This window comes from Pinus tabuliformis, chromosome 5_2, assembly GCF_031772625.1.
Source record: "Pinus tabuliformis cultivar Carrire ecotype Pingquan chromosome 5_2, CPIR1, whole genome shotgun sequence".
Taxonomy (NCBI): Eukaryota; Viridiplantae; Streptophyta; class Pinopsida; order Pinales; family Pinaceae; genus Pinus; species Pinus tabuliformis.
The window spans coordinates 639,073,018-639,145,106 of record NC_142306.1 but is presented as its reverse complement, the minus strand read 5'-3'; positions in this window follow the sequence as shown (position 1 = coordinate 639,145,106).

The following is a 72,089-nucleotide window of genomic DNA, read 5'->3' as shown; positions in this document are numbered from 1 at the left end:
GATGAAGGAATCCTCCTTGGATATGATTCTAGAAGAAAGGGATATAAATGTTATAATAAAAGGCTTCAAAATATTGTTGAATGCATTGATGTTGTGATTGATGAAGCATCCATAGGTACCAAAAGGGAAGCACCAGCACAATACTAACATGTTCCTACTACAAGTCAAAAGGATGTAAGAGAAGGAGACAATGAAGCATCAGAAGAAGGAAATGAGAATATAGATATATGTGAAAAGAACTCCTTCAAGGTATGTTCAAAAAAGTCACCCTGAAACTCAAATGCTAGGTGAAAAGGAAGTTGGAATACAAACTAGAAGAAATCTTGTTGGAACTTCTAGTTACTTAGCATTACTATCTAGAATTGAACTTGAAAATGTGAATCAAACAAGCTAAGATGAATGTTGGATTAAGGCAATGAATGAAGAACTTGATCAAATATGGAAGAACCATACATGAGAATTAGTACCAAGGCCTCATAATAAAATTTTTATTGGAACAAAATGGGTGTTTAAAAAACAAACTAAATGAGAATGGAGAATTAATTAGAAACAAGGCAAGGCTTGCATGAAAAGGTTATGCTCGATAGGAAGGGATATACTTTGAAGAAACATTTTCTCCTATAGCTAGACTTAAAGCCATAATAATGTTTCTTTCATTTTCAATCTTTCATAACTTTAAAGTATATCAAATGGATGTTAAATATCCATTCTAGAATGGGGATCTAGAAGAAGAAGTTTATATTGAACAACCTTAAGGCTTTATTCTTGGCAATGATAAAAAAAATTGTTTGCAAACATAAGAAGGCTTTATATGGGTTAAAACAAGCTCCTTGTGCATGGTATTATTGTCTTGACAGGTATCTTCAACAACAAGGCTTCACAAAAGGGTCTCCAGATAACAACTTATACATAAAATTTGATACTGACAAAGTTTTGATAGTTTTTGTTTATGTAGATGACATCATATTTGGAAGTAATTTAGAATCTATGAGTCAATAATTTGCTTTAGTTATGCAATAATAATTTGAGATGTCTCTACTTGGTGAACTAACATATTTTCTTCGTCTTCAATTTCAACAAACTAAGAATGGTAACTTCCTTTCTCAAACCAAGTACCTCAAGAAGATTTTAAAGAAATATGGAATGGAATAATGCAAGCTTGTATACACACCAATGGTAATAGGATGTGATATCCGTCAAAATGATGAATCTCCTTTAGTTAATCAACTATAATATAGATCTATGATCGGAAGCTTTCTCTATCTCACGAGCATAAGATCATATATTATGCATGCAGTTGGGATTGTTGGCCGATTTCAAGCAAATCCTAAACAAACTCATCTCTTAGCAGCTAAGAGAATATTCGAGTATCTACAAGGAACTCAAGATATTGGTCTATGGTATCCTAAAAATTCATACTTTACTCTTCATGCTTACACATTTGTAGTTTGGGCTGGAAATATTGATGATTGTAAGAGTATTAGTGGAGGAGATTTTTATTTGAGACCCCACTTGGTTTCATGGTTCAGTAAGAAACAAAGCTCCATCACTTTATATATCGCTGAAGAAAAGTATGTTGTTTCTGCATCTTGTGTACTCAACTTCTATGGATGATGCAAAAATTGCAAGACACTTAAATCACTTTTTCTCGCCTTGCACCTATTCTTTGTGACAATACTAGTGCCATAAGCATATCTAAAAATCATGTCATTCACTCTAAAACAAAACATGTTCCAATCAAATATCAGTTTCTGAGAGAACAAGTGCTTGAACAAAAGATCAAGCTAGAATATGTTCCTTCATAGGAGAAATTTTTTTATATATTTACAAAGCCTCTTCCATGTGACTCCTTTGAATATCTCAAACATAAATTAGGAATGGTCCCTGCTTCATCTCTCTGTTAATATTCTAAAAAGTATTTTATGTTCATGGGGAGCTAAGACTATAATTTACTATAGTTTACTTTTCGTACACAAATTATGTGAAGAATAGTAGCATATATACGTAGTTTCTGAGTTAGACAATCTTGTATACACATTAGTGATTGGTAAAATTGGCACAGATCCAGGAGGAGTCTCCTATATGCATTCATAACTATGGTCTTGTGTTGTTGACATTGGTTTACTGCAGTTTGTTGGTTCAGGGGGAGAATCTATTATAACTTTAAATTTCCTTGTTGGCATTATGGTTCCATAAGCATGTCTTGTTTCATTTCTTTACTCATGACTAGCTACTTCTGTTATTTTTCGAAATTTTCATGTTCTTTCTATAAGAGTTTTATGTTGCTGATTTGCATATGGAAGCTAATGGTTGGTATGGTCTTGCTACCTGATGGTTGAGGTTCTTATCTTTGATATCATATGTGTCTCTTGATGTAAAGGTCATGTAAAGACCCATGTTGTGAATCATTGTAAAACCCTATCATGGTCTATTAAGGTAAAGTCATTCATGTATGTAATCTCATTTTGTTGGGACATTGATGTTATGTTGAATATGTAACCACACTGTGTTGGGTAATTAATGTAAGCATGAGTCCTTGGTGATAGGAAAGGTCATATTTGGTTGAGTCATAGGGTCAAGTACTTCACTGAAGATCTCTAGCATATGCTCAGGGAGAACATGGTAAATAGGAAATTTTCATTCAACATTGGTCTGCCATTTTGCATTCATTTCAAAGGGGGAGAGAAGCTTGGTGTTTGGTGAGATGTTTTGGGAAAGAAGCTAGGTGTTTAGCTTGATATTTTTACAGATGTGTTTGCAAGTATTTATAGGTGATGGTGATCAAACACCCAAGTGGTTTCCATCAAGTCCAAAGGGGGAGATTATTGGCATTATAGCTAATGTGTTGTCCTTGATGGAAACCGACATGATAAAGATGTTGACATGATGGTTATACAGATGTTACATGTGACATGAACAAAGGCATATTAGTTTAGAGACAAATGTATGGTAAATATAAAGAGTGAGAAAGTATAAGCGGCCCTGTGAAGAAAAGTCACGTACATACGGAGGAATGGTGAAGAAAAGTCATGCACATAATTTGCACCATGGTACCTTGATAGCATGGGTCATTGCCATGGTATTGGCCTGTAGTAATGAGCATGAAAAACAATTATTTGATCTTGTAAAAAAATACTAATGACATTACTAGAGGATTGGCCTAAAGTATTGGCTAAGGGTAACGCTATATAAGGAGATGGAGATCAAAGTGTTAAGGGTGTGCAAGTATTATATTTCCTATGAATGATTTGATCTGAAATAGGAGTGTGCCAAAAAGTATAGAGGAGATTTACATCTGATAGATATAAAAGTATAGTAAATATTAATGAATATGTTTGTCTGATCGTTTATGTTTATGGCTAACAATGATAGATTTGTGGTGATAATGATACTCTGAGATGAATGTGTGATAGTAAGGTTTATGAAGTGTATGTTATGGTTACATCAAAGGCATAATTTAGTGATTTCAAATTTTTACGATGGTTTATCTATTAAAGGTAACATACATACAGTGAACTACTTCTGGGTAATAGCGTATATATTTTGCGAAGTTTTTCTTAGTATGTGCAGATCTGTACATGGGTATTGTGTATAGGAAGCATGTACATACATTGATGTGTATTATGAAATTTGTGTACACATGCTAGGGTTTTTCAAAATGGGTTGTTAATGATGTTTGATCAATTCCATTATTTTTGATGTTGTCTATAGATGATGTCTCTCTCATAATAATATGTGTTTGACAGTATTGATTGGGTTAATTTGGTTAAGGAATGGAATGATGATTAGTGATATGAATTTAGTTCAAAAATGCTTGATGGGTTCAATATGTGATTCAGTGATTAGTTTAGTATGACAGTAATTTTGATTCATGTGTCAGCGATTTGAGATCTGTGGATAGCTTTGACATAGAGAAATCATATACATACGTGATTCCTTTTTAGTAAAGTAGCATACAAAATTTGATATTTGTTATTTCTGGTTGGGATTTGCATTCAATGTTTTGATGGTTCAAAATTCAGTTTATTTATAGTGTGACAGTATCTCAGATTCAGTAATTTAGTTTTATTGGGTTTATGATTGATATGCATCTAGTTTGAAAATTTGATGAAAAGTGGCCTATAGGTTGTGTAATGATTGTTTGACTAGTGGATCCAGTCTGAAATATTCTAAAAAGTGGTCCACAAGGAGTTGAGGGTAGAATCCTTCAAGAAGGGGGAAGAAGATCCCTTCCAGTAGAAGCCAATAAACAAGATCAGGGAGTTGGAGCTACCTTACAGTAGGTGATAAAGAATGAGAGAAGCTTATAGCCTTCTCTAGGTGGGTATCGGTGTACTAGTATGAGTCTGCACTAGTACAAGATTGTAAGAATTTTTCCTTTATAATAAAAGAAGACAAACATGGCAGCAGTGGTGGTTTTCTCCCACATTAGGTTTCCACCTAAAAATCTTGGTGTTCATGTGTGTTGATATGTCTCTTATGTGTTGATTATATATCTACTCTTTAAAGTTTCTTAATGAATGAATAATGAAGTAATGATGCATTAATTAAAGATGAATAGTCAATGAACTAATGATAAATTAGTTATATGGACATATGTTGTTTTCTTTAATAATAGCCATGTGCATATGTTGTTTTCCTGAATAACAGTAGCGTATAGAAATCATAATAAGAAATTAAAAGGTTGAAGTGAGTTTTTAAAATACTAATTCACCCCCCCCCCCCCCCCCCCCCCCCACCTCCTCTCAGTATTTTTCCCCGCATGAATATGGGAAAGAGAATGGGAATTTATTAAAAAAAATACATTCACAAAATTGCAAAAGGATTAGAAATGGAATAAATTATCTCTCTGTTTGCATTTGTTAGAGAATAAATTTATATAGTTGGCTCCTTGATTATTCATTCTCATAATTGCTCAGGCAATTATTGTGGGTTAATTAACTCATTTCAAGAAATTATTGATCCATTATTCAATGTATTCCTTCATGGGTGAGATGGTTATGATCTTCTTCACTCTCTAAGTAAATATATCATCTTATATGTCCTTAGAATTTGACTACAATAGTGTAATATTAGCCAATTGGTCGTTGTTGTCATTATCAAATGTGGCCAACCATTTCTTGATCTGGGACTCTGGAAAATTGGCCACATTGTCGAAATCAATGCCCAATGATACTATGATAGCATCCAAATCATCTCTTAAAACATCTTTAAGGGCCATCATGGAGTCCCTAATAATTCTAGGTCCTTTCAAATCATCAACAATCTTAATGGCTTTAAATAAATTTATGCTTCTATGGTCATCAATGCTTGAACATTCGACAAGAGAATCCTCCAGCATCTTAAGTCTATCATATTAACGTACTTTGATCTACTTAATCCTCTTTGGAGTAGGAAATATTCTTTGGATTTCATTTAGAGAGTTGATTTTATTTACAAATGTATTCAAAACATTTTCAACGTATTGTTGATCATTCTCAAAAGTATCTTTGTAAATATTTAGAAAATGATTTAATCCTATGAGATAAATTTCTCAATTGGAGAGAATTTTGCCATTTTTCATTTGTAATTTAGAGTAACCTATTAATGTTCATAGCGATGTAAGTTCTTATTCCTGTTAACAGTGGTGATTTCTTTCTAATATTATAGTGTATGATGGGTGTAATTGCTACGTTATATGCCTAAATATACAATGGAGTCATGAACAAGAGTATTGAACTAAGAGCTTCTTGAAGCTCATGTATCTCTTTCCTCAATCTCAAATTCTCAGATTCTTGCTATATTATTGAATGAGCAAGAGTGTCCCCTATAGTTTGATGTAGTTTTAGGAATCCAAAAGGTCCAACTCATAAAAAATATATTTATATTCATTTGACACACTACCTTATTCTTCATTATTTGCACTTTTTCAAAATGCAACTTCTTTTTAGATTTACCATAATGAGTATCTTGTATAGTTCAAGAATAGTCTTAAAATAAGATAGTCTCTTCAATAACCAATTATTCAACAAGTTTTTTAGCTTCAACCATTCATATCATTACCCATTCTGAAGCTACAATACTATCTACTTCCATTTACATGGGTCATTCTACATGTTATGACCATTTGTTACTCGATCTTTTACTTTTGGATTAGGAAACCACATGTCACATTTCAAGAGAATTAGGAGGGGGTAGTTCTTCTCCATCACTATCACCAAAGTGTTGGTCATTGTTGTCTCCTCTTATAGATATTATTTTGTCCTTTAGGCAGAATAAGAACTTTAACCAATCTATGGTGCTTGAGAAGGATGAGAGCTTAAGGGCCATTTCCCTCTTTTCTTAATTATTCATTTGGTATTGGTAATTGATTATTCCACAACATTATCATCTAGGGTCATTATTTTAGAAGTTACAACTTGATTCTCTCCACTTCCTTGTGGTATTCTTGTGAATAAAATGGCATATCTCATGGATGCTAAGTACTAGAAAAGGTGTCTTCTCGGTTGAATCCTTCTATGGATCAACTCAATTAAATTAAAGGATTTCAATAATTATGAAAATTCATCAAAATGGGAACAATTTATTATTTTAATCTCTTATATTGTAAAAGGGAGTGTAATAAATTATCTTTTCTTTTTTCTATCAAATAAAATCAGCCTACATACTTCAACAACAAAGTATCTTTCAAGAACAAAGTTAGGGAGTAGTAAGGGTTTTCCTTAATATAAAAATATCTTGGTGGGAGTATTGTTAGCTTATTCCTTGTGTATCCTATTTCCTATAAAAATCTCCATTTCTTCCTTGGAAATTATTTTGGGCTCTTGCCCTATTAGCATATAGTTGAACTCGTAGATGAAATAATCCTGGACATGATAAAAATGAAATGGAACTTTTTTCTTCCACAAGATAGGATACAATAATTGAGTTGGTTATGTATTTAGGTTCATGATATTATTTAAAGTTAATTGGTAGAATATGTTGCACAAGGCTATTTCCATCACTAGGTAGGTCATCATGTAGAATTTCTGAGATTTTGGGAAGATGACCAACTAATATGAAATCTTTTTCGAAGTAAGTTCCCCCCAATAAAATAGGGTGTATATTTGAAAGAGAAGTAAAAAAAATACAATATTTACCTAAGAACCATTGAATTCAAATCATGCCCCATAACGTGAGAAAATAGATAGGAAAAATATGTATACAACATAGTAAAAATAGAGATGTTTATGGAAGAAACATTGTACAGGAAGGATGCAGTGGACAGTATAAATTCTTGAAGAATATTCATTCTATCACCTTTTGGGTATAGGAAAGAAATATCTTTAGTGAGTCTGAGCTACTTATTAGACTCGAGAAATTTTAGAATTATCCTAAAAGTATTTGGAGTAAGGAGCATTGTATTCTTCTCTAAATTGAGCTTGATAGTTCTAGTATTTGAGTCAAATTTTTTTGCACACTAGTGCATTATCTATTTTAAGTTGAATAGTTCTAAGATGCATGTGTCATTCACCATCCCTATATTCCATATTCTATTTATTTTTCTTTATTCTAGAGATAATTTTAAGTACCATTGGTATGTATTGACTAGTGGAAAAAAAATTATTATCTAGCTAATGAGTTGGTTGTCTCAAAACAAATTTACTCCTTCCCTCTTTTAGTCATCATAATTCTCATTTGTTTAATGTATTTGGAGATGTGTGATGGATAAGTTATGCCATAATGGGAGCCTTAGATATTAAATCCTAGAGTTATGGTAGCCTTTAGTAGGATATCAAATTTTCATGTACCACCTTCATAGAGTCATGCAAGAGTGATAATGGAAGTTAATAACTTGTATCCAGTCTTAAAAAGATGTTATGGGAAATAATTTACAACACAATGTCAAGATGATCAGTTAAGTAATCCTTGTAGTGCAAGGGTAGGACATGAAACATAGATAATTTGCATAACATGATCAAGGTTTTTATTATGGACAAATCATACACAAAATTGTACAAGTCATTTTATGCTTAGCATCAAAATCAAGATGTGTGAGCGTATTAAATTCCACTATAACCATCATGGAACCCAAAAAACCAAAGGTTTTCTAAAAGTCCAATTAAAAAATCGAACCGTGTGAACACATAAATTAGTTTTTGCATAGACCACGTGGTTATTTCTTCGATAGCCACACAGATTCGCTAAATTGATAACTCAACAGTGAGTGGATCACATCACATTGAATGGCCAAAATTTTTTGACAACTCAAGGTCAGTTTCCCATTTCAAGCCTCTCAAGCCTTAATGGGATGTAACATGTCTCCTACCAATCTCCCATCTCATTAATGGTTTAAGGGAATCCATGAGCTGATTTTGAATCTACAAATACAAGGAGAATGAGATCCAAAAACAAGAAGAAGTTAAAGTAAAGTTATGTTTCCAAAAATGGCTTTAGAAATTAACATTACCTTGTTAAGGGAATTCACCATTTGAGAGTCTTCTATAGATTATTTCATAGAGAGGTTCTTTTCAAATAGGATTGGAGAAAGGAAGCTCCTTGCTGAGAGTAAGATAGCAAAATTTCTCACCATAACTCTTTTCAAGTATCTTCAAACTCATCTATTGTATCTCTACTAGCAACTAATAAACAAGATCTTTTTTTATTCTCTTTTGTTTAGTTTGTTTCTTATTTTTTTCATTGTTCTAGTGTATAATTTATTCTCTTTTTTCCCTTTGATTACATTACATTTTTATTTTATGTTTAACCTCTAATAGTTTTGTTTGTGGGCTTCCTTGTAGGTGACAACCAAGATACAATTAAACATGGAATCTGGGACACCATTGCTCTAAATTCCCTACTACAATAATGGCAACTCCACTAACATTTTTCTAATATTGTTGGTTGTTTGTAGGCTTTCTTTCTCTATTATTTTCATTTATTTTTATTCTGGTAACATTTTTTTAAGTTTGTAGGCCATCCCCAAGCCTTACCACACTGTAATTTAGCTATGTTTATTTTTTCCGGTCGATTCCAACGGTATTGAAAAAACGGATATGGCCACCTGCCTTCCCTCCTACAAATTTTATGCATATTATACAAGTTTTTCTTGCTCACTGATCCACTAAAGTAGAGAATTTTTTCATATTCTTTTCCACATGAATCGCATGTCTCTTTTTCTAAAGTTTGTATTTTGGGACCAGGAATAGTGAAACTAAGAAACAAAGTATGCTCTTCCCTCTCTCACTTCAATGATCTTATAGGGAATCAAAAATGTTTCTAAAATCACTACATTCTATCAATGCTCCAAATGGATTGGAAATTTACACATAGTTTAATTAGGAGGAGTAAGCATCCCATTAAACACACATCACTTCCTTTTTTGCAAGGTACAACACTCTTAATGTATGTAGGAGGAACTTGTAATGGATACATTGATATCCATCTTTGTTGCAATCCAGACACACTTTGTATGTTCACTTTACATCTTGCACACATAACACTTCACACACCTATTTCACCTAAAATGTGTCCAAATGGTATTCTCTTCCATCTCACCCCTTAATGATCTTGAAGGGAATCAAAAATTTGTACTTAGTTTATTTGAAATTCATATCCACACCCTAAGCATATTGAATGAAGGTCATCATCCTTCATTCTCAAGACCTATAAAAGAATACTGAGTAAATGCCATCCTCCTTCATTCTCAAGGCTTATAAAAGCAACCTTAACTTGAACACTTTTAATTTCGCCACAGGGGTCACAAAACAATTAATAGTTTAAGTTAGGACCACGGGAGTAGGTATCTGAATAGCCTCCTTTTGTTGTTTCACATCTAAAACATAGAATTCGAATCTTCAAATTACTTGAAATCCTCCATAATCTAATGGAAAAAATCCAGTGGTGAGAAAAAACCCATGAAGGGATTAGGCCTAAATTTTGAACTATCATGAGCCTCCTTGAATATATTGATTCTTAGTAGGGGCTTTGGGTCCAATGTTGACAACCAGAAGCTAAGATTATTTCACCCACACTAGACTGAGGTAATTTAGTGGTTTAATTTTAGGGCATGATTCCCTATAGGTGGAAGGTGTGGGAGCACTTGTACCTGAAGTGGCTTTCATATGGTTTCTAGAAGCATTGTCAGTTTCTTCATGACGTAGCCACAATACCCCTCATTATAACCCTGCATCCATACCTTTGTTAGTTTTTTGGCTAGTGGCTTGAGACTACATCGTCGTAAAACTTCATGAAGGCCAGGTTACTGATTAAGTGGAAGGACATTAGGTAATTAGGATTTTCATATGCAAAACCCCCACACCCTACATTAGATTGTTTCACACATTAAGCAATTTAAGGGACATTAACCTTTTATTTTTTTCTGTTATGTGTTGATACTTTCACTTTATTAGAATCCCCCTCACATTACAGACACACACACACTAGGGCACCATAGGGGACCCCATGGTTCCCTGTCACTCTAGGTTCCTTTAATTCTCCCACCATTAGTTTGAGTGCCAAGTCTAGCACCATCTCCTACTCAACCTTCTACTTCATGAAGACATATCCGTTCCACTTTGTTAGGCTTATCCATTCTTGGTGCTACCTTGTTATTAACATATTCCTCTCAAAGTAATACTTATACTACATCTCAACCAGTTCATGCCACAATGGCCAACACCATGCGAACCATCCCATTTGTAGTTTCACTTAGCCTATCAAATTTGTAGAAGATGAAAAATTATCCCATGGCCCATGACCCTACATGGCTAGCCATGATGACCAAATTACCATTGAATATTCCAATATTTGAAGGTAAACAGAGAGAAGACCCAGCCAACGACGTCATGTATTCTCACTGATGGTGTTCATCTAATAGCATCATCAGGAAATTAGTTAGAATGAGTCTATTTCAATGTACCCTCAGCATACCTTCAATGAAGTGGTATGTCAATGAAATTTTATGAGACATGGCACCTTTGAGTCTTTGGAAAAATGTTTCCTCACCTTTTTCTAGCTCCCAATTCATCATGATACTGGGTTAGAATTATCATACTCAATTTCAATAGACTTTAGCCACCCATATAGCGTACCATGTCCATGAGTCATGAAAAAATCATATTATTTGTAAGGTTGATGTTCTAGGTCACCTTTTTTTATATTTTATTCTCAAATCACTTTTTCCCATTATTGCAAAGGCATAGCATCAATTATGCCACAAAACAAGAAATAAACCATAAGTAGGGTTCAATAATTTGATCTTATTTATACACAACCAGGTTACCTCTACACTTTTATTCTTAGCACTCCATGACCAATATATTTGAACCAAGATAAAGGAGGGAAATCTAATTTTATTGATTGGTTGATTGGGAAACTCACCCAATTTGAACCTGGGAACCCTCTCTCATACCAAGGAAATATACATATGGTCAACCACCATCATTCCCAAACTTTAAAAGTACATCCATAGTACCAACACCATCTAACATTGGATATTATCCCAACCTGATCTGGATTGGACCAATATATTATTTTTCATCCATATCAATGCATTGTGAGTGGAAAAGTGGAGGAATTAGCTCATAGGGCCATTTTTATCGGCGGGACCCAATTTGGAAAAATGGGGTCTGAAACCTTCTGGTAGAATTTTCAGACATCAAATGGATTTTTTGTAGGGTAAAACTCTGTAGCTTTATCACCACCTTTTCATGTTATTCTACACACATAGATATTTCTAATGGCAGAAGAATTGCGTCGATCAGAGTTTGTATATGAAAGTTATCCCACTTAGAAGTTAACCTTCATGTTTTCACCACCATGGATTGAGAGGATGTCGCGTCAACTCCCATTATTCATGGAAAATTGGCTAGCCTCGTGATTGTGATGTAAATACTCTAGAAGGGTTTATATTGTAACTTTGGTTAAGAGTTGATGTTGTCAAACATAACCACTAGTAGGTTATTGGGTTGTGTTATAACCAGGCCACTAGGAGCAAGAAGCATTCCATTCTTTTGAGTGAATTTATTCCATAGCTAAGAAAAAATTTCTAAGAGGGATAGATTTATGCATTTTAGTATCCCATGAGCCCTAATCCATACTTCTTTGTACTTGCAGCCATATTTCCAAAGAGAGAAAGAGAGCAGAGTGACCTCACCTTCTAGCTAGGTTTTCTCCCAGGGTTTCCTAGAGAATATTTTATATCTTACATGTGTGTGAGATTTTATTTTTCTATTCTCAATTTTTTTCATAATTTCCATTCACATGCATGCACTAATTATAGTAAAATCTACAGATCTAGAAATTTAATAAACTCTAATAGTGTAGAATTTCAAAATTTTAATATAATATTATCATATCTGTTGTGAAAAACTATCTAATGCAATATCAATAGTAGTTAATGGATCATATTAGTATCATAGTACGTTCATCTAGGTATTTTGTGCATATTTACATGGGATTTAAATCGACAGGGCCAAAAATTTAAAACCCTAATCATGGCCGATGAATATGTAAATGACCCTCATGATCCTACGGAAGTGAGGTTTTTGCAGCTTGATAAATAAGTCATTGATATAAATAAAAATGTAAACCTCCTAAGAAATAAACTTGGGATATTTGGAGAAGGTGTTGGTTCAAATGTAGAGGAGAAATCAGAAGGGGGATCGAGAGATCGGGAAGAAACATAGAACGAGTTGAAGAAGGAATCATAAAAAGATCAACCCAATTCAAATGCCATGAACCAATCATATACCCTATTTAAAATGGAAGAAAAATTTGATATCAATTTGTACCATGGCGAGATTGAAGCCCTGAAGTTGAACCATTGGTTCTAGTAACTAGAAGTTTATTTCAATTTCCATCAAATTGAGGAAGGATAGAAGATCTCATTTGTGTGGCTGAAATTAGAGGGCCATGCACTGACTTGGTGGGAGAGCCACATGGAGACCCTAAGGTTGGAGGAATAACCTCTAGTGACTAAGTGGGAGGACTTAAAAACCCTCTTTAAGTCACATTTTTATCTGATTGGTTACATAGAGGATCGGTTGATCTGATGGCACTACTTGAGGAAAAAGTTGAGCCAAAACATGCAGGAGTACATCATGGTGTTTAGAAAGATGGTCATAATGTTGGGTATCTCTCCGAAGAACCCAGATGTACTCCTCAAGTATTTAGGGGGTTTTCACTGCCATCTTCATGAGAAAGTGATGTTGTTAAATCCCAAATCAATGGATGAGGCTTGTGTATAGGCACAGTACCTAGAGAACATAGGATTGAAGAGAGCACAATCAAGTGTATCGAAGCAAAAAGAGAAACATGATGCTTCTAAGGAGGGAAAGAAGAAGCAAAAAGGGGTAAAATATTAAAAGACAGAAGCCACAATACACTAGTTCAAAGATATTATAAACCACTACAATATTGATGGCCATACAGATGAGAAGTGTTGGAAGTTGCATCCAAAGCTAAACCTGAAGAAAAAGTGAAAGATAATAAGAAGAAGAATCTCATGGCCACTAATGCTAGAAACTAAGATGAAAGAAGCTCATAAGTGGATGAGAAGATTGTATGTACATCAATGCGGAAGGAGGTGATTCTTAGTATTCAGAAACATGAAGAGAAATAAATTACCAAACCCTTCCATATAAGTATATAGTTCAAGAAGACAAATATCGATGCTTTGTTTGACTCATGATCATAGGCGAATCTCATTACAGTGGAGTTGGTCAAGAAGTTGGGATTGAAATTTCATGATCATTCAAACCCATATTCACTAGGATGGGTATATAAGGATGTAGAGCTGAGGGTAAAAAAATAGTGCAAAATTAGATTGTCTATTAGTGTTGATTTTATTAATAAAGTAGATATAGATGTGGTTCTGATATGGATTTAAACATGAACGCAACAAATTACAGAGATAACCATAAATACAGAGATACAGTAGAAATAATACTTCATTTCATTATTGCAAAATAAAAATTACAAAGATAACCATAAATACAGAGATGTAGTAGAAATAATACTTCATTTCATTACTGTAAAATACTGAAATATGCTTACAAACAGAAATGGAAATAAACCAGCTAGGGCGATGGTAGCTTATCTCTGAGAAGAGATGTGGCAGTTACATGCCTCTGAATTATGTTACAATGAGGCTCGAAGGCCTATTTATTGTTGAGAAACAATGGAAAACCCTAAACATCCAAAAACCTAACCCTAGAAGATGAAACGCCAAACTGTGAGCCCCATTTGGGTAAATTTGTACATCAACTTCCTGGGGTCATAACTATGGCATGCAATCTTCGTTTGACGTGCAAAATATCTCATTAGAAAGGTCTATCTAAGAACTATAATTTTGGGAAGATAAACATTGATCCATGAACCCATGTTTCTCCCAGATTTCCCAAAAAACGTCGTTTAGGGTCTCAAAACAGCTTCGAAAGTTCAAGACTCGAAAAACTACTAAAAATAGTAAATTGTGCTGCAATTACAGAAACTGAAAAATTGAAAGAGACACTTGTGGGAGTCCAAGTGGGATAGGTGGGTGGCCACCAACATCCACCTGGATCATTCCTCCCCCCTTATGAAGCAATGGTCCCCATTGCATTGAGTTCCTCCATCTGCTAAACTTGGTCCCTAGTGAGCTGTTCTGCAATCTCGGATGTGTCCAGTAATGGTGGAAAGCATGGTCGAGGGTGGTACACATTGAATACTTGGCACACGTAAAGGAATGAGGGAATTTTGTGCTCCAAAAAATTATTTCCCACAACCTTGGTAATGGTGTAAGGATCATGTCGAAGTGGTCTGAGCTTCTGATGGGTTATGTTAAGGCGTTCTTTCTGCCGATGCAACCAAACTTTGTCACCCACCTGAAACTTGTCTGGTACCCCTGTGGGTGAGGAGAAGTTGTTCTTATCTACTTTCATGACTATATCAATCTGATTCTGCTGTGTGGAGGAACACTTCGCGGGGGTCATGGATGTGGTGATGATCTTCCCCTTACTTAAGGAGTGAACTAGATAGAAAATGAATTTCCTAGTCTAGGAGATGAGCTTGTTGCCTTTCTTAGCAGTGATCATAGAGGTGGCGGTAGGTGGGGCTACCTCCGGTATCTTGTATAATGAATTACACAAAGAAATAATGACAACACGAGGCCTTGACTCATACACAGTATGTCACCTCCACAAGTATGGCTAGCCTAATAATACGTCACAAACATCCAGAGGTGCAGCATCACACAATACCTCGTTGGTGAAGGGTTTGATGTTGTAGGGAAGGCAGAAATGTTGGCGAACTCGAAGATCTTGTCCTTGGTGAAGCCACCTGATACTGTATAGATGTGGGTGTGGTGTAGTCGGTAGGCCCAACCGCTTCATGACCTCTGCTGAAATGAGGTTCTTTAGGCTCCCACTGTCAACAATGAATTGAAGAGACAAACCCTTCACCCACATTTGTGAGTGGAAAAGACATCCCCCCTCCTCTAGATCTTCGAGCTCATTCTTCTGGATCTTCGCAGTGGCAACAGTGGCACTGGGATCCGCATCAATGATATGCTTCCCTTTGCCATTCCCCTTGTCAGGTTTTGACTCAGGCTCAAAACATGCATCTGATTCTGAAGCTTTCAACTCGGCCACCAGTGACTCCTTGGTCCGACACTCACTTGTGTTGTGAGTGGGGCTCTTGTGGAACTCACACCACTTTCCTGTGTCCTTCTTCGATTTCGTGTTGTTGTTCTTTTCTTGCGGCTTCAACGATTTGTCTTAGGTTTCCCCATCTTGGCTTTGTCCTTGGTTTTGCAATTTGGGGAAGCCTTTTCCTTGCTTCGTATTTGCAGATCCAAAGTCTTGCTTATTTTGTTTGAACTTCTGCTTGATTTTGACAGTGTATCGATATGTCGTGCCAAGCGAGGAGATGTGTAGGAACTCCATCTCTTCCTAGATGTATCTGTGTAGGTAGCTGCTATATTTGAGTATCAAATGCAACTCATAATCCTTGATACCCAATTGTGTGAGAAGGGTATGAAAAATATTTGTGAACTCTAGCACATCTTGGTCCCTTCCCTGCCATAGCGTGGTCCACTCTATGTATTTGTTCTCATAGCTTTTGATAGGGTAGTACAGCTCCTTGATGGTGTCCTGAAATGAATTCCAAGTGGGTGCGGCTAAAAATAGTGAGCTCGTACTTTCATCCTTTTGCTCACAGTAGGTTTTCCACCAGTCCTACACATGGGGGGCTACTTTGAGAAGAGAGAAAATAATCTTTTCCTGACTCGAAAAATCATGAACAAAAAAATACTTTTCTAGCAGATTTAACCATTTATCTATGACATCTGTGTCTGTTTGACCCTCGAAGATGGGGATTTCAAAATTAACTTGTAACTTAAAGGGTGTGGCATTTCCAGAGTAGCTATTGGAAGCCGATGCGTCGCCTCTAGGTAGCCGTTGAAGGATTTGGGCAAAGTTGTCCATCATCGTGCTCCTTTGTTGCTCGAGGGCTTCTTTGAGTAAGATTTTGATAGGATCTCCTCCCCCTCATCTTTCTTTTCATCTGCCATGGGAGGCCATCGGGATTTGTGAGGTTGGTCTTGCAAAGGTTCGACCAGTCCAAGCCCTAACTCCTTATATCCCAACCTCGTTGGGGACATGTAAAGAAAAACAGAGAAAAAGCAGACCACTCTGATACCACTAATCCAGATTTAAACAGGAACGCAACAAATTATAGAGGTAACCATAAATACAGAGATGCAACAGAAATAATAGTTCATTTCATTACTGTAAAATATTAAAATATGCTTACAAATAGAAATGGAAATAAACCAGCTAGGGCGATGGTAGCTTATCTCTGAGAAGAGATGTGGTGGCTACGTGCCTCTAAACTGTGTTACAATGATGATTGAAGGCCTACTTATTGTTGAGAAACAATGGAAAACCCTAAACATCCAAGAACCTAACCTTAGAAGATGAAACACCAAACTGTGCACCCCGTTTGGGTAAATTGGTACATCAACTTCCTAAGGTTGTAACTTTGTCATACGTTCTCTATTTGATGCATACAATATCTTGTTAGAATGATCTATCCAAGAACTATAACGTTGGGAAGAGAAACATCAATCAATGGACCCATGTTGCTCCCAGATTTCCCAAAAAACGTTGTTTAGGGCCTCAAAACATCTCTGAAAGTTTAGGACCCGGAAAACTACTAAAAATAGTAAATTGTGCTACAATTACAGAAACTGAGAAACTAAAAGAGATAGTTGTGGGGGTCCAAGTAGGATAGGTGGGTGGCCACCAATATCCACCTAGATTAGGTTCCCCTTGATGTATGTGGATTCGTGTTCTAGCTTCAGTACATGTACATGTGAGATGTAATATTAATGAGGAGAGACAACCAGTAATAGCTCATCAAGGATGTAAATCATTCATCATCAACACACACAATGGCAAGTCGAAAATATCACTATAACTACCAACCAAGACAATAAATTGACCAGTTCCACCAAGAAGTATGTTTTATTGTTTTTAGGAGAAAGTTAGATTGAAGAGGGGCCAGTAAGAGGCAAGGCATCCCTAGAGAGGTGCACCAAGAAACAAAAACAACAATTTGAGGAGTTGTTATAGGCACATAGGGATGTTTTACGAGAGCCTAAAGTGTTACCACCTAAGGGAGAAGTGGAGCATGAGATCCAGCTATTTCCAAACTCCCCATTACCAAATATTGGGTTGAATAGGCAGTTTGTTATAGAAGCAAGTGAGGTGAAGAAACAATTGTAGCAGTTGCAAGAACGGGGTGTCATTCAACCGAGTACATCACCATGTGGGTCACCAATAATTATTTTGTCAAAGAAGGATGGGACTTAGCAAATGTGTATAGATTATAGGGAATTGAATAAAATCACGCCCAAGAATAGATACCCCCTGCCCAGGATAGGTGATCTATTGGATCAGTTTTAACAAGAAAAATACTTCACCAAGTTGGACTTGAAGTTTGGATATCTCTAGGTTTGAGTCAAACAAGAAGATACCTAGAAGAATGCCTTCAAAACAAGGTATGGTTTGTATGAGTGGTTATTCATGCCATTTGGCCTATTTAATGCACCAACTATGTTAATGAATGATGTACTACACCCTTTTTATTCATTTTTTATTGTCTATTTGGATGAGATATTGGTATATAGTGCTAACTTGGAAGAGTAAATTTCACATTTGACACAGGTGTTAGAAACATTAAAAAAGCTCCAGCTTCTAGAAAATATTATGAAGTGTGAGTTTGTGTAGCAGTATTTCATGTATCTAGGGTATGTGATCGATGGAGGAGAGCTAAAGAAAGACCTTTCCAACATGAAATCCATCATGAAATGGTCGGTCCCTACTAATGTTTTTTAGGTTGGGAGTTTCGTTGCGGTAGTACAATACCTAAGGAAATTCATATAGTTATTTTTAGTGGTAGTAGCACCACTCCACACCATAACAGCAAGTGGCAAGAGTTTCCAGTGTGGAAAAGGTAAATAGAAGGCTATCAAGGAGCTAAAGAAGAAGATTAGTCAAGCACCAATTCTAGCATTACCAAACATGTAGCAACCCTTTGAAGTGGTGACAAATGTGAGTGGGTATCATATTGGAGCTATCTTGATGCAGGGACAAAAGCCTATACGCTACCATTCTGAAGTTTTTCATGGGGTAGTTCTTAACTACCCTACCTACGACAAGGAGCTCTATGACGTGGTGCAAGTTGTGAAGAAATGGAAGCACTATCTAATGGGAAAGGAGGCAGTAATCCACATAGATCACTAGTCATTACAATAATTGTAATCCCAAAGTAAGCTGTAGCATACCATCCATTACAATTGGATGGGGTTTTTACAATAGTTACATTTGGTGATTAATCATAATAAGCGCAGCATAAAAATGTTGGGTTACATGCTTTCAAGTTCACCCACACAAAATATCATACTTTTGGGACTCTTATGCACATGGAGCCATTCACTCATGGTGCATACAGAGAGTCATATTCAAAGGATCAAGACTTCAAGTAGGTGTATCAGCAGTTATGGAGTTAGATTCATGTGCATGATGGCAACAACACCATTGACTACCAGCTCCAGGATGGATTACTCTATAGGTTTGAAAAGATATGTGTTCCTAAAGGTGAATAATTGCAACTAATTAGAGAGGCTCACACCTCCAATGTTTCAAGGAATTTTGGTGCAGGGAATACTATGGCTAACTTGCAGGGATATGTGTATTGGCCCAAGATTCAAGAGCAGGTAGATAGGTTCATAAGAATATGCATAATTTGTTGTACTAGCAAACCTAGCAATAGAAAACATGGTCTATATCATCCCTTACATCTACCTATTCATCCTTGGGAAAGAATTTTCATGGAATTTTTGGGAGGCTTACCAACAACCAAGAAGGGACATGACTACTTTTTCATGGTAGTTGACAAGTTAATCAATATGTTTGTTTTCATGCCCTGGGAAAAGACCATTAGTGGGTGAGAAAAAGAAAACTTGTTCTTTGGATAGGTCTTGGTGCACTTTGGGATACCAAGGAGCATCATTTTAGACGAGGATGCACTATTTATTAGTGCATTTTGGACTATATCGTAGGAGAATATGGACATAAAGTGGAATAGATCTACAACATTCCATCTAGGGATAGATGGGCAGACAAAGTAGTCAATAGGACTTTGGTGCAACTTCTGAGGGGACAAAACTAGAAGCATCTAAAGACTTGGGATGAAAATATGGTATTTATACAACATTCCTACAATAGAGAAGTCTAGACTTCTACAGGAAAGACCCCATTTGAACCTTGTTTTAGATATTTTCTACCTTCACCTTTGGATATTGCATATGGACAACAAGGAGGAGTGAGGGAAGATCTTATAGGAGATTCTTTTAGGGATATAAAATTTATAGAGAACGTTAGGTAGATCCATCTACATGTATAAGGAAATTTGTAGAAGTTGTAAGAGAAGTATAAGGCCTTGCATGATTAGCACAGAACAGAGAAATATTTCAAGGTGGGAGACAAAGTATGGCTATAGTTGAACAAGGAGGGGTTGAGGGTCCTAGTAAGAAAATGAAGGCTTTGAGATATGGTTCCTTTGAGATATTGATAAAGGTTGGTGATTATTCCTATCAACTCAGTTTACCACCATATATTTGCATTTACTCAATTGTGAATGTAGAGAATTTGAAACTCTATGAGCCTTCCACGCTAGATTAGGAAGAGGAATAGTTCCTACCTTCCGTGGAGGATTTGGCACCAGATGCTTAAGAAGAACTGACAGAAGATATAGTTTTTCAGAAGAGGCCCAGAACTATAAGATAGGGGTAGCATGAGATTTAGCAGATTGGGTTGAAGGGACAACTTCTAGGCAAGGCTAAATGGTACACCAAAGAGAAGGTGGAGGAAATGTTTCCTCACCTCATTTAGTAGAAGCGTTTGGGGACAAAACTCCTCTCAAAATGGAAAGGTGTGGTCCATACTATATCAATATACTGTTTTTCATCCATCTCAATGCATTTGAAGTGGAAAAAGTGGAGGAAATAGCTCACGGGGCCATTTTTACTAGCGAGACCCAATATGGAAAGACGAGATCTGAAACCTTTCAAGAGCATTTTGGGGCATCAAACAATGGTTTTGGGGGGTAAAAATTTTTCTCTTTAGAGCCGCACCTTTTCATGTTATTCTACACACATATATCTTTCCAACTATGCAAGAAGTGTGTTAATCAAAGTTCACATGCGAAAGTTATGCAACTTAGAAGTTATCCTTCTTGTTTTCACCACCATGGTTCCAGAGGATGTCGAGTCAGCCCCCATTATTCATGGAAAATGGGCTAGCCACATGACTGTGATGTAAAATACTCTAGAAGATTCTATATTGTACTCTATTTAAGAGCTAATGTAGTCAAACTTAACAACTAGTAGGTTATATGACTATGTGATAACCAGACCAATAAGAGGAAGAGGCCTTCCATTCTTCTGAGTGTATTTGTTCCATAGTTGAGAAAAAATATCCAAGAAGGATAGGAGGTAGAGAACACAGAGGTTTTGTGCATTTTAGTAGCCCATGGGCCATATGCCATACTTCTTTGTGCCTGTAGCCATATTTCCAGACACAGAAAGAGAGTGGAGCGACCTCACCTTACAGCTGGGTTTTCTCTCGAAAGGGTTTCCCATAGTATATCATGTGCCTTATGTGTGTGATATTTTATTTTTTCATTCTCTATATTATGAATAATTTTTTTTCGCATGCATGCACTACTTAGAGTAAAATCTACAAATATACAAATTTAATAAAACTATACTAGTGTATAATTTCATATTTTTAATATAATATTATCATATATGTTGTGATGAATTTTCGATTGGAATATCCATGGTAGTTTATGGATCACAACCCTCCTGCACCTATGCCTAATAATCCCAAGCAAGGGAATCAATACCCCATGTGCACCAACCTATGGAAATCCCCCAAAGGGAAATCTGTACTTTCCTTTTTCTAGCCCTCCACAAGCTAACACTACACCTCACCATAATGTAGGCATTAAATTTTTCTAACCTTCACTCTCTCAGCAACAACAATAATTTGAAAAACTCAACATTGTGAATCCACCTAATCAAAATAAGAAGTAAAGAAAGAAAAAATAGAAATGAAACAACGTTAGAACAAAAACCAACAACAACAAGAACCAAATGTGTATGTTGTAGTGTTTTCTTCTCAAAGATGTACAAAAATAACCCACTTAAGATTGTGGATGACAAACAATATCAAGAATCTAAATGGGTGCTAAACAGTGTAGATTTGCAGCAACTGATAGAAACAAAACCTGCCAAAGTCCGGATCTATGCCACAATCATAGTTAAACAACAAAAAGAAAGAGTAATAAGTCCAATCATCCAATGGAAACCAGATATACAAAGAATAGTTTTATTATAACACCTGTGAAGGGAATAAATAAATGTTACTAGTCCCCCTCTATGGGATGGTTTCTTGGCTCTCCTCAAACGTCTTCAGCTTGTGTGAGTCTCTCTCCTCTATAATGTGTAAATCTAGCAAAAATATGGTGTGCAACAATGAAAATAATTAGAGTTACAACATTGAGTGCAACAATGAAAAGAATCGAAAGTGAATAATGAATGGAAAACCCTTCTATTTATAATAAAATATTGAGCTATTCTCGAATAATGAGCAATAACAAAATATTATTTATCCCATTCTTGGAATAACAACCTAGAATATTTTATTATATTTGTTTAGGAGGGAAAAAGTATTTAAAATTTTACTTAGAAATAATAAATAAATAAATGATTTATTGATCATCTCAAGGAATTAGTTAAGGAATAATAAATAGATAATGATCTATTTAATTATTCCTAAGGGATTTAGTCAAATTTGACAAAGAATAATAATTAATTAGTGATTAATTAATTATTCTTAGAGAAAAATAAGATAATTAATGATTTATTTGTTTATTTTTCATGTTTGGGTCAAATATGACAAGGAATAATAATTGAACAATGGTTTAAATAATTATTCCTAGAAGAAAATAAAATAAATAATGATTTATTTAACTATTATTCATGGGTTTAACTATAAATTACTTAACAAAGGTGGTTTATTAAGTAATTTCTCACAGTGAAAGCAATTTTACTATGGTAAAATTTGTTTTACATGGTGTACTTCGATCCATCTAGTAAATTAGGCTAGATGATCAATTTTTTTGTGATAACAGATTGCCCCCCCAACGTACGAGTGTTAGGAGAAAAACGTATGAGCAAAATACATTGTAAAGACACAATCACTAAACAACATAGGGGAGTCAAAGAGAGAGAGAGACCAATGAAGCTAAATTAAAAGAGGATAGGGATGAAGGCGGTGAGACTAATGCAAGTTGCCTTTTATGTTGTGGTACCGAACCTCAATGAGACAGGGGAGGCATACCCATACCCATCGAGATATCTTGGTACAAAAATAATGGTTGGCCCAGAAATATAAAATTGAGCAATGAAGTACATGTTAAATGGTACATGGCACACTAGCATAATAGAGCCAGAAAATAACACAATGTGTCCCATATACATAATGCACCCGAAAAAACATGAGCAAGTATTGAATACAATAATATCTGAGTAAATAAGATACAAATCCCCTTCCCTCAAATAAATGGGTGGGAGGGAGGGTAGAACAACCAGAGAAGCCATGGTGAACAAGGGCGAGCTTTGCAAAGTTGAATGGATCATCTGGAGGAGACGTGGATGCTATGAACACTACAATCAGTAGGAAATGAACCCATCAACTCTGTGGAACTGCATCTGAGGCTGTAGCATAGTAGGTATGCATCCAGGCATGTGTGGGGCTACGTAAAGGGCCACCCCCTCATGAGGTATGAAACATCTTACACACATCCGGGAATCACTAGTATAATATGCTACATCACTAGACCATCAAGTGTATGAATCATGAAAATGAAACAACCAAGTCAAAGGGAAATGATGAGTCCCTCTGATCGATCCAAGGTGTCAAACAAAAATGGAAGCTGGAACCAAGATACACTACCCTCTAGGTTGTTCTTCTGGAATAAATGAGTTGATTTCGACATAATAGGGCCCATGATAGATGAGGCAACGAGGATCCTCAACTAAAGCATGATGGAAAATAGTAATCTGATGGATGGACTAACACCAGGGATAATGGAGAAAAGTGGGACTGAGTGACAAACAGATGACTACCCTTGTCAGAGCATAAAGTGCATGGTTGACCTGGCAGCGATTGACTCAACTCTGAAGGGGATGGGGACAGTATGACTAGAGGCCAAAACGGGTGACACAGGATGAATGGTATGCAAATACGGATGAAATATTGTGACATTATATAATGGGACATGAAATAGACTCCAAGAGTGCAATGGTGACTCATCGCGGATGCTCTGAACAAGGGTGACTCGATGATGCTGCCACACAGACTAGGCCCAATGGGGACAATCGAAACATGAGTAAATGATAGTTACTCATGATGAACTTCGATATATGGTACAACACATATTAAGAGGAGGCGGACCTCAAAGTACAAGTGTCACTTGACGACGAAATTTGATTTTGAGAGGGGATGAAGTGACCTTTCTTAGAAGAATGGCTTCCTGGTGAAGTGTCAAATCATAAAAAACCGAGGAAGATCCATTATATAGCTCGGTGAGAGCTTTCCAATGGTGTTAATGGTTCGTCAAAATAAGATACGTCTAGTTGCAATGGGTGATAGAAAAATTGGGGATTTTTATATGAAAGGACATTTTCCCTCCAATTTGGATTCATTTGCTAAGTGAGTTGTGGTGAATTTGGAGAGGAGGAAGAGACCCTAAATCTTGTGTAGATTGTAGCAGACAAACCGACTGTCAAAATTAGGATCTGTGATTTTCACGTAGCTGGCCTTACTCATCTCTTCAATTTCAGTGGTTTATTTCCTGATTTTTGGCACCTGGCAACTCCCTGAGAGACCCCTACTCTTGCTCACAATTGCATCACACTTTTTGGGCCCAAAAGTGTGATTTGGCTCACAGGAAACAACTGGAAACCTGCAAGCTCACACTTCTTGGGCTGAGAGAGAGGGTTTGTTTGATGTCTTTGTGGGGGTTGTAGGCTAATCAGTGTAGACCATTGTTTTCTTTTCTGAACTGAAAAGACATGTGGTGTTTTGCAGGCATGGAAGAGCTAAAAATCAATTGGTGTGAATGAGACTTGGATACTCTTCAATCCAAGATCCAAAGGGATCAAGTGGTTTGAGGGGCATTAACTCATTATGGGGTTTTCAAGTTTGTAGAGAACCCATTGATGAGGGTAGGTGAGCCCTTGCTATAGAGAATTTTGAGCTATTGGTATCCAGACCAAGAGGTCTTTGTCATGCAGGGACACAAGATTGAGCTCACATTACAAGATATTTACTTCTTGACCGAACTACCTCCCCTCAGAGTGGAGGGGGATTTTCATCTGGTGTTACCTCATGGGAGGAACATTACTAAGTTTGTGGAGTACCATTGTTGATGGGGTGTTCATGTCAAGGGAACGACTATCCTGCGTGTTGATCTAGAGAGACTAGAGACACGGGCTATTGCTGCAGCTGTGCTATGGGTCTTGGGCAGCCAGGTGTTCCACCACATCACTAGTGGGTAGATGATGTTGGTCAAGAATGTTTGGGATAGGACTTACTGTGGGTGGGCCCAGATGATGCTATTGTCAGTGAAACGACAGTTGAGTCTTTTCAGGGGGCAAGTGAACTGTGACTATGTTTTTGGTACAGTATTTTGTGTGTTATTCTTTGAGAAGATACCCACTATCTATCCTCATGTGCAGATCCGTGATGGGGGCCCACAGGAGCCCAAGATGTGCTGTTGAGGGAAACTACTGTAGAGAGGAGGAGGAGGGGGAGCCATACGGGTGTTCCGACCCATTTTTTTCACATATTGGGATCAGATGCTTATTGGGTTGAGTTATATTCTTTCCACATAGTTAACAGGGGGTTTGAAGGGCACCCATAACCCCACTTTATGGGGTCTAGGGCAGTGCCTCGGGAAATTTTGGTTTTGGACCCTATGTTAGGTTGGGCAGACCCACCTATGGTTTTGTGCATGATTTTTGCACATGTTGTTTGTACATAATGGTTTTTCAATCCATGGTATTGGACGCAATGGTTTTTGGTCCATGGTATTGGATGCGATGGCATGTATAAATATGTATTGTAACATTGAAAGGAACATAATGAAAAATCAAGCTAGCAGTTCCAGTTTTCAGATCTAGGGGAAAATCTCTATGTATATTTGTTTTATATGTTATGCTTTCACATTGTTTATTTTATATGTTTTAGAATTCATATGCAGGTAATTTCTGTACGGGGTTAAAACCTACATTTGGTATCAGAGCAGTTTTGGCTTCAAGGGGATGCCTTTTTTGCTGAGGGGTTTCACTCGAGCCTATGATAGACCATGTTCAGTGTGAGATCTACAAGATTGATTCTAGTGGTGAAAGAAGATGGCGAGCAGTGGAAAGAGAGATCAAAAAATTTAATGGTCAGAGTTTTGAGATGTGGAAACTCAAGATGGAGGATTTGTTGGTGGATAAATATCAGTGGATCATGGTAGATCTGGGTACTAAACCAACAGGAGTTTCCGATGAAGAATGGAAGAAGTTGGATCAAAAGGTAAAGAGCACAATACGATTGTGTGTCTCAGATTCAGTATTGTTGAATGTATTAGGGGAGGCTACGGCGAAAGCTTTGTGGGACAAGTTAGGGACTTTGTACCAATCTAAGTCTCTGGTGAATAAACTGTTCCTGTGGAAAAAACTGTATAACCTGAGGATGAAAGATGGAGACTCGGTGATGGAGCATCTGAGTGCATTTAATATTGTGGCAAGTTAGTTAGCATCTGTTGATATTAAAATTTTAGATGAAGATAAGTGCATCAGTTTATTGTGTTCTCTACCAGATTCATGGGATAGTCTGGTTATTGCAATAGGTAGCAATGCAACTGTCTTGCAGTTTGATGAAATAGTCTCAGCCTTGTTGATGGAGGAGATGAGATGGAAAAATATGGAGAGCCAGAATGGTGATGCCTTGTCTGTATGAGGACGGTCCCAGAACAGAGACAAAAATAAGTCATCGAGTGGGAGATCTAAATCTCTAGGAAAACCTGTAAAGGTGGTTTGCTGGAAATGTGGAAAGGAAGGGCACTACAAAAGGGACTATAAATCTAAAGCTCTTGACAAAGGAAAGGGATCTGATGAGGCTCCTTCTACAAAGGAAAAAACCACCTCAGATGAAGGTTGGGATGTGTACTTGGCTTCTTCAAGTACACATGTAGATCATGTGGCATGGTTGATTGACTCAAGTGCATCCTTTCACTTCACTCCCCATGGAGAGTGGTTCTACGAGTATGAGAAATATGATGGTGGTGATGTCTTCTTGGGGGATGACAGGAAGGTTAGAATCATTGGTCGCAGAAAAGTAAAGTTGAAGTTACAAGGTGGAAGGGTTAGAACACTTTTGGGTGTTCTACATATTCCTGCATTAGCCAAAAATCTAATTTCTGTAAGCAAGTTGGATGATGCAGGTGTAAAAATAGTGTTCGAGAAGGATACCTGCAAGATGGTTCGGGGAGCATTGGTATTGATGTGGGTAGTTCGGATTGGAACTTTGTACAAGCTGCAAGGTAGCACTATTATTGATGGGTGCAATAGTTCTATGGTTCTTGAAAGTGGAGTAGAAAATCTAGTGGTCTCTGGAGAGAATACCATGCTATGGCATCAAAGGCTTGGACATATTGGAGAAAAGGGCCTTCAGATACTTCATGGTAAAGGTATGAGTAATAGCTCTCTGGATTTTGATTTCTGTGAAAATTGTGTATATGGGAAGCAGAATCGAGTGAGTTTCCCCTCTCGTAGTAAGAGGGCGAAACAGATATTAAAACTTGTGCACAATGATGTGTTTGGACCTGTGAAGGTTCCATCATTAGGTAAGTTTGTGTACTATGTATCATTTATAGATGATTTCTCAAGGAATACATGGATATATTTCCTTAAGAAGAAATTTAAAGTCTTTGACAGGTTTAAATAATTTAAGGTTCTGGTGGAAAACCAGACAGAGAAGAAGATAAAGGTGCTGAGGATAGATAATGGTGGAGAGTTTTGTAGTAAGGAAGCTAAAGAATTTTGTAAGAAGTGTGGTATAGCACAGTAGAAGACTACTCCATATACACCTCAGAAAAATGGAGTTGCAAAAGGAATGAATAAGACGTTGATGGAAAGGGCAAGAAGCATGCTCAGTGGTGCTGGGTTAGGACAAGAATTATGGGCAAAGGCGGTGGATAATGCATGTTACCTGGTCAACAGGTCACCTTCATCAGCATTGGAGGATAAGACTTCACAAGAGGTATGGACTGGTAAGAAACCCTCTCTTTCACATCTGAGGGTATTTGCATGTGATGCATATGTGCGTGTTCCAAAGGAGAAACGAACCAAGTTAGATAATAAATCTGAAAAGTGCATCTTTATTGGGTATAAGGATGGTTTAAAGGGTTATAAGCTTTGGAACCAAGTCACACGGAAGGTTGTGTATAACCGAGATGTGGTGTTCAGAGAGGTGAAAGATGTTATTAAACATGAAGTCCAACGAAAGGAACCTGAGAAGATAGAGTTTGAGCTAAAGGAGGAAGAATCAGACTCTACAGCAGAGGAGGAATCAGAAGATGAAGAACCACAAACTCCAGCTATGAGAAGATCAGTTCGAGAAAGAAGGCAACCTAAAAGGTATAGTTCGTCTGCTTTCTGTTCAAATTTTTCTTTATCTATTACTGACGATGATCCTAGAATTTTGAAGGAAGTAGTAGATTCAGAGGATGGAAAACTCTGGAAAGAGGCCATGGTTGATGAAATGGCATCTTTGCACAAAAATGAGGCTTGGGAATTGGTGGAATTGCCGGCTGGAAGGAAACCCATTGGCAGCAAATGGGTGTTCAAAAAGAAGACAAATGTAGAAGGAAAAGTGGAGAAATACAAAGCTCGATTGGTAGCAAAACGTTATTCCCAGGAGCCGGGAATTGATTTTGGTGATATTTTTTCTCTTGTTGCCAAGGTAACTTCTATTAGATTACTTTTATCTATTGCTACTACTTTTGATTTTGAGGTAGAACAGATGGATGTGAAGACAACATTTCTTCACGGGGATCTGGAAGAGGAAATCCACATGAAGCAACCTGAAGGCTTTGTAGTGAAGGGTAAGAAAGAACTGGTATGCAAGTTAAAGAAGTCTCTGTATGGGTTAAAACAGTCACCAAGGATGTGGTATCAAAAATTTGACACATTTATACGGGGACTTGGCTTCACCAGAAGCAAATCAGTTCTCTATGTGTATTTTAAATTAACTGGTGACCATGTTATTTATCTGGTCTTATATGTGGATGATATGTTGCTGGTTGGGAATGACAAAGAAATTATCTAGGATTTGAAGACCCAATTATCCTCCAAATTTGACATGAAAGATCTTGGTGCTGCAAACGATATTTTGGGCATGGAAATTAAAAGAGATTGGGCAAAGAGGAAGCTCTGGTTAAACCAGAGGAAGTATGTCAAGACAATACTGCAAAGGTCTAATATGCAGGATAGTAAACTGGTGAAGGTTCCTATTCCTGTAGGTGTGAGGTTATCTGTTGAACAATGTCCCAATACATAAGAAGAGGAAGAGGACATGTCTCGTGTTCCATATGCAAGTGCAGTCAGTAGCCTGATGTATGCAATGGTCTGTACTAGACCATACATTTCACATGTAGTGGGAGTATTGAGCAGGTTTATGTCAAAACCAAGAAAGGAGCATTGGACAGTAGTGAAGCGGGTTTTCAGGTATTTGCGTGGCACTAGTGATTATGGTCTGTGCTACCAAGGAAGACCAGGATTGGACAGAGTGTTGGATATTCATGGCTTTGTTGATGCAGACTGGGCCGAAGATCTGGATCAGAGAAGATCTACAAGTGGGTATTTGTTTAACCTATTTGGAGGTGCAGTTAGTTGGATGAGTAAGAAACAATATGTAGTGGCACTATCAACTACAGAGGAAAAATACATGGCAGCCACTCATGCAAGCAAGCAAGCAGTTTGGTTGCAGAGATTGTGTTCAAGTATGGGTTAGTACAGGAAGCTATAAGGATATACTGTGACAGACAAAGTGCAATTTTCTTGGAAAAGAACCCTACATATCATTCAAAGACAACGCACATTGATGTTCAATATCACTTTGTGAGGGATATGACAGAAGACAAAAATTAATATTGAGATTTATCAAGATGAAAAATATAAAAATAACCAACAACAACCATAAACACATAAACACACATGTTTATCCGGGAAAAACCCAAACTAATGATATTTCATTAGCATTGACCAAAACCCTGGCCAATCTAACCAAGTGAGCCTTCACCACTCACCTCCAGGCCTTGCTTTACAATGAAGTTCTTCTAGCCTTTTATAAGCTCCATTACATATAATACCACTGGCAGAATACTATGGGTGCACAATACCATGTGCCCCAAAACCATCACTGTTTAACCTGGTCAACTTTGACTCTATCCCGAGTCAAGTTTACCGAACAACTCCCCCCTTAAACTTGACTTGGGGTTCCTTGACTAACTCTAGCCAAACCTGCTAATTGAGACAATCCTACTCACTCTAGCCCTTACCCCTCTCATAGTTTTTTACCTGGATTATTGTTAACCCGACATCCCCCCTATCACCTAGGTTTAGCCAGACTTTACTAGTGATTATCCAGGGGTACACATGCCTTACTAGGTCTTACAGTAGTATGCCCATTTACATGCAATACCATATCACTTGTATCCAGTTAAGTCCAAAGCACCAATGCTCTACTTTGAAGCCTCAGTAGCTCAACTCCACTTAAGTCACCAAACAAGTTAGAAGACTACTGTCAAACATGGCTAACCATTAGGGGCTGGGATCCACCACCACTGAGGAAGGACAAGAATCCGACTGCCGGCTCCTGCTCATCCAAAAATAGATCTTTAGGAACCCTAAATGCACCATGTGTGCAAATGATCCCTAATCCAACCATAAGATCCGAGATGAGCAATGACCCAATGTTCGTCAGAAACACGACAACAATGGTGAGCATCGTCATGATCTTGAGAACCTCCCTTTCACTGTAGGTTCTGTTGAGTAGCACTAGGGGCTTCGTCCTGAGAAGATAAAGGAATATCTACCCCCCCAGCAGAGCGACAAGGAGGAACAATGATACAGGGTGTGAAATGAGGCTAAAGGCCAACATCCCTCAGAGAAGCAGCAGGTAATTGATGCAGAAATATGTCTAGTTCTTGCAGATCCTACTGCTCGCCTCCGCCAGCAACTCGAGCTTTGTCAAGGCACTCTGATCCACCATCTCCAGCAATGGATCCTCAATATCAGTCCACAACTGTTGGACCAGTGACCGCCATGGAGCTTCAGGTCTCTTCTGCAGAAATGACTTCTTCTAATCAGCCTAAATTGGCAAGAATTTCTTCTCCCTCCTCCTGAGCTCGCCCTACCATGTGATGGATCTGCTCTCCAGCCACTTGTGCCTCAAATATTTAGATCGAGACGTCCGTGAATGGAGCGAATCATATTTCTTTTATTCACCAGGCCAATAAAACCCTTGGCAACAAAAGTGTCCCTTTGAAGCCAATATTTGGCTTTGATACCATGAAGTATCTGAAGGCCCTTTTCTCCAATATGTCCAAGCCTTTGATGCCACAGCATGGTCTTCTCTCCAGAGACCACTAGATTTTCTACTCCACTTTCAGGAACCACGTAACTATTGCACCCATCAATAACAGTGCTACCTTGCAGCTTGTATAGAGTTCCAATCCGAACTCCCTGCATCAATACCAATGCTTTGCGAACCATCTTGTAGGTATCCTTCTCGAACATTATTTTTACACCTGCATCATCCAGCTTGCTTACAGAAACTAGATTTTTGGCCAATGTAGGAATATGTAGAACACCTGGAAGTGTTCTAACCCTTCCATCTTACAACTTCAACTTTACTTTTCCATGACCAATGATTCTAACCTTCCTGTCATCCCCCAAGAGGACATCACCACCATCATATTTCTCATACTCATAGAACCACTCTCTATGGGGAGTGAAGTGAAATGATGCACCTGAGTCAATCAACCATGCCTCATGATCTACATGTGTACTTGAAGAAGCCAAGTACACATACCCACCTTCATCTAAGGTGGTTTTTGCCTCTGTAGAAGGAGCCTCATCAGATCCATTTCCTTTTTCAAGAGCTTTAGATTTATAGTCCCTTTTGTAGTGCCCTTCCTTTCCACATTTCCAGCACACCACCTTTACAGGTTTTCCTAAGGATTTAGATCTCCCTTTAGATTTAGATCTCCCACTCGATGACTTATTTTTGTTTCTATTCTGGGACTGTCCTCGTACAGACAAGGCATCACCATTCTGGCTCTCCATATTTTTTTGTCTCATTTCCTCCATCAGTAACGCTGAGACTATTTCATCAAACTACAAGGCAGTTGCATTTCTACCTATTGCAATAACCAGACTATCCCACAAATCTGGTAGAAAACACAACAAAGTGATGCACTTATCTTCATCTCAAATTTTAATATCAATAGATGCTAATTGACTTACCACAGTATTAAATGCGTTTATATGCTCTGTCACCGAGTCTCCATCTTTCATCCTCAAGTTATACAGCTTTTTCCGCAGGAATAGTTTGTTCACCAGAGACTTATATTGGTACAAAGTCCCTAACTTGTCCCACAAAGCATTCGTTGTAGCTTCCCCTGATACATTCAGCAATACTGAATCTGAGACACTTTTCGCATATTGGGATCAGATGCCCCTTTACATTGATGATTACCCTTATAGTGGGATGAACTATCAAGGGGATCCTGACTTGCCACTTCCGCCCGAGCAAGCATGGGGACCATATGATAAGTGTTAGGTTGCTATTCTTATGGTGCATTTCACATGTTTATCACGTCTATATGGTACTGAGTGTAAAATGTGTTGTATGCAGACATAACATCGGTAAAGCCGACAATATATGCAAGTTGAACCACAGTGCCTAGGGTTGCAGATCGGGGGACATCATCGTCACATCAGGCTTCAAAGGATACTACACTTCTCGCTAATCTTCATCATAGGTTTGATGTACTCTTGACAAAAGTTTCAAAGCATGGATGGCATGATTTAAAGGATCAGTACATAGATGAGTGCACCAATCTTACCTCAAAGTGGTGATGTATCGTGTAGCACATGGCGATAGTTGGTCAGGTAGTACATGATCTACGTGTAGGTGGAGGAGAGACTTTGGCTCGAGATCCATCAGATAGTGATGAGATGTAGGGACATGAGGGTCCCATTGATTATGATTTTTGTAACATGCTATGGGCATGTCGGGTGTATTTAGAGCTATGGCTCCAAACACTTTTATGATACATAATATGTATACATTTTATATGACGATGATGGTTTGCCATTTGTTATGTTATCTTCTGTGGTATACATGTGATAAATATCAATCTATAATGTTGTTTCCAATGGCATCTACATAGTTATTTTGGGCTCTAGGAACATGACTAAACGTAATGGTTTCAACTTCATGTACCAACAGCTTAGCTCATAGAATTTTCTAAATGGGACTTGGTTATGCACATGATACACACTGTTCAATTGCATGACAAGTAGCAAGGAATCTAAACGAATATGAAGATGAAGGATGCAATAAGCAAGGGCATCGACTAACAAACATATCACCACATCATATTTGGCCTGGTTATTGGTGGCAGATCCAATGCACACGTCGTTTGAAAGGACTAACATATGCAAGGGGGGGTAAAAATTACCCAGCCTATGAGTCACACCATTGGCATGACCGATATATGGTGTGGATGATGGATCCATCTGAAAGGTGAAAAAGACAACGGATGAGATGATGCAATCTACCTATCTTCATGGCAGAAATAAAGACACGCAAATCAAATGGATGTGTTATGCACAAAATTTCTTGAGGTAGAGAGAATTAGGAGAATTAGGAAGGAAATGGCCTTCAAAATCCTCGGAAGGAATGTCCCCTTGCCTAAGTGCAAGGGTAATCAAGGGTAGACATAGCTTCCATGATGTCCTCATTAGGCTAGGAAATGATCAGACATGAGGAATATTGACTACATGATGCAGCGGCGTGACCTGGTGCATCAACCTAAGAAAGAAGGTTCACATACACATCATCTAGAATGGTAGACGACAAGATGGTAGATGGAGGATCTATAAATGTTGATACATGGGATTTTGACGAAAGAGGTTCGATAGAAGTGCATGTAGAAATCTCAGAAAGGTTTGCCTATGAGGAACTCAATGATGATGATAGGTAAAGGATATGGCCTGTGGTGTCCATCATCTCGACATCAGGGGGATGGATCACAATGGTGGGACTAGGGTCCCCCTATTCTGGTTGATTAGTGGTACCAGAATCCATGGGTAGAGGAGTAGATGATCCACCATGAGTGGCCTCGTATTCCCGAAATTCCCCAAGGCAATCACGAAATTCATTGAGACGAGGGCAACAATGGGAATAATGACCATGATGATCACACAGTGCACAAGGGTAATTTGTGCATAATGTTTTGAGTTTCTTAGGTGGGCCCAGCAAGTTAACATGGACTTTTGGGATATTTGACTTAGGCAATGCTTCATGAACCAAAGGTTTAAGTTTAGGAAGTTCGGGACAATTATTGGTGGTGTGCCCAACAACTTGACACAAAGAGCATAGGGGTGATGGCTTTGGGGCCTTTCGGAGCTAGAGGAGCTTGGGGAGGCATGTCCTTAGGTTCTTTCCTCTTAGCTTTGACCCCCTATCTAGATGCTTTCACAACAGGGGTGGGTTCCTATTGAGGTTGTGATGAAATGAAGCAGCAGCAGGGGCCGTAGCGACCGGTTGAACCAGGGTCAAGCATGATAAGGTCTTAGCTGGCCAGGCAGAATGTTTACAAGGGGATTGATGTACCATATTGGGATCCCTAGAGTAATGTTAGGAAGGATCAACAAAGCCATGACAAGGACAGAAAATACTCCCGGAGGGTGGAACGAGAAAGGTATCTAGCTGATAGGGTAATATACTGGCAGAATAGCTCCTTGATGGTTGAGACCTGGAGGAATAGTTCCTAGTGGAAACATAGGAGAGGCACCCACAAATAGAGGAGGTCCTTGGGGGGTGGATCTAGAGGGCTCAGCTGGAATGGCAATAGTAGGGTGTTGAGGAGCTGGCTATTGATCAAGTGTACCAGACTGATAGAGTTAGCCTCTAAGATGGGAAGGGGGGACTAGGGAAATCACTCAACAATGAGGAATCTTTATAGACTCCAAGAGAAACACTGGTCAGAGGAGTTGAAGATTGTTTATTGAACACCGATGACATAATGGACTAGGGGGAGGTCACAGATCTCGGCTCATAGTAAGTCAATTAGTCGATGGTAACAATCTTCCCTTCATGGGGGAAGCACATCTTGTGGAACACCGCAGACATGACAACTGACATGGCATATGTGTAACTATGACCTAATATAATGTTGTAATCTAAAGGGGCATCAATGACTTTGATGTCGATGTGGAAAATCTTGCCTGCAAGGGTCACTGGACAATTTCGGTACATGCCAAGGTGCTGGGAGGAGTGTCCATTCCAAGCACGCAAAGTGATGGTGGAGGGGGATAACTCAAGTGACTTAAGTTGTTTCAAAATAGAAAAGGACATCACATGGGTGGATGCACCTTTGTCAATAATGCATCGGGAGATGATGGCATTACGGACTCGGACTGGTATCTGGAAAGCAACAAATGAAGGCAATGGGGGATGTTCTGATGTATCAACTAGGAAGACAATAGACGATCGTCAGAAGGATCTACTGCACCTGAGGCAATTAGTAGAGCTTTCTTTTGAGATGGGCATGATTGGAGACTTCCAAGATCGACATCGCAGCAGGTGGTTGCACCAAGTTGTCTACTATATTGTATGTATGGGAAACTCGGTTAGAAGCCGCATTATGACGTAATGGTCCATTTGGTATCTTGGGAATGGCCTCAAATTTAGGTTGAGGGATTTTTAATGGACCATTTGATGGCATAAGAGGCTCAGCAGATGCTTTTGTTTTTGACTCAGTGGCAGACAAAGTCGAGGGCTTGTCATATTGATGTGACCGAGTTTGTAGGTTGATATTGGAGGGGTTAACCCCATCAAAGTTCATCATAGGGATATGGTAGTCACCAAGACTAGAATTTTGGGGGGGGGGATGGGCTACTTGAGCTGGCTGATGTTGCCAAGAAAACTAGTGTCTTTTTGAGTGACTAGCCCTCTAGGTTTGGCAGCTACCCTAGAAACAATAGTTTAAAGCAATTCAACGATTTCTTCTATGTGTAATGGATAAGAGAAAGATAATGGGACCAACCTAGAACTTCCGCTTAATCCTTTGCTTGATCTCTCTCCCCTTTGACAGAGCTTGCAACTCCTCCCCATACTTATCCCACTTGGAGAGTACCTATAGAAACACAGTAACAAAGAACCGTCAAAGCATCTTGATCTATTACAACATACACATTACAAAATCAGATATATAATGAACATATAATAGCATTCACAAATGATAACATTCACAATTGCACAATCATATGGAAGAAAACTTGAAGAACTTTATTAAATAGAAGGGAGAATTACAACCCAGTTGTCTGATCCAGCATCATCCTCCCAACATCAAGCCCTCTTCACCTCATGAAATAGTAATATCACAACAACAATACAAAGCTCTTTCCTCAATGACAAACTATCAGCACTTCCTTGCAATTCACAACATTCCAACCTCTCGATCTCTTAGATGAGGGATCCATTTATAGATGTGTGCAAGGGTGTGAGTCATCTCTAGGGTTTGATTAGTGTCATTCCACTTGTTACATTTGGTTCCAAAAGAGAAGAGATAACTGAAGTTTAGATCCCTTACTCATCCTTGGGTGAATTTAGAGAGGCAAGTGGCAGAGGGGAAGTTTCTAGAAGATTCTATGAGCATCCACTTAGCAAACTGTCCCAAACATTTGTCCATCCTCACTCATCACACCCTATAGAATGCCTAATTAGTATGCATCACACCTAAGTAGTGTATCACTCAGTATGCATCGCACCTGGCCAGTGTAGCAGTCAGTATGATTTAGTTTAGGCCATTTCTAGATGGTTTTTCAGGTGGAACTTTTGGGGAATGATGTAATCAGATGACCATGTTATTTTAGGGTATGAAACAACTCTCCTAGGGTTTGATGAGCCCTAGTTTATCGACATATAAGTTTGGTGTTGAAGTGCCCAAATATGTCCATAACAATTGCCCCCTAAAGCATGAAGTTGTAAATCTTGATGTCAGGTGAAATGCTTTGTCATGAGGATCTGAGGTTTCGAACTGGAAGGTGACCAGTATAAGATACAATAAAGTACATCATCATAATATAATTTTCATGATCCAGTTGGGGCAAGCATTCCCATGCTCAGCTTTATAAATTCATTTCATGTATATAGATCAGATAGTCATCGGCAGATGCATATTGGTGATTCTTCAGATGTAGAGTCATCATCCTTGGTTAGGATGACCATCTGTGTAGCACCTTTGTACATTTGATGCTTCTATATCCCTGAATATATCATAGCCCAGATGGATGAAACTACATCCAGGGTCTTCAAACTCGTTCAATCTTCGCCTGATGTACAAGTCAATCCATGTGAAAAGATGTTCTGAAGTCGAACATGGAAAGACATCGTCTGAGTACCAGCCAATAATGTGAGATGTTAAGAGAAGTGAGAGGAATCACCGATAATAATGATGACCCTCAAGGTACTACAGTACAATTCACGTGGTGTTAATATATGATCCGATGTCAAACACCATACAAAATATTTCGATCGAAGGCCATTGATGTCAACCTGTTGCCAGAAGTGAGAAACTTGCCATTGAGGCATCCAAGCTTCAAAGCACTGAAAGTGGTGTTTCTAAGTTAACTTCTTGGATAATGAGTTGATGTCGACAAGAACTGACTCGTCGTAGGAGGGCCTTAATGTATCCCACATCTACAACACGAAATGAAGCAAGTGATTTCTGGAGGTGAAAATGATCTGACGACACAAGGTTTAGGAATGGCGGTCATGAAAAATGAAGGTTGAAGGTATTGTAGTGGATGAGGTATTAACTGGATTGTGGTTTCTCAACTAAATGACTTCTCTTGAACATGTCAGTGACACTGATATGGATTGGTAGCGTTAACCTCAAAAGATGGATGGTGTGGAAGACCAATGGTGAGATGACTGGTGAACAGAATAACCCAACCCAACTCAATAATGGTGATGGAGTGAAAGTGTCATGTTCAAGAGCGAACTGCTACCATAAATTTCTTCAAGTTTTCTTCCATTTTTCCCCAGTCATTGCTGACTAGTACCTCTTTATTTTTGTCAAGCTTGAGGAGGATAACATATGCTTGTTCTATAATTTGCCCTTCAGGCAAACCTGTCACTATGTTTTAATGAGTCTAGCAACAGTGAAACTCGGTCTCGTCTCGAATGGACAAGTTTGTCTCTATTGTTTTAATGAGTTTAACGAAAAGGATAACTCGGTCCTTTTCATGTTTATAGAGTTTGAAAAGGGATGAAAAAGGAAACTATGGAAGTTATTTTTCGTAGAATAATCCCTTAGGTTCGAAAAAGGATAAAATAATACAAAAGGGATGACTTTTCAGATCACTTTAACGAGCTAAAAAGGACAAGCGCTTGAACATCTTCATGAGATAATCCCTCAGGTCCGAAAAAGATTAAAATATATGGGAGGGATGACACTTCCGATCACTTTAACAAGCTGGAAAGGTCAATTTCTTGACGATCCTTTCATATTTAATGAGTGACTCTGAAAAGGGTTTAAAGGAGACTCGATTTTGAGGAATGAGTGGTATCTAGGGTAGCAACTAGTTCCGGGTAAGCTTGGAACTTCTCAAAACATGATGATTTCTATGAAGAGGTTGGCTAATAAGACCACTCGTCGCAATTTTTCCTCAAAAAGGGTAAACAACCAAGTGGAAGCATATGATCAGCCGAACAGATGGAGGTGATGAGAGGTACACAACGAAGGCTCAAAAGGCTAATAGAATGGCAATGACAAAGGTTATTTACTGAAGTTGGGTTCATTTTTTAACGAGCTTGAACCGTGGGGGGAACTATGCTCGGTTTTAGTTCTACTTTTACGCAAGCTAGAAATGACAAAACTAAAAAACTAGAAAAAAACTAAAAAGCAAGAAAAGACAAAACTAAAAATTGAAAAAAGGAAATGAAAAGTTTGCATGCCCCTAACATGATGAAAAGGAGAGTCTCTAGTAGCCATATGGAAACTTACTAAGGTTAGGTAGGATAGTTTCATCCAGAAGACAAAACACTTCCTTGGCTTCATGCACAAAATAGACAAAGTTGAATGGTGTGTCAGACCAATACATGACCTACAGGGAAACTTATATTTTCGACTAGGTTCATCCACATAATAGACAAGGGTGCATGCCGCCTAAGCTTCGTTACATTCACTAGACTACTCATGGAAATCAGGTGAATGGAACGAAGGTTCAAGAGATATAGCTGATGCAAAAGGACCATTTAGAGATGTTGATTGACTTGGAGCTATGCTTAAACTGGGAAATGAGTGTTGGTCAATGGTGACAATTTTTCCTTCATAGTCACATCCAAGGAGTAGATTGTAATATAATTGTCCTGGGACTACCATTGCATTCAGATGAATGGTTTTACCTCCAAAAGTGATCAGTAACTTAGGAAGGATCCCTAACAGTCGACTGGTTCCTTTGTTAAAGCCTAACAGATTCTGTGTAACAAGCATAAGCGATGGCGAACCAAACGCTTTCCAAGCAGTTGAGGAAAGGATACTCACCAATGCCCCTTCATCTAGAATAGTGCCAAACATGATCATTTTATGAACTTGTACTATGATCCGGAACGGTACATGATAAGGAAGGCAGGATCTTGCTAGTCGATTCCAATCAAAGGAAGTGACTAGACTACTTGGAGGGGGTACCGAATAAATGGGTGAATTAACATCTTAAGTTACAAAACTAGAGGATTTTCCTCCTGCTATGAAGGAACAGGTGGATTGCCCCCAAGTGCATCAGACTTTGAAGTAACAAAAGGAATTTGAATAGTATCATTCTCAGTCTCTTCGAGAAGGGTACGATTTTCTGAAGGTAAAATCGAGTCAACTGTCACCTCGACCTATTGACTTCGGTCAGGTATAGACTCATAAGGTTCACTTTCAGAGAGAGTGGTTTCGACCAATGGTTGATTTAAGTCAGTCGGTTTTTCAACTAGTAAAGGACTTGGGGAGAGTTTCCTGTAGCCAGATGGAAGTCGCTATGGTGATGCAGGATGGTTATCCAACAATCTTTTGGCTTCATCCAAAAAAGGACAAAGGTGAAGGGTATGGTTCCCTTCACATAACTTACATGGAAATCTAACCTTTCTCATTTGTCCATGAACTTCATTATCACTAGTTGAAGGTATGTTATCAACATGATCTCCAGAAGTTGATGACACTGGATGGTGCGAATGGGGAAACTATTCTCTCAAAAATCTGAGGAAAGCAAGGATAGTCTCAAGAAAAATGGTCACCTGTACAAATTACCCATGGAAATTTGGTTTTGGAAAGTTTAATGTGTGGATTTTCACCAACTGATGCATCTAAAGAAATGGTTCCTTGGTTGCTCCCTTGCTGAATTGGCTTCTTCTTCTTCTCCTTCCCTTTCTTCTTCTTCTCAGCCACCCAATTACTAGTATAACTATTTCCACCAAGCGAAGAGGAAGAAGGGGAGGGAGAAACAAATGAAGAAGAAGGTGATGGGTTAACTTCAGTATCAACTAGAGGTCGATTTGATTGCAGAGGAATCATGACATTTTGAACCACAGAGGTTGAGAACAACCATACTAGCAGGCCAATGATAAGCCCCGGAAGGGACAATGTGGCCATATGAGGAGCACCAATATTTCCCCAAGAAGTGAAAGGACTAGGATTCCCTTCAAAAGGGATTCCTTGATTGGTGGACTCCATATATCTCAACCTAATATCAACTAAGGAATAGGGATGTTATTTCGAATTCAATTAATTTTAGTGACGCTTTGACACAACTTTGCTTTTTCAATTTTTAAGAGTCGAGAAAAAGCTAAAGAGGACTCTAGTCTCCTTCAATTTTTAATGAGCCTGAAGTGACAAGTGCTTAGATGGACCTTTTCTTTTAAAGAGTCAAAAAGGAATGAAAGTGACTACTCTGGAAATATAGACAGAGGGATTACCAAACCGATCGCAAAATTGCAATATATACCTTGGTGATAAATTAAAGAGAAATTACTAAGGACTTACGTACAGTAGTTAATCTTCCTGAATGCTATGTTCAGTGCATTGCGATCAATAAGGTGGAAGACTAAGCTTCCTATGGATAAAGGATATAAGCCTATTGTGGTCTCCCAATATATACGCGACGATACGGGGAGCACAAGTCCGTGCTAGCACTTGTCGTATCAAGGAGGAGGAATCACCCAACCTTCAATGAAAATGATAGTTACTAGTTTTTACAATGCCAGAACATGTCTCTAGCATAGACCTCTAGATATGTTGCGTTAAGTTCCAAAGCATTGTTAAGTTCATTGAGATTTATTTTAAAGTTGATCTTGTTTAAAGTTTTCCTTTCAATGGTTCACCACATGATGATGATTTGAAATTCCTAAAATGCAATCTACAATGATAAACAATCTTTGTTTATTTTGATCAATGAAAATCATAGCTACTAGGGAAAGATGATTACAATTCTTTCAACAAAGAGTAAAGAGCACACACTAGTGCATTTTCCTAAATCATTTTTCGCACACAAACTAAATGCAAATGAAAATGCATGTATTCATTTTTTGTTTTCCTTAATGTGAAAAATGCCAGAAAGGAAAAATAAATGCAGCAAAGATCTGAAATATTTCTTACAAAATGGCATTTTGACAATTTCTTCTTCAAAAGAGAAAGGAAGACTAAACGAGACTTTTCAATTTTGAATAAAAAAAAAATTCTTTTGACACTTCGAATAAAAACAAATCAAATCAAATACATGAAGAAAAGTTCAATCGGCTATCAAGGGAAGGAAGAATCCATGACACTTCTCTTTTTGACAAAAAACGATAGTTACGACACTTTTTGTACCAAAGCGACAGATCAATTTAAGCAACTTTTCGACAAAGGATTGTAAATGATGAAAAAATACAAAAAAAATTCACTAATCCTAATCAATGGAGGCTGATCTATGTGATGTAAGCAGGCTTTAGTAAGGAGGCACTGTTCATAAGCAGCAAAACAACTAAACAAAACTGGAAACAAGGACAAAACCCCCCAATTTCTAGAATGGAAATAGGTTCAGTCAGTCATCACACCTGGGCCTCACAGAAACAGGGATGCATAGCACTTTACACACTCAAGAGGTGTGATGCATATTGGTTTACAGTGACAGACAGTGCGATGGGCTAGGGAGCACAACTGGAGTGGGTTTTGGCCCGGATGTGCAGCTATTTTTAGTGAGTTAAGCTGAGCTATGATGGACAGTACAGAGGAATGTCTTGAGAGGTTACTAAACTACCAAAATGGAATCTAGAATGCTTGTAAGTCAAATGTTTAATTCATAAACTAAACCAGAGATTGACTGAAGTAGCATTCATCTACTATGCAATTGCACAACAAAAGCAGTTCGAAGGATATCTGGCTGACTTCAGGCTCTGTCTATAGCTTATCAAATTGAACATAAAACAAACAATAACAACAAACAAACATCTAATCACTCCCCAGTAGAGTCGCCAATTTGTTTCCAGGAAAACTAGTGTCTTTTCAAGCGACTAGCCCTCTAGGTTTGGGAGCTACCCTAGAAACAACAGTTTAAAGTAATTCAACGATTTCTTCTATGTGTAATGGATAAGAGAAAGATAATGGGACCAACCTAGAACTTCCACTTAATCCTTTGCTTGATCTCTCTCCCCTTTGACAGAGCTTGCAACTCCTCCTTGTACTTATCCCGCTTGGAGAGTACCTGTAGAAACACAGTAACAAAGAATCGTCAAAGCATATTGATCTATTACAACATACACAATATAGAATTAGATATATAATGAACATATAATAGCATTCACAAATGATAACATTCACAATCGCACAATCATATGGAAGAAAACTTGAAGAACTTTATTAAATAGAAGGGAGAACTACAACCCAGTTGTCTGATCCAGCATCAAGCCCTCTTCACCTCATGAAATAGCAATATCACACCAACAATACAAAGCTCTTTCCTCAATTACAAACTATCAGCACTTCCTTGCAATTCACAACATTCCAGCCTCTAGATCTCTTAGATGAGGGATCCATTTATAGATGTGTGCAAGGGCATGAGTCATATCTAGGGTTTAATTAGTATCATTTCACTTGTTACAGTTGGATCCACAAGAGAAGAGATAACTGAAGTTTAGATCTCTTACTCATTATTGGACTAATTAAGAGAGGCAAGTGGTAGAGGGGAAGTTTCTAGAAGATTCTATGAGCATCCACTTAGCAAACTGTCCTGGACATTTGTCCATCCTCACTCATCGCACCCTATAGAAGGCCTAATTAGTATGCATCACACCTGAGCACTGTATCACTCAGTATGCATCGCACCTGGCTAGTGTAGCAGCCAGTATGGTTCAGTTTAGGCCATTTCTAGATGGTTTTCCAGGTGGAACTTTTGGGGAATGATGTAATCAGATGACCATGTTCTTTTAGGGTATGAAACAACTCTCTTAGGGGTTGATGAGCCCTAGTTTATCGACATATAAGTGTTTGGTTAAAGTGCCCAAATATGTCTATAACAATTGAGATTGAGCAACAACAAATCCTTGCTAGGGGAAAGGATTTGTGAGCACTATCGGCTGAGATGGCTTAATATTTTGAGGAAATTGTTGACCTTTAGATGCTGCTTGAGCTTCCCACATTTGGTGCATCAAGGGTGAGAGAGGACACTAATGTGTATAATTTCCATGTACACCACAACATGCACAAGGCTTTTTTGTACGAATAGCCTTGTTCTGCTTGGGTTGTCTACCCTATTGCTTGTTGTTGGTGTTAGGCTGGTTACCGTGGGGTTCACTAGGCTGGTTACCTTGATTGCCCTGGCTACCCTTGTTACCCTTCCCCTTATTCTTTTCCTTCAAATTTTGTGGATTGGTCACACTCTACTGTGTAAACACCTGGCCCTTAGGGGGCGGTGGCTACTAGGGATGAGGATGCATGGGAGGTTGCGACGCTAATGCTTGAGGGGTTGGAGCGCTAGGCTATGCATAAGTAGGAGAAAGAGTTTGGTAGACAGGTTGGGGTCGTGAAAACATGTTGCTAGTAGGATAGGCATGAGTTTTAGAGGAACTGGTGCCCCCTTGCAGATAGCCAGAACTTTCCTGAGTATATGGCAAAGGTGTGAAAGGGTTCCAACAATACCATTGACGACGTGGGATGCCCCCAGTGCATTGGCACTGCTAGGACAAGGGAGGTTTGGAATGATGGTATAGACATAACCAGATTGCGCATAAATCAAGTCATATATTAGAGAAGTTTGGAGAGCTTCTTCCTTGGTCTGAGGAAAGTTGGACGCAACATATTTTCCAATAGGTGCTAGAAGGCTCCTAAGAAACCAATCTAGATAGACATGGTCTTCAAAAGGAGGGGCATGACATGTGCTCCTCCTTCGACACCACTCTTGAACATGGTTGGATAGGCAAGTGGGGAAGGACTGACAGAATGAGGTCAATAGCTTTGTACTAGTGTCGTACTAGAGTGGTAACTAGAAATATGAAAGGAATGCTTTAGCAAGTGTCACGAAAATGGAATGAGATGCAGAGGGTTGGTCTACATACCATTTTGCAGTGTCTCTAGTGAGTGTGCATTGGAATAGCTGAAGACAAATGGAGTCATCAGTTATGGAGTTGGAATAACACCACATGTGGAAGGATCAAACATGTTTGGTAGGATCATCTCCAACATTACCCTCAAACTTTGGGATGTTTGAGGGAATCTTAGTTGACATAGAAGGCCAACCAAAATCACGGTGTATGGGGTCATTTATCAACTAGTTAAAATCCAGTAGACTTAACCCAGCCATAAAGGGAGCATGGGGGCTATCAGAATGGTTCCTAAGATTTTTCTGCTTGATTTGACCACCAGGATAGACCGGAGCCGACACCAGGTTGGGTTCCTGCACCAGCTTTTGGTGTAGACATGGTGACGATATGTGGTGAAGGAGGCTTGGACTCAAATGAGGAATTGGGTGAACCAGTAGAAGAGTTAGTGTGGGGACTCAGAGGGCTATGAATGCAAACCCGATGGGGAGGGGTAATATGACCAAGTAGAAACTAGGGGTGAAGGCCTAATAGTCCCCGCGACAAACACCTTGGTGGTGCAATGGTGGTAAGAAACACATGACATGGAAATGGTGAAAGGAGATCAACAATATTCCTTTGTCTCGATGAGGGGAGATAAATTTATTATGTTAAGTCTTGGCTTAGCAGTTTAAATCAAGCACCCTTCGCTTAAGCTGTGCTTGTGTGTGCAAGTGTATTTATTGATTAAGACTAGATTGTGTTTTTAAAAAATAAAAAATCTTTCTAAAAATAAACTGAAATTAATAACAGAAAATGAACATCAAAACAATTAACTAAACCCCACCCAAACTGGGTTTGAAAACACTGTGTTGGTTGGTGGCTAACTCAATAGAAAATACACTAAAATGGTTAAGAGATCTAAATTTTGGTGTGATTGGGATCAAGTGACACTAAGCTACTGGAAAGTGGTGAAGCAACAATAAAAAAACTAGAGGGGAATATCGCTGCAAAAATATAGGGAGATGGGTGAAACACCTAGGGAAACCGATGGGACCCTAAGGCCAAAGACCAAAAAGGTTCAAATTTGAAACTATGGATGGTAACAAACTATCTTTACAGATCTAAAATAGAAGGGTAGAAATCTAGAAAATGTGGCTGAAAGTGTTGCAGAAACTAAAATTACTCACTCTTCTAAACCCCTCCTAGAAAGGTGGAAGCATACTAGAAGCCCTGGGGGACTAAATTCAACTTCGACAAGTAAATCAGAGTGGATAAAGGCCTAAGCAGGATGAGACAGAGGTCAGAAAACCCAAAAGACAACTCTCTCCAAAATCTAGAAATAGATCTAAGAAAAACCCTAAAACCCAAAAATCATAGGTACTGACCTGTTTTCCTATAGGGATCACACTTTTCAGGTTGAAAAGTGTGCTTTGGCCTCTAGAACACACTTTTTGGGCCAAAAATTGTGATTTTTGCTCCATGGATCCTAGTCGGAAAATCTCAGAAAAAAGTGTTACCTTTGTTGTAGCCGGTTCTTGTGACCTGCACAAACGACTAGAAATCTTACAGAAGTTAGAAATTTAATAGATCTAGGGTTAAAAAACTAGGAAAAACATTAAGATAATTGAAAAAAGAAGAAACCCTAAGCTGAAAACTGAAGGTCACCCACATTTCTAGATCTGAAGTATAAAGCCAATGGAGTCACCAATTTTGTTGTAGTGTTTTCTTCTCAAAGATGTACGAAAAGAACCCACTTAAGATTGTGGATGAAAAACAATCTCATCAATATAAATGGCTGCTAAACATTGTATATTTGCAGCTACTGATAGAAAGAAAACCTACGAAAGTCTGGATCTATGTGACAATCATAGTGAAACAGTAAAAAGAAAGAGTAATAACTCAAATCATCTAATGGAAACCAGATATACAAAGATTAGTTTTATTATAACACCTGTGAAGGGAACAAATAAATGTTACTAGTCCTACTCTATGGGATGGGTTCTTGGCTACCCTCAAATGTCTTCAACTTGTGTAGAGTCTCTCTCCTCTATAATGTGAAAACCCAACAAAAATATGGTGTGCGGCAATGAAAATAATCAGAGTTACAACAGTGAGTGCAACAATGAAAATAACTGAAAGTGAATAACGAATGGAAAACTCTTATATTTATAACAAAATATTGAGTTATTCTCGAGTAATGAGCAATAATAAAATATTATTGATCCCATTCTTGGAATAACCACCTAGAATATTTTATCATATTTGTTTAGGAGGGAAAAAGTATTTAAACTTTTATTTAGAAATAATAAATAAATAAATAATTTATTTATCATCTCAAGGAATTAGTTAAGGAATAATAAACAAATAATGATTTATTTAATTATTCCTAAGGGATTTATTCAAATTTGACAAAGAATAATAATTAATTAGTGATTAATTAATTATTCTTAGAGAAAAATAAGAAAATTAATGATTTATCTATTTATTTTTCATGATTGGGTCAAATATGACAAGGAATAATAATTGAATAATGGTTTAATTAATTATTCCTAGAAGAAAATCAAATAAATACTTATTTATTTAATTATTCTTCATGGGTTTGGCTATAAATTACTTAACAAAGGTAGTTTATTAAATAATTTCTCAAAGTGAAAGCAATTTTACTATGGTAAAATTGGCTTTACATGGTGTACTTCAATCCATCTAGTAAATTAGGCTAGATGATCAATTTTTTTAGTGACAACAATGTAGACTGGGGGCAACCCCCCTGTTGGCTTGTATGGGTCTGACCCGGGTTCAGAGGTGATTTAGCCAAGAAAATCCTGGTACTAATGGCCCTTTTGGCAACAGTCCGTGGAGCGTGGACTAATGTCTCACCTGAAGTAGTATGAGAGGGTGCTAGAACCAAGTTTCCACACCCTAGGGATGTCTGATTAACTTCTAGTGGTCCGTGGTTGGACCCTGCACACACGTTGCTACGTGCACCTATTAGTCCCTTGCAACCTGTGATTTTGCCTTTGCACAGCCCTACTCGAGGCACGATCTGTATTACACCCAAGTTCCTTACTATTTAACGTGTTACTACCCAATTACTTAACTTATCTGTGTAAGACTAGTGATAATTAATAGTATATCCAACAATCGTATAAGAGAGCACGATAAACAAAACAATATAAATGTAAAGAATGCAATACACAAGCAGATGCACCGAATTTGGAATCAACTTCTTTATTATTCTTCGTTCAAGGTTACAGAATTGACACTACCTTACACACTCAGCTGTAGACTCTACTAGCCCTCTGCGCACTCAGCTGTAGAGCCTCTTCCTACTACTATGACCCAATACACCTAGTCTCTTACTCTATGCTCTATCTTCGCTCCTTTGTTATTCAACTTCTTAGCTACTTTTACAACTTAGAGCCTCGTTCTACTTATACAATCCCATGGTCCGTAGACTATGGGTAGGCCGACATGACCTTACATTACTTTACAATGCTTAGGGTAAACAACCCTATGACTCAACCTATACTTCGCGCTCCGCACCCACAATTCGCAGAGTCTTACAATACAATTGACCAAAATTTGGTCTTTGAGCCCCAAAACATGTTGTGGGAAGGTTCCATGCCCAATAAGCCCCCAACGCAAACATCGTGACTCACCCTCGACTCACTCTGTTGGCGTGGTGATCTTGGCACGGAGTCTCTTCAAATGGTCCCGATGGCCTGAATGTCAGTAGCGCACTGAGTTGTTGCCTGCTGTACCTGCTGCATTCTTGCTTCTGAATCATCTGTGTCTGAATTGTGTCCTTACCTTGGTATTGGCATCTGTTGCATGTGTTTATAGTCCTGCGCCCTTGTCCGAATCCTTGGGTCATGAAGACTGTGCTTCGGCTGGTTAGTCAAAGAGCTGGCCCACTTATGTAGGGTTTCAAGTGACTATCGTTTACTTTTCCTGGGAAGGGTTCTCCATTTAGTTTTACTAGCTGGACTGTTCCTCTGTCTATCATCTCCTTAACCACGTATGGTCCTAGCCAATGCATTCTGAATTTTCCTAGAAATTTTTCAAACTTACTGTCATACAACAGCACTAAGTCATTTACCTTGAAGGTGCGCAACTTGATATGATGGTCGTGCCAGGCCTTTTCACACTGCTTTTATACCTGTTGATGAAATCTAGCCAGAAACCATTCTTCCTCGAGTTCTTCTAATTGCACGAGCCTTTCTTCCAGAGCTTCGTGGCCTGTCATGCTTGTGAGTGCTACTATTCGCAGACTAGGTATGATGTATTCCATTGGCATGACAGCTTTCGTGCCATAGACTAACCGGAAATGTGTCTGTCCCGTCAATTTTTTGCACGTTGTGCAGTATGCCCATAATACAGGAGGTACGTGCAGGTCCCAGTCATTTCACTGTGGGTTACATACTTTGGTCAGCACAGTCTCCAATATTTTGTTGAATGCCACTACTATCCCATTAGCTTGTGGGTGATATGATGTACTTTTATGATGATACACCTAGAACTCTTCTGTGAGTGTGCTAATGGTTTCATTCAGGAAATGTGTTCCATGATCACTCATTAAGATTTTTGGATAGCCAAATAATGTCAACACATTTTTGAGAAAAAACTTCACAGCCATAGTGGCCATGTAGTCCTTGACCAACTGCGCTTCATCCTATCATGTCAGGTACTCTGTCACAGTGATGATGTAGCGTGCAGCCATCTTTCCCTGAGGTTTGATTGAGCCTACAAAGTCGATTTCCAATTTTTCAAATGGCTGCAGTGTCATTTGTGGATTTAGTGGCATCTCATCCCTTCGTGATGGTTTTCTAGTCCTTTGACATATATCGCAGGCCTTATAGTGTGCTTTCGAATCCTAGTGTAGCGTTGGCCACCATAACCCTGCGCGAAGAATCTTCTATGCGGTCGTGTGTCTTGCATAGTGTCCTCTTGCAATGCCCCCATGTGCTTCCATGAGGATCTGACCTTGTTCAAATTTAGGTACATATCTTCACAATATCTCATCATTTCCCATTTTGTAGAGGTGCCCCACGTTGACAGAAAAGTTTGACATGCACACCACCAATTCCTTCTTCTGTTGGACTGAGTATTCCTTCAGCGTAGTCCCTGTTGTTAGAAAATGGATTATATCTTCGAAGTGTTCGTCCATGACACGCACTGCAAAGAGTTATGCATTAGGTAGTCCCTCCTGCAAATTCGTGGGTTCCTCGTCCGTCTCAATTCGTGACAAGTGATTTGGTCTTGCGTTTAGGCATCTCGGCTTGACTATGACCTCAAAATCATATTGTTGAAACAATAAGAGCCATCTACATATGTGCCCCACAACACAGGCTTATTCACCAGGTATTTGAACGTGGAATGGTCGATGTACATCTTGAAATGTCCTTCGAGTAAATAGTGTCGATATTTTTGGAGCACGTACACCATTGCCAACCCCACGAGCTGGTGGTAGAATAGTTATTTTCTGCTTTAGACAATCTCCGACTTCCAAATGCAATCAGGTGATCCATGCCCTCCGTGCCGTCCTGTATGAGTACAACTCCCAGTGCAATACACGATGCATCAACATGTGCATGAAATTCCACATCCCATTTTGGGAAGACCAGGATTGGATCAGAGGCTAGTTTCCCTTTCAGGAAATCCAAACTCTTCATGCAATCATTGTTCCAACAATATGTAACATCCTTTTTCAATAGCTTTTCCATCGACGTTGTTATTTGGGCATAACTTTTGATGAACTTCCCATAGTATCCACTATGTCTCGAAGTAGCACACAGTTGTTTAACACTTCGTGGTGCTTCCAAATTTAGAATAAAGACAATTTTTGTGGGCTCCACCATCAATCCTTATTTGTAGATCACACGTCCTAGTAGGTTTCCAAAGGGGACAAGGAATGTGCACTTTGTAAGGTTTAGCACAATCTAGTGTTGTCGGCAAGTATCCAGCATCATGCATAAGCTCACTACATGGTGCTTAACTAATCCAAAGATAGTCCAATCATCTAGATAGAACTCCACGAATTTGTGGATGTATTCTTTGAACGTAGACACAATGATGTACGAAAATATCGTTGGTTCATTCTTCAGTCCAAATGGCATAATGGTGTATTAAAAGCAGCCCATTCTATTGTGAAGGTCATTTTGCTCCTATCTTCTGACGTGATCTTGATCTGATGGTACCTTGAGAAACCATCCATGAATGAGTATGCTTCCTGACCGCCAACATTCTCCAGTACTTCATCTGTGAATGTTGTTGGGAATGGATTGTGTACACAGGCATTGTTCAGCTTCCTAAGGTCCACACATATTCTTATTTCGCCCTTTTGTTTTTATTCCTGTACTACCATAAGACTTACCCAGTCAGATTCTTCCACTGGTTCAATAATTCCAGCTGCAAGCATTTTTTCTAACTCCTCACAGACCTTTTCTTTATTCTTTGGATTGAAGCGGTAAGGCCACTGCTTAACTGGCTTCGCGTTAGGTTTCAGGGTGATCTTCATCATCCCTAAGTCACCAACAATCCCTTTTAAGTCCATAATTTTGGTTGGGAACAAGTCTTGGTATTCGTGGAGTAACTCAGTGACCTTATCCACTATGGCATCGTCCCAATAGTCCTCAAGCATTGCATACTTCGGCTCCGCCTCTATTCCAATGTTAACCTGCTTTGTCTTTAGTGGCACGATGATGTTGGGGTCTTCAAGTGATGGTCCTCAAATCTTGCGACAGCCTTCCATTTCTGAAATCTTAATATTTCGTGGGTCCTCATCATCCTCCTCAACATTTACATTATAACACTCTAGTGTGCAACTCAACTATGTTTCCCATTCTGGCTGAAGTACTTCCATTGGCTCTTGGGGTATTTTGAAGATAGCAGCTTTTACTGCCTATAGCGCATCGTCAATAGTATCTAACCAACGATCTTCAAACGTGAACGTTAACAGAAATCCCTTGCGCAAGACATCCCATTTACTTGTATCATGGTGGAGCTCCATATTAGTATATCAATTCATGGGTATGACATCCAGGGTATGATAGAATAAATGTACCCATTCAGGTTGTCGCTCTTTCCTGTAGACCTTGGTCCATTTCGCTAGGTGTGTGCATGGATCATCTCATCCATCATACTTGTCTGCTAGCCATACCTGTGGTTTCCCAAATCATAGGCGTATCATTCTTCTGCATCTGCGCCAGTCCTAAAAACTTCCCTAATGTGTACCCCACACATCGTGCGGGTATTGCGCACAGTGCCCACTTTCGAGCATTGAATCGCTGCTGTTCTAGTACTGCACTTTCAAATTTGTTCAGGAATTCATCCACTGCTGTTAACCCATCATATGTTGACAGATCCCTTGCCTCCATTGTCATGCAGTGCAGTGATCTAACCATCATGTTGCAATTAAGCGTTGTTACTTCATACAATCGATTCTGCCATTGCTCTATCTCTTCTTTTGAATCTGAAGTGTTGGAGCTTTCATGCTCCCACGAAATCCTTCCATCTCCAGTTAGATTCACCCAATCCTCTTCTCACGCGGTTATCTTGTAAATATAATAAAGATCGTTGTCACTATCTTCGTCACACACCGTTTCAGTGTATCACACTCCTTCGGCTAGATGCAGTGGTACTACTACACGTAGTGACTTTTTCTGAAAGATAATTTTGCACTTCTTCATATTTATGACTCCATTCATATCAGTGGCCCAGTTTATGCCTAGTAGCGCAGGATAGCGATTAATATCATCAATAACCTCTATCACTTAAAAATCTTCCTATAGGCTCGCTCCTTCAATATCTACTATTACCCCTTGCAATCTTCTAATGGGCAATATTTTCTGTTGGTTCACCATTCATAATTGAATAGGAGACCACTGTAGCACAAGTCTGCCCACGCATTCCCATGTTTGTTTTGGTAGTACATTCACATCTGATCCGAGATCCAGGATTACCTAACCCATTTCATATTAGTCAATTTGCGTAGTCAACCTCATTTCCCTTCCTGTGTGCAACGCATGCTTTCCAAGTTTTCGGACCATGCGTGGTTCTCCTAACCAAGTGCACCTAGTGATAAGTTCCTGTAGTCCTTTTACTACCTTCCTGTCACGTAGAAATTTCATGCATGTGTCCAGAAAGGTAGTGAGCATTGAAGGATCCATCCCTGGTTGTAATCTTCAATGAGCATTGAAGGCCTCCATGAAAGGTAGTAATCATTGAAGGCCTCTATGAAACTCTTCTTATCTTCCATGAATATCTCCTTCGTGTGTTCTAAATCAAATTCAGGTTCCTTTGTAGGAGCCTTGCAAACCCATGCACTTTCTTCTAACTGTTTCCCTTTATCATCGCTAGTGGTCACACCGCTCATGAGCATCATGTTTACATTCAGGTCTTCTTCACGTGGTTCATACCTCATCATCTGCAAATTTTGAGTCGAAGGGGGCTGAAGTACCCCTTTTTTGTGCACTCTTGCTATCAGTGTATGGCAGTCTTCTGCCTCTTGATCAAACTGAGTACAGTACAAAAATGATGCCCTTGTCGGGTTTTTACAATTGCGGGCATAGTGCCCTAGCCCTTCGCAATTATAACAAATTAAGTGTCTGCGACCCCTTCCTGGTCCCATTCCACCTCAACCTAAAACACACCCTTGAAATCTAGCATGCGCCATTCCTACATTTGGGTCGAGGGCTCATGTTTCGGTCTACACCCTGTAGGTAGGAGTATGATCCATCATTAGTTTGTAGCTTCTGCAGGTGCGCTCATCATGGCCTACTGACCTACAGAAGTTACAAAACAATTGTTGGGACATTTTCGTATACTTCTACAATAGATGACAATTATCCATAGTGTGTTTTCCTCCTATCTGATAGATCACGCGCCATAATGCAGGCGTCGCACTCAGTCTTGCCTATGCCTCAGGTCTTAATGACATGAACCCTCCTCCTACCAAGTAATTCGCGAACACTGGATAGTGGTCCTTCTCATGCCCCTGGCCTTTACATTTTATGCAGCATACCTATTATGAAACCAGCTCACAAAAGATAGAAAAGGTAGATGAATGCCTTAGAAATAAGCCTCTTCTGGGGGACAACCTCCTTTACATTACACAAATGAACAATTCTTGGATGATACAAATGACAAGACCTCCTTGCCATATATAGGAGTCTAAGGGGTCATAATATAATCAGAGCCGACATAACAATAATAATGTAAGGGCACAATAATAACAATAGTGGGCTTCTATGGGGCACAATAGTAACAATATGGGGGCTACAAGGGTACAACAATATAATAAGGGGGTTGTACTAATAACAATAAGGGGTTACACTAGTAGTATAGGGGCCTAACATGCCCCTCTCCTTTAAAAAGTGTTTTCCTCAATGCTTGAGCAGTTCTTGATGCTTCTGTATAAAATTCTTATCCTCCCATGTGGAATATTCAGTGGGTAAGTTCTTCCACTTGATGAGATACTCTGAAATTGATCAATTTTGTAGCTGTCGGGTTCTTTTTTCTATGACTACTCTAGGTTCCAATATGATTTTTCCTTCCTCTTCAAGTTCTGTCAAGATTGTTTGAATTGGGATCTTCTGCAACTTTTGAATGAGTGACCACACTTCTTCATCCTTCTTCCATTCATCCCTTGATTTGTTTATCCAATCTAGTTGGATAATAGAAATAGAACAAAAAAATGCTTCCACATCCTCATCCTTTCTTGAGAGTGCATCTCCAACAAAATTTTTCTTCCCTTTTCTATAGATGATGTCAAAGTCATAACCCAACATATTTGTGACCCATTTTTTCTATTCTTCTAAAGATAATATTTGTTCTAAAAAGTATTTAAGACTATCATGATCCATTTTTACCTTGAAGTGTCATCCCATTGGGTGAGGTTGCCATTTCTTAAGATCATGTAGTATTGCCAACATTTACTTCTCATAAATATCTTGCTTGAGATGTAGCCGTAAAAATACCCAATCACCTACATCAAAACATTTTTCACTGTGATGTTGATCTACCTATTGTTTCCTTCTATCTTGAGAGTTTGAGGAGTGGTAATTCTTGCCAATTCTTTACAAGATATGGTCGGATTCATTTCTTCTTTCTCTGGGGTTGGTTCCTGGTGTATATCCTCTTCTTTTGATGTATCTTGATCCTTTTCTTCCTCCTCTTCATAATCTATGTAAAATAATTTCTTCTTAGCACACTTATGACCTTTAGTGCATTTGCTATCACAATTGTAACAAAGCCCGTTTTCTCTTTTTTCTTCCAATTGTTGTGGTGTCACCCTTGTAGGTTGTGTAAGGCTAGGAGAAGCAACACTTCCATGTTTATAGTTGTGAGGGGTAGAATTCCTTGTTTCCATAATTTTTCTTTCCACTTTTTTGGCCAACCTGAATGCCTTCTCCAATGAATCAGGTTCCCAAAGACGAACCTCATGTTGAATGTTATCCTTTAAAGTCCCCATGGAGACATCAACCCTTTGCTTCTTTGGAATATCATTTACCCTTATATTCAATTTTTGAAAGTCCTCAATGTGCTCTGCCATTGAACACTTTTGTTTAAGATTTATCAATTGGCTAAAGAAGGTGTTTCTCTTTGTATCCTCATAATGTGCTATCATTTCCTCCGATAAAATTGACCACATGACAAGTGGTTTACGAGAACAAGGCCCTTTATACCATAAAAATTGATTTGGTTCTAAATAATTAGATGCAATACATACCTTTTGTAATAGTGGTACACCATGTAGATCAAAATATTTCTCCATCTATAGTATCCAATTTATTTGATCCTTGCCATCAAACTTCCTCATTTCGATTTTTCTTTATTTTATGAGCTCGATCTTGAAACGAATGTAACTCTGTAATTTCAAATCTTCTAGTTCTGAAATCATGACCTACAATAGTACTCTGCGTCCTCTTTTCAATTCCACTGGTCCGATCAAAATTGGATTTTCCAAGAAAGAGTTATGCACAATCTCCCAAGATGACCTGATTACACACCTTTTCATAATAGATAACTTGTATGACGTGCCACGTGTCACTGTTTTGACCTTCGGATATAAAAAATACATACAACAAACTACAGTCTGTCCTCCTTTTGTAACTTCTTACAAAATTTCAATATGATTCTCAGAGCGAAAGTTATGATGATTTCCCAAGGTCACCTATTTAAGATGTAATTCGGGAGTCTGCAAAAACCCTAACTTCCTCATATCATATATCCAAAAATATAGCGAGACAAGATTTGAAATTCAGACCCGAGGTTCAGACTGATTTCTTCTCAAATGGGTTTTTGTTTTAGCTTCTGAAACTTTGTATCGAAAATGTTATAGCGAAAATTCCATGATGACCTGTTTTAGATGAAATTCTCGAGCTTGCAAAAACTATAACTTCCTCAAATCATATCTCTGAAAATATAGTGAGACAAGCTCTAAAATGTGAACTTGAGGTTGATCAAGATTTTGTCTCAAATGGGATTTCTTTTTAGCTTCTAAAATGTCACAAAAACAAAGTTATAGCGAAAATTCCACGATGACCTATTTGGAGCAGCAAAACCCCTAGAATCCAAAGCTTTGATACCAAATGTTATGAAACTAGCTCACAAAAGATAGAAAATGTAGATGAACACCTTAGAAATAAGCCTCTTCAAGGGAGAAACCTCCTTTACATTACGCAAATGAACAATTCTTGGATGATACAAATGACAAGACCTCCTTTCTATGTATAGAAGTCTAAGGGGCCATAATATAATTAGAGCAGACATAACAATAATAATGTAAGGGCATAATAATAACAATAGTGGGCTTCTATGGGGCACAATAGTAATAATATGGGGACTACATGGGTACATAAATATAATAAGGGGGTTGTACTAATAACAATAAGGGGTTACATTAGTAGTATAGGGGCCTAACAGTACCTCCTCACGCGCCTGTGGCCGAGGTGTCCTGTCCTGTTTCAAACTCTGCATTTCTAGACACAGATTTTGCAGTTGCGTGTGGATTTGTTGGACTCCCAGACCATGGTCTTGTACATGGGTCTCATACAATCTCATCGCCATCTCCAAAGCTTCGGCCTGGGTGGAAATTTTTTTTTGTGATAGTGCCATTTTTAAGTGCAGTGTCAGTGACGCTATAAACCATGCGCGGTGCTATCCATCCATCAACGTCATGGCTTCGCGATTAATACCCTTCAATATTTGGTCGAAATCCCAGGGGGTCTCACTCAGGATCATTGCGATCTCCTTAAACTGGATGATTGATTGTGTTTCTAACTTTGGCCTACAAAATTCCTTATTCAACACAATCTAGATTTCTGCAATTCCTACATTTGGATGGTCATTAGAATGCTTGATGTACCATGTTAATGCACAATCTTGCAACGTGCTCACCGATGTAGCCTTCTTGATATTGTCATCCACAATGCCCTATGCTTCCCATACTGCTCTTACCATGAACCAGAATTGGTCTGGATCTTCATTCCCCACCCCTCTGAATACTGGTAATTTGATCGCACTCACCATACTGAACTGTGGTGGTGGCGGAGGTGGGGTGGGTGGAGATGGAGGTGAGGAGGGTGAGACGGGTGGTGGTGTAGGTGGAGGTGGTAGGCACGGAATTTGTTGCCTTATCAGATTGACTACGCTTCTCGGAGAAACTTTTGTGAGCTCCTCCTCGCTTTCCCGCGAGGATAAAATTAAGGGACTAGTTTCCAATTCTTCACTACTTCCACTTCTATAGATCTTCCCACTTCACGTAGTCCCAAACATTAATTTATTCGAATAACCCACTTTTCACACAATAGCATCTTAATCCAAGTGTTCAAAGATTTAATATACTTACCTCGCGGTCCCTTGAGGAAATTTCGCTCCACCTCACTGTAGCTAATGGTCGTGTCTACTGCAAACTCAGTGATAAATCCTCCTATAATTCGATTGAGCCAATGGTCCACAGCTCGCGTGATCTTACCTCCTGACGCTTCTAGTCTACGCACTAATCTCGAAGTCCACATGATTTGTTTGTCAAACCTACACCTTCCCTGACTGTCTGCTAGCTTCGCGATCCACTCATAGAACTCAGAAGGAAAGGATGCAAAGAAAATTTCATGGATTTCGTATACAAGTAGCGCTCCAACCACTGTTACTTAGTTACTCGCGGATTTTTGTTTCCCTGTGTCGTGAACTCATGAATATTCTTGTCCAACCACCCTTCAATTTCTTTCTTTGTTGGATTCCAGTGGCACGACATCAGACATCCCTTATCTAGATCCCAGTCCTGGCAATGGAACCATTTGTTGGCTTGTATGGGCCTGACCCAAGTTCAAAGGTGATTTAGCCAAGAAAATCTCGGTACTATTGGCCCTTTCGGGAGCAGTCCATAAAGCACAGACTGAGATCTCACCCGAAGTAGTATGGGAGGGTGCTAGAACCAGGTTTCTGCACCTTGGGTATGTCTGATGAGCTACTGGCGGTCCGCGGTTGGACCCTGCAAGCATGTCGCTATGCGCACCTATTAGTATGTCACAACCTGTGATGATGCCTTCGCACAACCCTACTCAAGGTGTGATCCATATTACACCCAAGTTCCTTATTATTTAACCTATTATTACTCGATTACTTAACTTATCTATGTAATACTAGTGATAATTAATAGTATATCCAGCAACCATATAAGAGCGTGCGATAAACAAAACAGTATAAATGTAAAGAATGCAATACACAAGCAGATGCACCGAATTTTTAATCAACTTCTTTATTATTCTTTGTTCAAGGTTACAGACTCGACACTGCCCTACGCACTCAGCTGCAGGGGTCCACACACTCATCTACGGACTCTATTAGGCCTCTGTGCACTCAGCTGCAGAGCCTCTTCCTACTACTATGACCCAATACACTTAGACACTTACTCTATGCTCTATCTTTGCTCCTTCATTACTTAGCTTCTTAGTTTATTTTACAACTTAGAGCCTCACTCTACTTACATGACCTTACATTACTTTACAATACTTAGGGCGGACAACCCATTGACTTAACCTATACTTCATGCTCCACGCCCACAATTCGTGGAGTCTTACAATACATTTGACCAAAACTTGGGCTTTGAGCCCCAAAACATGTTGTGGGGGGATTCCATGCCCAACACCCCCTTATCGAAACAGAATCCAAATGAGTGTACCAAAAATCTACTGAAACAAGGCAAGAACAATAGTCTTCAGACTAATCGCGCTTACACAATTTGCAATGAATATGGGCACTATACCCATTATTGTCCCCAACTTCTTGAGTTGAAATGCATGAGAGAGGATAGGGGGGAATTCAAATCTAATCAACCACCCACAATGTTTTAGAACCCATTACACCACTAGGGAACCATTATTGCATAGCATGGGGCTAGTCCTCCACAATACCCAAACGAAGCATGGGGAAGTACATTTGACCTTGCCAATCATGACACCTACATGTAGTAAGTAAATGTATTACTCCAAAAACATCATCATGACTATGGAACTCCTCTTAAACCTAATCCCTTAGTAGTTGAGGTAATTCCACTAAACGAAACATCACCACCTTTGACAATTATGTGACCACCCATAAAACTAGTTTCTAAGATGGTCAAGGGACCATTACAACGAACATCTCATAATGCAAAGATGGAATATAAGTATAACATTTTCATTGAATTTGCACAATATTCTTCTACCATGTTAGCTTTTGATGGTATTCAAACTTTTCCAACTCAATGAAAAGCCCTATTTTCTACATTAGGTGTTATTGATGCCTCATATTTTAGATTGATCACCTTTGACTTGGACAACTTGGAATTGTGGCTACCATCTCTAGTTTCCTTAAAACTACTTGTGACCATCTGAAATTTCATTATTCATTGATGAAACATTGATGAGGGAGCATTAGTGTACATCATGTCAAAGTTAGTTTACAATAAGCTAAGATCCCCCCTCTCCTGAACTCACTGTTTCCTCCATCACACTAAGGCCATATGATGGTTGCCTATCATCACCTATAAGACTCTTTCAGAATGTCCCAGTTGAACTTATTGGAAAAACCATTCTCATAGATACAGAATACCTTGATGCCCCTCTCAATTATGATATCTTTTTTGGATGAAGCTATGTGGACTCAATGAAGATTGTTGCATCATTAGTTTTGCATACTATGAGTTCCCCCCATAAACGGGAAATAATTACCATTGACTAGTTAACACATTATGAGATGAGGACCTCCTCCTCCCCAGATAGTGTGTTACCCTTTGCAGGTCACAATAAGAACTAGTTCCCTCCTTGACCAAGATTGGCCCAATAACTTTTAAACATTCTTCTCTCCTCGAAACATATCTAGGAAATTGTCTTGTCATAACATTGAATTCCACAACTCCTCTCTGCATAGTAACCACATCAATAGTGAACAACCTCAGGACAATTAGCCACCACCAAAGCATGAAAATGTTATGGAGAGTGATACCCCATTCCTTCCTTACATATCACTCAAACTGATTTTCTAGATCCCCCGCCTGGTTTCATCTCACATCAAGTGATGGTGACACTTACCCTACCAAACATGGCTTCGACACTTCCTATCTGGTATTTGTCACCACTTTCCATGTTGGTTATGTTATTATTTTTTCCCATGGGTCATGTTATTATGAGAACCCCTAGAGAGGCTCTACCACCTATGGGAACACAAAACCTTACAAAGACACCAAAGGGAATCTCAGGGAAGGATGAGAAGAAATATAAGAAGAAGGACATTGCTAACATATTTTCTCTTAGGGTACCTCCTCAATGTGCATTATGTGACTTATTAGGGTACCCTATCAATAAATGTCCCTCATTTTAAGAGTTGAAGGTCATTATTCATGCCCCTCAAACACTCATTCCCCTATTCTCCATCCCTCGTAGAAAACACCACTACATCTCATAAAAAATGATTACACATTAACCATCCTTTCACCATTTGCACGCAACATGGACATCACACCCACTATTATCCTAATCTCCAAAGATTTTGGGATGCTTTGATTTTAGTCCATCATGCTACCATGGTTGCACCAACTCTTCCTCCCACCCCATATGTGGATGATGCACCTAAAACCATTTACTACATTGCCTCTAATGATAATCGACATGCATCACGCCCATGTGCTCTTTGCACCAATATTAGTCATCCTTCATCAACCTACCTACTCCTTTAGGAATTTCAACATATTCTCATCACTTAGTGCTCAACAAACATTGTCTATAAGGATTCTCTTCCCTTACCGATCCTAATTCTTGATGATTCCTCTAGCATGGTTCCCACAACATCGACACACATTTTGGAATCCTCCCCCAGTAGCCCCCATGCAACCATATGGGATATACTTCCATCCCTAGTACTAACAACTCACAAGTTCATATCCACTTCATTTTCTTTTCTATATGAGCAATGATTAAATGCATCGACCCATCATTCCATAGCGTTGAGATCGCTTTTCTCATTATGAAGGTAGCACCATCCAGGACTGAATGGACTCAGCCAATCTACACTTTGTCCACATCTCTTGGTCCTATGGCAACAAACATGATATCATAAGCCTTCCTTTCTACTAGTACTTCCATGTGCCAATTAATGCCTCATGAACTCATGACACCTTCGTCACCTTTGTGTTGGGAAAAATACTGAGAGGTGGAGTGAATCAGTATTTAAAAAACTCACAATAATAAAAAATTTCAGAACTTTATATGCGACTTGACTGAACTCAACTAGCATATATATGTGACTGTTGTAAAAGAAAATAGCATATTCCCAGTCAACTTTGTAAAGCAACTAATTCTTTATCTATTAGATTTTGAACTAGAATGTAATAGATTTATTAGGCATTTGATAAGTAGTAAACAGGTGCAGTAAGAATAGAATAAATTATCACATATAAGTAAACAGACATGAACACCAAGATTTAAGGTGGAAACCCAATGTAAGAGAAAACCACAGTTGTTGTCATCTCAGTCTTCAAAACTTATTAATATCAAAAACTGCTTAGATTCTTGTACTGGTGCAAACTCATACCAGTACGCAGGAAACCACATGCTGAAGGCTACAACTTTCACTCATTCTCTGGCTCTTACTGGAAGGGAGCTCCAACCCCCTGATCTGATCACCAACTACTACTCACAGGAAGCTTTGACTTCCTCACTAAAGGCTCTAACCCTTAGCAACATCCATGGACCATGTTTCATCAAATTTTTAGACTGGATCCAATATCAACACTTATGCTCAATCATCACTATAAAGCAATCATCAATCTCTGATACACAGAATCAATCAATCACTAAAACCCAAACAACTGATACATAATCAAAACTTAACCAATCAACTGGAACAATCAGATCACTATAACCAGTACATAGCACTGAACTCAGAATGCTACATCAACACATAGAATCAACTGAAATCCTGATCATTCATTTTCCAAAATGTATACGCAACTTCACTTAAGGCAACTCACATTCATACACGCTTTTCTGGAGAGAAACCCGCATATAGATCTTAATATACTGAAAACCGAAAATTTGACCACTGCAATTTCTGTAAAGAACACTGAATCAGGCTCAGATCTAATGCAATGCTCTGAACAAATCAAAGAACTATCTTTGATCTTCATTCACAATCAGCAATTAATCTTAACATTCATCAATCAATTAATACCCAAATTCAACTTCATCATTCAATCAGATCTACTTCAGACATTATCACTCAACCCAAATCAACATGAGGACATCATTAACAGAAAACAGAGAAAAAATAGCACTGATCAGGTTGATCAGTCATTTATGAACATAAACTCCTTACTTTATATACGTGACTTTTCATAAGTGAACTCGTGTGTATACGTACCTTTCCTAAAACCAACCAGTGTATAGATCTACAAATTTTGACCTAAAATTATGTAGCTCTTCAGAACTTCAGAAAGACCCAGATCATAACATTGGCTTGATGGGCCTTGACCCAGGTTTAGCATTAGTTAGCCACGAAAATCCCTACACTACTGGCCCTTTTGGGATAAATTTGCAGAGCATGGACTGAAGTCTCACCCAAAGCAGTATGGGGGGATGAAAGAACCAAGTTTCCACACCCTGAGATGGTTGTGATGTTGGTTTTATACCTTAAACCTGCCTTTGCATAGATCGATAAGCCTTTAGGGCTTATCAATGTACTTCTCTATTAGTCTTTTAGAACCTCTGCGAAGGTATGCGGTCGTCCTTCGCGTAACCCTAACAAGAAATCTCAACACTTACATGCCTTTGTAACTACTTTGCTGTATAGTTCTCCAAATTATCTTAAGTGTTCGTGAATTCTATCATGCAATTTAGATTATCTTTGCATAAACATATATCTCTACTTGCGTTCATATAAGAGAGGAAAACATATAGATTCGAGCATCAATTTAGCAATAAAACATAAACCCAATGCTTAGCATAACATAATCGCATGCAATTGAGAGAAGTAAAATACAATATAATTTCTTAATACTCTTCTTTATTGATGATCCAGATGTTTAGTACAAACTCTAACTACCATACGCACATAGCTGTAAGGGTTCGTGCACTCAGCTGCAAACTTCTAGCCTATGCTTATGCGCCCTCGGCTACAGAGCCTTCTTCCTATGCTAATACTCTCACTCTTAGCTCCTTTACAAACTCATCAATGACTCGCCTTAACTGAACTGACACCTTTAGACTCCTCTACAACCTCCTTTTTATATAATCCCTTGATCTGCGGACCAAGGGCGGATCTCATCAAGTCGACACAACCTATCTAAACTAAGGGCAGAAACTCTTTTTGACACTTGATATCTTCACGCTCCATGACCACAAAATGTGAAGACTTTACATTTATTTATACAAAATTTCGGCCTTCTACCCCAAAAATTAGGGTTTTAACCCCAAAATTGACCCCAGGGGACCTGTTTCCAATAGGCCCCCAACACAAACATGGTGACTTTCCCTCGAGTCACTCGGTCGGTGCGAAGATCTTGTCACGAAGACCTCCCAACTCTATTTGGACTGCTGCAACTTTGGCAGCGCACTGTGTTGCCTCTTGCGTCATCTCCTCAACTAGCTACTCCATCACTGACCCTGTACTATCTCACTATATCTTCTCTTCAGTCGCCTATAGACCAGCCAGCTTTCCTTCGATGGTGGTGGTGAGTGCATAGGCTTCATCAAGCCAAGGCTCTATTCTAGCCTTGAGGATGCTCTCTTTGCGCTGCGCTACATCCACCTGCTCCTTTAGTAATTTTTCCTCCTGCATTTTGGCAAGCCTCTGTGCAAGGGCAATGGTGCGCACCATCATTTTGACTTCATCATATCACTGTACAGCTCCTAGGCCTTCGTTTCCAACCTTTACAAGGTGGGATCCTCCTACAAATCGGTAGCCACTTCGAGAGCTTGCTCAAAGAGCACAGTATACTCCGTTAAGATGTTGTTTCCTGCTGCCATGGTGTCCTTCACAGTTGTCTCACATTGCTCCCTGACTTCTGGAAGAGTTAAATGCTCAGCCTTCAACTGCAGTTCTGTGATCTTGAGGTTTAGGTCAAACTAAACCTTTGCCAACTCTATTCTAGTGTCACGCACTCCAGCAGCAAGCTTCTGAATCTGCACATCTACTGGCTCATCATCCAGAATGGCCAACTCTCGGATAGACCTACATGCCTCAGCCACCGCCTTGGTCATGCACTCATTTTTGTCTATGATGGCTTTAACGAGGTTGACAATAGAATCCATTTGTACCATCATCTAAGCATTGTTGACTTTGTGCTCATTGATTACCTGTAACGCGTGCTTCTCACAAGCCCAAAGTTCCACGATCACGCCATCCTACAAATTGTGAAGCGCAACCAAATTGAGCCCAATTACTTTGAGGGCATTAATAATGGGCCTATCAGCCTCAGTCTCTGCGGTTAGCACTCCCTCTGACAACAGTATTTCCTGGGGATCCAAGGTGCGCACCATCCCTGCTACTTCCAATGTGATTGGCACCAAACTAGTTGATGTCATGCTGCTTCATCCCATGGTGGTCTGGACCTACAATGCCTGGATCTGTAGCTCACACAAACCCATATGAATGGACCCCAAGGCCTGCTTCTGTTGTAACTCGAACTGCTGCAGTAGTTCCACAGTGGTATCTATGACCGTATCACCATTATCATTTAAATCACCTTCTGTTAAGGTGATCGGATCGAGATCTTGCGTGAACCTACCTTCTGTGGATCTTTGTTGCACTTAACATGGAATGGAGAGGTCTCTAGGTCGGCTCCTCCCTGGTCTGACTGTTGTTCCTCCTCCTCTATCTCTAGAGAAGGCAACTTCTGACTCTTGTCAGAATCATGCTCCTCTTCTTCCACCTGTCCTCTCGGCTACTTTGTGCTGGCGTGCTCTGCCTTGGCCTTGTCCTTAGCCTCCTTTTTTCTTTTCGCGGCCAGTTGCTCCATCTTCAGCTAGGCCTCCTCCTTTTTCTGTTGCATTGTGGTCTTGCTAGACCCAGCTGTCAAGTCTAAGGCAATGTGCCAATCTGTCATACAGTGGTCAAGGACTGTTGTAATTGCGTCGTCTGTGGTCAAGTATGGCAGGTCATACCATTTCTGCTCAGAGTCCTTACGTGCACGTATCGAGACCTGGTGGAAGTTGGCCTTGAATTCCACATACTCTTGTAGCTTCTCATACACAGTTGGTGACAGTCACGATTTATGGTTGATGGCCATATGGATGCTCATCTCCATCAAGATCCAAAAGACTTTGCTATCCTTGACCCCTGAGGGTCCGTCGTAGCCCACAGCAAAGAAAATTTCGTTGCCTCTGGTAAGTTGGGCACGACCGGAGGAAACTGACTATCCTATGGTAATCCCCATGCGACCAGTACAATGGACAATAGCAACTAGGCACAGTGGAATGTTTTGTTGTGATCCTATGCCTCTCTGTAGTTCGCGAGGAACTGTCCACAGAGGTAGCGCACCTAGTTAAATTGTATGCCCTCTACGCACTGGGCCGCTAAGGCTACTACTGGTGTTGGCACTTCATCTGTGTGACACTTTCACTAATCTTTCCTACCAAGATTAGCATTGTGACATCGACCACGGGGTTAGCTATACTTGTGATGGCATAGCCATGCAGATTCTTAGTGAGTTTGAATTTGTCCCTCATTTCTTTAGTGAGCTGGTGCTCGCCTAGTTTTTTGCCAAATTCCATGGCCGGATTTTTTTCCCAAGTATGGCAGCCGAGTGATCTTATGGATCAACATGTCAGTGATGGGTATCATATCTTCTAGCCACAGACACCCATCATGCACCAAGCACACCATCTTCTTGATTACAACCATGGTTATGGGTGTGCAGTTATAATGCGGTACCCACAGCATGTTTAATAGACTCGCCTTATCCACCCCTTTTACCCACTTCCTTGGCTCCAACACGGTCACACCAAAGTCTTTGTAGAATATGCGATGCATGATCTGGTCCATCGCTAAATGCAAAAAGCATTCTACCTCAACCAAATTCCAGTCCTCTAATTTTAACAAGGGGATGCACCCCAAGCGCAGTCCTTCAAAGACAATTTGGTCTGGGAGTAAGGGTATGTGTAGTGTGACCTTACTCTCATCAATATCCTTTGGAACCTTCGTCTTGCCGCTGCATGGAGGAATGTTCTTAGGAAACTTAGAAATGGGCTTAGACCCCTCCACATCAACGTCCTCCGCCCCCTCCATCTCAATGTCATCTGCACCCACATGGATTTCTTCAACCTCGGCTTCAGGCTCTAGGTCAATCACGTTACCCTTTTCCTACGCAGTGGGCTTCCCTGTCTGTGGGTGCTTTCTGGGTGATGCACGCACTAGCTATTGTACTTTCTTCTTATCCTTCTTTTATTTTGGACCCTCCAACCTCTAGGGTAGCTCCCTTAGCTGCCATTACGACCTCCGAGGCAGTTCCTTCTGCTATCATTGTTTCTCCTGCCCTCACGGTTTTTACGGGTGCCAACATTATGCTAGACAACAACACCTGCATCTCTGTTGCCAACTTCTCAATTACTAAATCTGTCATCAAGGCTTCAAAAAGATCAGGGTTCATACATGCCTAAGAGCCTAATACCTTAATTCTCAAAATGCCAAGTGTTTTTCACTAGGTAGCCTTCTGTAATTTATAGGTATTTTGAATTCAAATCCGACCATTCCCCCAATAACTCATTCATAAATTCTAGATTGGTGGCAGGTTTTCACAGATCTTGTCCTTTAATTATGATTTAAATGCCACACCCCCGCTCCGTTTGGCTATTTTCCGACTGTCAAGTAATGAACATTGACCATAACAGTCACTCTCTGGTTGCCCTGCGCAGTCCCTTCTCGGGTAGCGTAGCTCCCTGTGCGTGTTTGCTGACACTGTGACATTCCTTCATTCTGCACAATTCCCCAATCGCGCAGCTCCCCAACCAGGGCAGTATAGTTTATAGTCTCGTGCCTCCTTTCAACTGCCTGAAGCACTAAGACTGTGCTTCCATCATGTAGTCATCTAGTTGGATCGCTGGTGTATGGCTTCAATCAGTTGCCATTCACCCATCCTGGGAATGGTTCTCCATTCAATTTGACCAGCTAAACTACTCCACCATTGGTAATCTCCTTGATGACATAGGGCCCCATCTAATGCATCCTAAATTTCCTTGGAAATTTATCAAACGAGTTGTAATATAACAAAACCAGATCATTCACCTTTAAGGTGCGCAGTTTGATGTGTCGATCGTTCCATGCCTTTTTTGCACTCCTTTTGGACCTGTTGATGGAATCCAGCTAGAAATCTATCTTCTTCAAGCTCTTTTAGCTGTGTAAGCCTTTCCTCCAACGCTCTACAATCTGTCATTCCTATTAATTCCACTATGTGCAGACTAGTTACAATGTACTCCATCGGAATCACAGCTTCCATGCCATAAACCAGTATGAATGGTGTTTGTCCAATCAACTTCTTGCAAGTTGTTCTATAAGCCCATAGCAGCACAGGTACATGCACATCCCAGTCATTTCTTTGAGCATTGAAAACCTTCGTGAGTGCACTCTCCAATATTTTATTAAACACTTCCACTATCCCATTAGCCTACGGATGATATGGTGTGCTCTTTTAATGGCACACCTGAAACTCCTCTGTCATTGCACTGATCTTCTCATTGATAAAGTGTGTACCGCGATCACTCATTAGATTTTTTGGACAACCAAACCCTGTCAGTACGTACTCAAATATAAATTTTTCAGTTGTCACACTCATACAGTCTTTCATAGGCTGCACCTCTGCCCATCTGGTTAAATATTTAGTCGTAGTGATGATGTATCGTACACCAATCTTCTTTCCTAGCAGTTGAATTGGTCCTACAAATTCAATCGTCCATTTCTGAAAGGGTTGTAGTGATACCTATAGATTCAGCAGTAGCTCATTCCTATGCGAGGGCCTGCCCATCCTTTGGCAAGCATCGCATGCCCTACAATATGCTTTTGAATCCTTATGCAAGGTTGGCCACCATAGCCCAGTGCATAGGATCTTATGTGTTGTTTCTTTTCCTACATAATGAGCTCACGTGGCTCCGGCATGAGCCTCAGCGAGGATGATGTTTCATTCAAACTCTAGCACATAACGTAGCAACATTTCATCTGACCCCATTTTGTACAAGTGCCCTGCAATGACAGAAAAGTCTGTCATGTGCACCACCAGTTCCTTCTTCTATTGGCTTGTATATCCTTCTAGAGCGATACCTGTCATTGGTAAGTGTATTATATCTTCAAAGTGACTGTCCATGATATGCACTATAAAGAGCTACATGTCAGGTAGCCCTTCCTCCAAATTAGTAGGTTCCTCTCCCATTTCGATGTGCGACAGATGATCCAGTCCAACATTAAAAAGTCTTGGTTTCAAAATAACTTCAAAATCATACTCTTGGAACAACAACATCCACTTACATATCTTTCCAACCAACACAGGCTTGTTGACCAGGTATTTCAACATGAAATGGTCTGTATAAATCTTAGAGTGTCTACCCAAAAAATAGTTCTTGAACTTTTGGAGCGTGTACACCATAGCTAAACCTTCACGCTCTATTGTGGAATAATTTTTCTCCACTTTGGAGAGATTCCTACTTGCAAACACTATAGGATGATCCAAGTCCCCTTCACTGGCCTATGTTAGTACTTCTCCCAGCGCAATAGATGATGCATCCACATGCATATGAAATTCCTTCTTCCAATTCAGGAAGACTAGGATTGGTGCGGTGACCATCTTCTCCTTCACCACATCTAAGCTCTTATGGTATTATTCATTCCAATAGAACGTAACATTCTTTTTTAAAAATTTCTCCATCAGCATGGTAATCTAGGCATAACTCTTGATGAATTTCCTATAGTATCCTGTATGTCCTAGTGTTGCGTGTAGTTGTTTCACATTCCTTAGCGCCTCCAAGTTGATTATGACTATGATCTTAACCGGGTCTACCATCAAGCCTTGTCTGCATACCACATGGCCCAGCAAGATCCCAAAAGGGATGCAAAACAAATATTTCTTCATATTGAGCATGATTTGGTATTTCCATCATGTATCTAGCATCAAGTGTAGACTTGCCACATGGTGCTTCACCAGCCCGAACACTGTCCAATCATTGAAGTATACTTCCAAAAATTTATGAATAAAATCCTTAAACGCCACAATGACTATGCGCGAAAATATCATCAACACGTTCTTCAAACCAAAAGGCATCACTGTATATTGGAAGCATCCTCATTCATTTGTGAAGGTCATATTACTTCTTTCCTCTGGTGCAATCTTGATTTGATGGTACCCAGAGAACCCATCAGTGAACGAATACTCTTCTTGGCTGCCAACATTATCCAAGACCTCATTGGTGAATGGGGTTGGGAAGGGATCATGAACATAGGCATCATTCAACTTCCTCAGGTCTACGCATATCCTTATTTCTTCCTTCTTTTTCTTTTCCTAAACCACTATAGGGATTACCCAATTAGATTCTTCCACCAATTCAATAATACCTGCCACTAGCATCTTATCTAACTCAATGTGGACCCTTTCCTTATACTTTAGATGGAGGTGGTAAGGTATTTGTTTCATAGGTTTCATGTCTAGTTTTAGGGTGATTCTCATGACACCTAGGTCTCCTATTATCCCATTCAGATTGGAAAAATTCATGGGGAACAAGTCCTAATATTCGCGGAGCAATTCGATGACCTTATCTACTGTCACATCGTCCCAATAGTCCCCAATGTTTGAAAACTTTCACTCTGCCTCTGTGCGAATGTTTACTTGCCTGATCTTGAGCGGCTCATTTATGTCTTAGTTCTCTAGCTATGGTCCTTCAACTCCATGGTGACCATCAGTATTCGGGATATTATTCTTCCTTGGGTCTTCGTCTTCTTCTTCTATTGTTACATTGTAACGCTCTAGCGCATGGCTCAGTTGGGTAGTCCAATCAAGTTGAATTAGGTCTAGAGGATCCTGTGGTATCCTAAAGATGGTTGTCTTCACCTCCTGCAACACTTCATCAATAGATTCAAATCCATCCTCAAAAATGAGCGTCATCAGAAATAGTTGGCGTAAAACATCCCATTCTTTGGTGCCATGACGAAGTTTTGTATCCAAGTATCATACTTTTCTGGTAGTCATATGTTTTGGTGGCCAAAGTGTATCCTCTTCATCCTTCTATATTTGCACCAATCCTCAAAAATTTTCTTGTGTGTAGCTCACCATCTTGTGGGTGTTGCACGCAGCACCCAATCTAATGCCTGGAAGTGATGCTTCTCAGGCACTTCCCTTTCAAATGCACCCAAAAAGCGATCAATGTCAGTTAACCCATCATAGTGAGGCAGATTTCTTACCTCTGATGATACACAGTGCAATGACTTGTTCATCATATTACAATGCAACGTAGATACTTCATGTAGTCGGTTATGCCAGTAATCCATTTCTTCATCTAAATCTGATGTGTAGGAGCTCTCACAATCCCATGCAATAGGTCCATCTGCTATTAGATTCATCTAATCCTAGTCTCATGCCATTATCTTGTAAATCTAGTCCAAATCATTATCACTTTCATAATCACAGATCGGTTCTGTATAGCATGGTCCTTCTACAGGATCTAGTGGCACCACTACACAAAGTGATTTCTTTTCAAATATCATCTTTTGCTTCTTCAGATTTATTACCCCATTCACTTCAGTGGCCCAATAGATCCCAAGGAGCGCAGGGTAGGGATTGCTATCATCCACAATCTGTATTACTTCAAAATCCGCTTATGCGCTCGTGCCTTCGATGTCAATTGTTACCCCTTGTAGCCTCCCCATTGGGATGATTTTCTATTGATTTTCCATCCTTAACTGGATCGGATACCACTAGAGCACAGGTCTCCCCATTCTTTCCCATGTTTGTTTTGGCAAAACATTTGCATCGGACCCCATATCCAAGATAACTTGGTCCATTTCGTATTCCCCTATCTACACGATGAGTCTCATCTCACGTCCAGTCCTCACCTTATGCTTACCAAGCTTTCTGACTACGTGCAGTTCGCCATAGCAATGTCCTTACCAGCACACCGATTTATTAGTTCCTTCATAACCTTACTATCATGGAGTAGTTTCATGTAGGTCTCCAAGAATGTGGTAATCATGGATGGGTCCATTTCTTCAACTAGTTTCTCCTGACTTCTTGAGGTAGAGGCCTCAGCGAAACTTTTATTTGCTTCCATAAATGTTTCTTTTGTGTGTTCTAGATCAAACCCGATCTCCTTTTCCGGTGCTTTGTGGACCCACTCACCCTCTACATGCTTCTTCCCCTTATCCTCACCAGTCATCATTCCACTCCATAGCATAATGTTTACCTTAGGGTCTTCCTCATGAGGCTCAATCCTCATCATTTGTAGGTTCTAAGTCGGTTGCGGAGGCTACGTTCCCTTTTCTTGAATCTTAGCTAATAATATAGGGCAATCCTCAGTCGCCTGGTAAAAATGAGTACAATAGCGGCATGATAGTCGCATTAGATTTGGGAATTATCTCGCATAGTGTCTTGGTCCTCCATAATTGTAACAGATAAGCTGCCCTCAGCCTCTACCAGGCCCTCCTCCATCTCGGCCTCATTTGCGCCTCTGATACTCACCTCGCGCTCCCTCAACGCCTTGGTCAGGAGACCACATTTTTGCCTGCACCCTGTGTGCAAGTTTCCTATCCCTCATTAATTCATAACTATGGCAATTGAGTTGGTCATGACCTACTGATTGACAGAAATTTCAAAAGTTGTTGTGGTGTCTGTATGAATTTCTGCAGCAAATGGAAATTGTTGGTCACATGTTTCCCAGCTACATAGCATAAAAAACACCATAGTGTAGGCCCTGTAGTTGGCTTTTCTATAGCCTCCATCCTTAGAGGAATTGGTCCCCCTGCTGCAACATAATTTGTAAAGACTAGAGAGTGATCCTTGTCATGCCCCTGACCTTTGCATTTTAGGCACCAGACTTCTATGTGCACCTCTAGCCGAGTTGCTCTGTCTTTCTTCAGGCTTTGCATTTTGAGGGAAAGGTTTTGCAACTGCATGTGAATCTA